The sequence below is a fragment of the Nyctereutes procyonoides genome, unplaced genomic scaffold, assembly GCF_905146905.1.
Source record: "Nyctereutes procyonoides isolate TBG_1078 unplaced genomic scaffold, NYPRO_anot_genome, whole genome shotgun sequence".
Classification (NCBI taxonomy): Eukaryota; Metazoa; Chordata; class Mammalia; order Carnivora; family Canidae; genus Nyctereutes; species Nyctereutes procyonoides.
Genome location: NW_026575142.1, coordinates 45,654,967 through 45,727,055, shown reverse-complemented (window position 1 = coordinate 45,727,055; position 72,089 = coordinate 45,654,967).

The window sequence follows — 72,089 nt, the reverse complement described above, 5'->3', positions numbered from 1 at the left end:
GAGACACAGGCAGAGGGAGAAGTAGGCCCCATGCAGGGAACCTGACGTGGGACTCAATCCCGGGTCTCCAGAATCATGCCCTGGGCTGAAGGCAGTGCTAAACCACTGAGCCACCCAGGCTGCCCTACAAAGGCTAATTTTAAGACTCTCCTCTTGTTGAACATTTATTTATGTTGTTCCTTAATATCTAAATACCTCCTTCTTCCTCATATACTCCTCAAAGCCACTTGGACCCCAAGCACTTGTTATTGTTGAATAATTCGTGAGTTTTTCTAGATCTGGACCTTTCCTCTTTCTGCTCTCTCCACCTAAAATGTCCTTTTCAGCTTAGCAAGTGCATGCCCATTCCCCAGTGCCTATCTAATCTTAAGTAAATGACTTCATCTCTCCGTCCTCAGCTTCCACACCTGTGAAATGGACACAATAATGTTACTTTCCCCCTAATATTATTTGAGGATCAGTGAGTTAATACTTACAAAGGCCTTAGAATAAGGCTTGCCTAAATTTAAGAAATGTTCAACAAATGCTAGCTGTTTTCTTTTTTTTAATGCTAGCTGTTTAATATTGTTACCTGACATCTCATTTGTACTGTGCAACCAATTTATACATAATTACATTTGATCCTTAGGATTTCATGAACTGATTCCAGAGGTTAGAATCTGGAAGGGACTTCAGAGATCATATAAACACTGTGCTCCTCAAAGTATGGTAAGTCATCTGGGGAGCTTGTTAAAAATACAGATGCCTGAACTCCACCACAGTCTTACTGAACCAGAATCTCTGGTGATGGAGCCTAGGAAAATGCATTTTTATAATTTTATCAAGCTCCCAGATGATTGTTAAGCATGATCAAGTTTGGGAACTATTCATTATGGTCTATAGCCCTCAGTCTGCCAATGAGAACAAGGCCACAAAAGGTTAAGTAATTCCCCTTAGATGAAAGTGGAAAAAAAGCCCATCTAGTTTGTGGAGAGAAAGAATTGCCATATCTCACATCACCAGTAAAACACAAATGATTTCAAGGATGCTTCAATGACGCCGTGGTTCCAAGCTTTTGTACTGAAATAAAAGAAGACCGTGAGCTCAGATCAGGCTTAAAATTTGATTCCAGATTTGTTGGCAGGAAGATTGATCAAAATTCGACCTAATTGTGGTCTCTCATTTACACTGAAAATGTGAATCCCAATGAAGAATTGATCTCAATCACTGAACAGTGAGTGACACTACTGTAAACACACATCCACACCGTGTAGTTCAAAGCAGCTTGCTCCTAATAAAGACATTTCTATTTTGTCTTGTCTATTTAATTTGACATTTGTCTTTTGGCAGAAGATGTATTATTAAGACAAGGAACAGAGATGATGTCTCCTTCCTTTTGGAACCACATGAAGAAATTTCATTTTATTTTATTTTAGGGGTGAGCGGATATGTGAATTGAGGGAAGATTTCCTGTATAATTATTTCTGAGATACATATTTCCATTTGAGGAAAAGCCATACAAGAAAATGAAGTCCATTCTTAATAAATCAGACTATTCATTTTGTTCAAGGACCCCTTCTATTTTTAAAAATGAACATAGTTGATTCTGAAGTCAAGCACAACAGTGGCATTAGACTACCATGCCCTCTGATTAAATCATGTGATTGGAATAGAGCTCTAATTTTAAATAAACCAAATTAATACCTTAAAAAAAGATAATGGTACTGTATTTCCTGGTGAAGCACATGATATATTTCCTACATGAAAAACAAAACAAAACAAAAACAAAAACAGAGATTTATCCACAATTGTTGCTTAGAGAAATAAACTTTCTAAAAGAAACCTCTGAGGCTATTTATTATTATTATCATAGTACTATTATTTAAAAGAGAAAGATCACTGGAGTGTACACAGTGCAAGTGGGTTCACTGTCTCAGGAGGGCTATCTTGTGCCATAACTGTCTCATTTCTGCATACCAGTAGGACAGTGTCCTGGGAGGGTAGGATATATATATACAAGCATACCATGGGCTTGGCCAAGGCTCTGCATTGTGGAGAGAGTTTCCTAGAAACTTTCCCTTTCGCTCACATGTTCAAAGCAGAATCATGTTGCCTTTTGGCATCCTCTCCTCAAAACCAGAAGTATATAAGAGTGATGTGGATCACAGAAGAGTGACCACAATTGCAATATTTATAAGCAACCAAAGGATTGCATCATGGGGCACACAATCTTTTGGGGATCACCAAGAGCATCCCTTCATGTGCCACATCTGTCTTCCATCTCCACCATTCCCATCAGGCCATCATCTCCTCCTCACACGGCATCACTGCATTCCTTCCTCCTGTCAGACTGTAGTAACTGGCTTCTGGTTGGCCTTAGTTTTGGAATGCTGTTAAGAGGCCAAAAGGCTGAAATGACCAAACACCTTGGCTGTTTCCTCATTCAACAGAATTTCAAAGTTCCATTTTGATCTTACAGATCTCAAAGGTACAGTGGCTGTAGTACAGTTTTCACCAACTGCTTAGCTATGACACTACTTCCATAGGGCGAGGTTGTTAGATTTCCTTGCAGAAAGGAAAATTTTCTCAAGTCAAAGCATACATTTCCCTTTGTGGTGTACTTCTTCACAATGAGTCCATCTAGAGCTTTAACATATGAAGATAATTTCATCGAAGTATGGACCACTTGTATTTCTTATATTGCTTATACAATAAATACAAGGGGTATTCTGTGCCATATTTTCATCTGATCCAAAAGCTTTATCATAAGTAGAATGAAGCTCTTCATACTGGAGCCATGACGAAAAATTCATAAATAATGAAGGGTTTATTGGCCTTAAAAAATTTATTTATTTATTCATGGGAGACACAGAGAAAGAGGCAGAGACATAGGCAGAGGGAGAAGCAGACTCCCTGTGGGGAGACTCATGTGGGACTCAATGCCAGGGCCCTGGGAAAATGACCTGAGCCAAAGGCAGATGCTCAACCACTGAGCCACCCAAGGTGCCCGGGGTTTATTGGCTTTTAAACTGTGTAATGGCTATATTACATTTATGAACTGTGTTAAAAACAAAATTAAGAACTGACTTTGGGATCACCAGTTCAGTATTTCAACTTATGATGTTTTAAAAAATTGCACAAAAATATGCTTGTTGGCTTTTCAGTGTATATTTGAAATAACAGGTTAACAGGCAGTTGTTTACCTATGTTTTTTTTTTAATTTACTTATGATAGTCACAGAGAGAGAGAGAGAGAGAGAGAGAGAGAGAGAGGCAGAGACACAGGCAGAGGGAGAAGCAGGCTCCATGCACCGGGAGCCCGACGTGGGATTCGATCCTGGGTCTCCAGGATCCCGCCCTGGGCCAAAGACAGGCACCAAACCGCTGCGCCACCCAGGGATCCCCAGTTGTTTACCTATGGTTTTGCTGCACTATTGCAATTTCAAAGGGGCTTTGAAGCAATTTTTTATAGGATTCTTTTGAGGGTGGGTATCGAATCCATGTCAAGGTAATGGTATGAGGAAATTTCATCTGTGTGTTGAATCCATAGTTTGTCTAGTTCATATTGATTTCCAAATCTGTCAATTAGAAATTCTACTTTATGTAAAAATGCCTTTTAAAAATGTGGGATCTTCAATTTTTTAAATTCAATAAATTAGTAAAGAGTATCTAGTTTCCATGAAAAAACCTAAAAAAAAAAAGGCAAAATTTCTGTGTATTTCAGTATTCAGTTTGCTTAGAAAAATGGTCTAAAGTGAAGCCTCATTTTTAGCTAAGTTTCCACAATGACTCAGTACTCTTTCTGCCCTACTGGAAATAGACTATTCCTGTCCATCCTCTCCATATGTGAATGAAATGTCCTGGAATCTGTCAAATTACATCTTGTTAATGTGACCCATTCTCTTAATTCATCAAGATGGGAGTGGAGGGGTGATGGGAGTGAGAGGGCTAAAGGGAAGGGGAGAGAGAATTTTAAGCAGGCTCCACACATAGCATGGAACCAGATGCAAGGCTTGATCTCAGGACCTTGAGATCATGATCTGAACTGAAATCAAGAGTCAGATGCTTAACCAACTGAACCACCCAGGTGCCCCCCAAAACATTTTTCAATTCTGGTTTGGGGCCAATAAATTGGCATTGTCTTAACTAGCACATTGTTCTGACATTCAGGTCAAGTATACATTGTTAAATCACTGGGACAAATTCTGGAAATATATTTAATGTGCTAAGACTGGCAATGCACTAATGTTAATTTGCTTTTGCAGTCAACAACCTAATCAAGATTTTAGTAGTTTTTATATCACCAATTTACATAACAGAAAAATTGTCAAAATATATTGCCCTTTGTTTTTAACTTTCATATCTGATTAAGGTTACTATACAGGTCCATTAGATTAAGAGAAGAAGCAGATGGTATTTATTTTTGATATTCTAATAATGTTTGTAGCAGTATTCTAAATACTAATAAATTGATGTCTTGGTGGAAATCGTCTACTTTACAGATTGTTTGCCAAATAATTTAAGCAATTTATTCAATTTTCTGTCATATCATTGTCATGTGATGTATGGCCATATTTAAATAATATTTAATTATTCATTCAATGACTACTAGCTTAATTTGAAAATCTTAGATAAAATATGCAATAAAAATGGAGAGAAAGGTGTGGATTCTTGGGTATTTAATAATGAGACCTAAAATGCTCATGATAAGCAAAAATTAAAAATGACAATTCCAACCCTTTGAAATGTTATCTACTGTATTATGTGTTAGAGAGGCTCTACTCTATTTTAAAGATCATCAATACTTGAATTATAAATCACAAATTTAAAAATAATTTCATTTACTTTCTTATATCAAATAATCTGAAGGAAAAAATCTACAGTGATTTATTTTTTATGAAAGAGGTATTTGTAGTTACTTTATCATCCACTTTTTTTCAGTAAAAAGGGAATTAAACTATTACAGGACACCTTGTTAAGTAATTATATAGCAACATCACTGTGCAATTAAATAGCCATCAGTCCCTGCAGCTGAGAAATTTCAGGTAATTATTCAAAGATAATTTAATAGGAGAATTACTGTATTCAAGCAAGCATTAGCTAGTAATCTACCTCAATTAAAGCAACCAATTAATTTCAGAACCTTGATAACAGTTGCCTTTGGCAAAACTATCCTTTCCCCTCATTTGATCCTACATATACAATATTCCTTAAACATCGTATAAAGTTAATTTACTTCTCCTAAAAGTATAATCTATTAATACCAGGCTCCTGAGAAATTAAACAAATGCAAGTATAAAAAACATTCCTTCTTTTTCTTCTCCTTCTCTCACATCTTCCACCCAGCCTCTTCTGTAGAAATTGAACAAGGTAGATCTGGATTCTGTCGCAGTAACTTCCTCAGTTTTCATCACAAAAAGCATAAAACCTCCTTGCAATGCAAACACCCAGAAGGGGCTTTTGTTTTCAGATTGATTAGCTCATTAGACAAACTATCTTCAGGAAATGTGCCCTATGAATTTGGTGGTGATGATGGTATAGCATCGAGATGCACTCTAAGACTCTTTTGGGTGGAGTTTCCTTGATTAGGTTTTCACTTGAGGTTTCACGCTCAGAAAAAAAAGCCTTCAGGTTTGGAGTCAGGTGGGTTTGGAAATCCATACTAAAAATAGCTTTGAGTTGTTCTGGAGGCTGCCAATCTTGTTGATTTTCCAACAGGTTTTTAAACTGCTCCTTAACAACCCTCTTGTGTTGGATGTGGTCACAATTCTACTGGTTCCTTGGGTAATTCACTCAGCCGCTTTGACTGTCAGGTATGAAATGGCCTCCTCCACCACAGGACACTACTAAGAGGCCCTTCTCAACCCAGTTGTGAGTGTCTTCTTCACTCAGTCCCTCATGCCAAGGGTCTTCCAGAAAAGAGAGCACATGGCCAATATCTGGAGCCTACTTGCCTTGAGGCTAAAGTAAAGGTAGTATAAGATTACTGATAATGGAGGGAAGAACATAGGTTTTGTTGTATCTTCAGATAACTAGAAATGCCAAAACACAGAAATGGTTTGCCTCTGGCCATCACTTTCAAAGACCCTGGAGTTCTCAGAGCAGCTGTGTAAAGTGGATAAGAAAACACCATGCAGATGTCCACAGATGACTCAGGAATTACTGTGGGCTCATCTCCCCACATCCTCATTCAGCAGTAGCATTTGTCTCTGTCACTTTAACATTTTATTTTGGCTGCCTTTTCATTTTCAGTTCCATTTAGAAAAATGACCCAGTATGGATTCTTTATTCTGATTCTGACCTACCATTCTCTTAGGACCCCAATTTCAGTATTGCCTGCATGGGAACATATTGCATCTATAGGAAATAAGTTCTCACCCATCCCAGGTCCTTGACGCTCCACCTGACACAACCCTCATTTGTTACCATAGGTTACCATAGGTTACTGGTATGAAAGACATGTTGCTCAGACCTGTACTAGGGTGACATGACCGAGGCTGAGTCATGCAAGTGATGGGTCAGATCCTGTTTTTTAAATGTATTTTTTTATATTGTTGCTGTACTTGCATCTAGCTGCTAATCACTGGAATAAATAACTGAATATAGTTGCACCACGCCACATGTTTTTCCACTTAGTCATTTTTTTCTAGGAGGTAAAAAGCGAATCACTTTTCTATCGCAAAACTATAACAGCTATACCATAAACAGCAAAGCTTTTAAAATACTGATTTAAGATTGTTTTCATCTTCCACAAGGTTCAGCATTGTTTTTCTGATAGGGCTTAAGGTTTTGGAAATTTGTATGAGAAAAAAAATTTTGGTCGTCCACTTCATTTTAATTAACTTCAACCCAACAAAGCCATTCCTGAACTTGTGGCTTCCCAGTGAAGACTGAGAATTGAATTTGGCAACTTTTTGGTGTTGGTCATATAACACGTAAGAGAACACCCCCAGGGCATCTAGTACTGTCTAGCACATATTAGTCTCAAAGCATATCTATTACATGAATAAGTCCCTCTCCCTTTCTCTTTAGGAGCAGGCTTTATCTTTGATGTGTCTTGGATAGTATATAGTCTAATCAGCATACAATTATACTGTTAACTTCATGAAGTCTTTTAACTACTGGACCAATGCACTATTTTCATGTTACATTGAGATTAACCAATAGGAAAGACTAATCTTTTTAAAGCAAAGAGGCAAACAAAAATACTAGTTTGAATGTTCTATATCTCAGTTCATTTGGACTAGAAAGAATTAAAGAATTGAAAAAATAAAAATAGAGAAAAAATTAAATAAACTCCCAAAGGGAAATCAATGATGTTCCCTCCCACAAAAGAGTTTATTAGCATAAATATATTGATGAGGTCCAAGTCACAACTTGTAAGATTTTTTCTACTTTGTTATGCAGGCATCATCAGTAACTGGCAATATTTACTATCTAGAGTTGTGATTCTGTTGACATCCAGAGTGAAATTATACATCTATCAAACCCCTAATCACTAGTGCATTCCCATCACATATAATCCAAATGATTAAAGCAGGTAATGATTTCTCCAAAATAACCACAAGATGCCCAAAGGATTTAATTCACTCTATCTTGGTATTTCTTGCTATTCTAATTATTACTGCTTTTGGAGTTAAGTTACCTGTAATTTTCTTTTAGAATTATAAATGGCATACTTTGCTTTCCTATCATGTCATAGAACTCTGTTATTAATCACATTTTGGGAAAAAAACTTTAGAAGATTTAATAAGAAATTTTAAAGTCCCAGTGCATTCTCTACGGCAATAAACTCCCAGCATTCCCTAAATAAAGCAGCCCATAATTGATTAATAAAAAGCTAAGTAATTTTGGTATTAATATGATCCCGGGGGGGGGGGGGGCATAATCACAACTAGCAGGCCAGTCACAGTATTGCTCAATTACATATCCAGGTAAATAATCTGCAAATCAGCAAACCCTATAAGGGGATTTTCAGCATTTCCAATTTGTTAATCCAGGATAAATGCCTCTGAGAGGTCAGACAAAGGCCAGGCTCTTTCATATTTTGAGACTCTCAGTTTGTTAAAATGCTTTAAAGCAGAGTTATCAAAGTTGTTTTATGTCTAAAATACAGCATTTCAATTGAGATGTTTATAGCATTAATGCCTAACACATTAGGCATGTGTGCTATGAACACACACAAAATACAATGCTCTGTGATTGTCCATATAAAAATTATATTTATAAAACTGTCAATTTGCAGTGCACTCCAAGTGGCATGACCTGGCACTGGGGCACTATAGTGCATTCTCTCTGACCTGTCAGGATAGCTCTGTGATTGCATGTGTCCCTAAGCAGGAGGGCCCGGGCAAGGGACCCACTGTACTCCGTCATCCGCACTGGGTTCAGATGCACCCAGCGACTACTGGCACAAAAATGAAAGACCTTCTCGCTGCTCCCCACTAGTTGCTCTTGTTAGAAATCTAAGAAATGACACATTACAATTACCTAGAGAATCATTCTCTTCAGAAGTGTTCTCCCCTACACACCTTTTCCTGTTACAAGTTTTTTCCTCAACTAGAGCTCATGGAAGATTAGCAATTCTGCCTTGTAGAATTTTGAAAGTGTATGTCATTGTTGATACCCTGCCCTCTGCTCACCTCCCCCCACCACTTTGGTTTCTTTTGTTAAATAGTTCTAATTCCTTTACATTTCTTCTATGAGCCTTGGGCTATTTTTATCCTCTGAAACACTGAAATGATCACATTTAGAGCTTAAGGTATAAGACAGTAAAGAGAAATAATGTGATTTGCATGTTATTTTAACTGAAGGAACACATGTGATTGATTTGATCAAGACATAGTGTAAAGTTCTCCTATAAGGAAACATCACCATTTGCTTATCTATTTAATAGATATTGTGGAAGCTACAGAGTATAAGAAATGGGCCTTCATGTAATATTCTTAATATAAAAAGATCTCTTACAAATCAATGAGAAACAGATTAACGTGGGGGAAAATGAACAAAGGGCAAGAATAGGAAATTTCTAAAAGAATAATTTTGAGTAAGTGGTCAATTATCATATGAAAAAATTATCTTAAAAAAGTTCATCTTAAGCAGTAGTCAATTAGATGCATATTCAACCAATAATGGGATACTATTTTTCATCTATCAATCTGGCTTTTTTTTTTTTGGTGGTGATAGTAGTGATGGTGAGGGTGCTGGGAAATCAGTTCTCTGCTTCTGAAGGAAGAGCCAAACTGACAGTACATTTCCAAAAGCAATTTCATAATATGAATGAAAAGCCTTCGCATTTCATACTTTTAACATAATAATTCTACTCCTAAGAATTTAACCTAAGCAAGCAATCACAGATATGTAGAAATACAGGGACATTTATGACAATCCTGTTCATAATGGTAAAATCTGAAATAATATCAATGTCTGAAAATAAGGAGACTGGCTGAGTACAGTATAATATGTTCAAAGAAGCAAATAATGTTCTATTAAAAATCATATTGTAAAGAAACTTTAATGACACAGAAATATGTTTTAAATGTGTTATGTTAAAAAATACAGGTTATAAACTATTAGCTATAATATGATAGTACTTTTAATAAGCATAGAATAAATATATACAGAAAAAAATTTGAGGGGCACCTGGGTGGTTCAGTGGTTGAGCAGATATCTGCCTTTGACTCAGGGTATGATCCTGGAGTCCCAGGATCGAGTCCCACATCAGGCTCCTTGCAGGGAGCCTGCTTCTCCCTTTGCCTGTGTCTCTGCCTCTCTCTGTCTCTCATGAATGAATGAATGAATTAATGAATAAATTAATAAATAAATAAAATCTTTTTTAAAAATCTGAAAGGTTATATGCTGCAATATTTACAGTAGTGTATCTAGGCGTAGAGAATGTCAATAATTTTTATTTTTAGCTTATGTTTATCTATTATTTCCTAAATTGTTTAAATTAAATAGGTATTACATTTTATAATTAGAAAACTATGACTTATAAAGAAAAGAAGTGCACTCTGATCACAAGGAGTCTATAATTCCATAGCATCTGCTATTTTTCTGATGGTCATAAATCTGAATATTTTGGGGGAAAGACACAAATTTTAATTTAAATGTGTTCATTAAATGTAGACCTAAAACATGATTTAACTTTTCCATATTTATAAGGCTTTCCATTTAAATAAACTCACAGGTTTTTGAAGAAAAATCCTTTTTATTATTTATTTTTCATTCAAAATATAATTATTATAATGATGCAGAATCCTTTATATTTAACCTGTGTATGATTTAAGCACAGCTTGGGAAGTTATACAAGTTTCTAAGGGATAAAGACAAACACTTGCATCTCATCTGGCTAGTGGAAAATAATGGGTAAAGGACCTTTAATGACATTGACCAAAAGAATCAGAAGTGCAATTTTCTTTAAGTTTGAGTACAGATGTCCATCTAAGGTTGATCTCTTTGGGATGGGCTTCCCAGGCTCCATGTTATCTGCATGCTTTGGTGGCCAGTGCTTTCCTCTTAGTCCTGAGAGAGACCACCAAGTCCCACGGAGGGTGCAGGGGCTCCGATTCTTGAATCCCATATTTCATGCTCTATACTATTCCCAACTAAGCATGGCCTCAGAAATCTCAGGTGCCTCTTAGTATATCAATTTTTGTTTTATTAATACTTTATATAATATTATGTAACATTTTTGATGAACATACATTTTAACTGCAGAAAATTTGGATATATGAAAGATACAAAGGACAAAAAAAATTCATGATCTTAAAACTCCAAGAGAATCATTAACTTTTTGATGTATTTCTTTTCTCACTTCATAACATATTATGAACCTTTACCCATTGCCATCAAATATTCTCTTTCATATCATTTTTAATGATGGCATTCTATCTTATAGATGCCCCGTGGCTGATATAACCTTTTTCCCATTGTTGGGACATTTAGGTTGTATGATAAACATCTGACACAGACATTTCTTTCTACTTGACTCTGATGAATCATCAGATTGATTGCTAGCAGTGAGACTGCAGGGTCAAAGGGTGGGAATATTAATAAAATTAATAAAATTTTTGACAGATATTGTCCATATTTGCACTAACCAGTATGCATTGAAACATTTGCTTTAAAAAGATGGCCAATTCTTGGAATGCACTTTTGCACGTGGCCCATTATGTTTTCTTCCCTCAGGAAAAAAGTGATCTTTATATTTATTTTATTACAAGCAAGGATGATCATAACATATTTTCATATATTTATTGGTCATTAATCTCTCTTCTGTAAAGTGCCTATTTGTTTCCTTTGTCCATTTTTTTGTTTAAATACTGAGCTTTTCCTTAATGGTTTTCAAATTGTTCTGTGCATTAATGGCCTTTATCCATTTATCAATTTGACTATTCTAGACATTTTGTATATATGGAATCATGTAACATTTGCCTTTTTTATGTCTGACTTATTTTACTTAGCATGTTTCTAAGATTCATCCGTGTTGTAGCATGTACCAGAACATTATTTGTTTTTATGGCTAAATAATATTCCACTGTTTATATAGGCTACATTTGGTTTATCCACTCACCTGTTGATAGATTGGATTTTTTTCTACCTTTAGTCTATTATAAATAATGCTGCCATGAACTTTGCATACAAATATCTGAGTACTTGTTTTCGGTTCTTTTGGAATTAGGAAATACCTAGGAGTGGAATTGCAGGGTCATATGGCAATCATATGCTTAACTTTTTTTTTTCATATGCTTAACTTTTTGAGAAACCATCAAACTGTTGTTACTCTTTAAGCCTTATAAATGCCACTAGGATCTAAAAGTAGAAGCTACAAGCTTCCTTAGTTAGCATGACTAGCAGACTCATACTGTCCACATTCCTTTTTTTCCAATTAGAATGAAAAAAAACAGCAGTGGAAAAGCTTTAAAAAATTAATTCCAGTATAGTTAACATACAGTGTTATATTAGTTTTAGGTGTACAATATAGTGAGCCAACAATTCCATACATGACCCAATGTTCATCATGACAAGTGTACTCTTTAATCCCCATTACCTATTTCACCCACCCACCCCCCCTACCTCCATATTCCTTTTCAAAACAAGGGCATCTTTTTTTTTTACTTATTTTTTTTAATTTTTATTTATTTATTTATTTATGATAGTCACAGAGAGAGAGAGAGAGAGAGGCAGAGACATAGGCAGAGGGAGAAGCAGGCTCCATGCACCGGGAGCCCGACGTGGGATTCGATCCCAAGTCTCCAGGATCGCGCCCTGGGCCAAAGGCAGGTGCTAAACTGCTGCGCCACCCAGGGTTCCCAAAACAAGGGCATCTTAAATGGAAATCAGAATCTCCTCAGTCTCTTCATTGGAAATTTTTTTTGAGTAGATCACAATTCTGTCATACAGAATTGGCTTGCACCATAGTTCCATAATGAATGATCCTTGGAGCTTAAATAAGTCTTAGAGGCCACTGCTCATTTGTTTATTTATTTGACCAAATTATTTTCTCTCATGGCAGAGATGCTCTATTTTATTTCCAGTACTGTAACAAAGGTTTCATTTTGGTGAAGCACAAATATTTCAATACTAGCCTTGGCACTCACTGGTCATGAAGTATGTCTTAACGTGCCAACACAGACTAATTTATTTGTTTGTTCATTTATTTATTTATAGACTTATTTATTTATTTTAAAGAGAGAGAGCATGTGCAAATGAGGGGAGGGGTGGAGGGAGAGCGAAAACATCTCCAGTAGACTCTCTGCTGAGCAAGGAGCCAACCTGGGACTTGATCTCCTGACCCTGATGTTATGATCTCAGCAGAAATCAAGATTTGGATGCTCAAGCAACTGAGTCACTCAGGCACCCCAACGGAGACCAATTTAAAGTTGGTTCTTAAAGGCATTTCTTTACATTTGAGGATACTTTATAAGGTTTTGTCTTCTTGACTTCCCAGGAATTGTAACGCCAAAAAAGTAAATCCATTTTTTTAAAAGATTGCAATACTTATGAGAGAAACAGAGAGCATGAGCCAGGGGAGAGGGAGACAGAGGGACAAGTAGACTCGCACTGAGTGTAGAGACCATCGCAGGCCTGGGCTTGATCCCTTGACCCTGAGATCATGATCTGAGCTGAAATCAAGAGTTGGATGCTCAACTGAGCCCCTCAGGTGACCCTGTAAATCCATTTTTTTTAATTTTTATTTATTTATGATAGTCAGAGAGAGAGAGAGAGAGAGAGAGAGAGGCAGAGACACAGGCAGAGGGAGAAGCAGGCTCCATGCACTGGGAGCCCGATGTGGGATTCGATCCCGGGTCTCCAGGATCGCGCCCTGGGCCAAAGGCAGGCGCCAAACCGCTGCGCCACCCAGGGATCCCTGTAAATCCATTTTTTAAATCAACCAATCTTTGAGTGTGAATTGTTAATGTAGACTTGAAGCATTAAAAAATTTTAACTTGAAGAGAAATTTAGACCTATAATGTTACTGAAGTAAAAATATTCCTTCATCTTAATGAAATCTAAGATGATTCCTTAGAAAAATTCTACAATTCTTAACAGTAAACTGATTTACTCTTGCCAGCATATTAAATGTTGGGACTATTGAGAAATATGTCTTCCTGAAGGATTGAACATTGAGCACCCCTCAGGACACTGAGAATTATTTTGGCTCAATTCTATTAATGTACAGTCCAAGAAACTCAAATAGAAGAGTAAGCAGAGGAGGGAAGTGAAGGTAATCCAATTCAGAATGATGTAATATCTTTCTTTACTAGAGTAATAAAAAGACCCCTGATAAGGCCTCAGAAGACCTATCTGAGTTTGAAGTCCATCCCCACCATATACTACTTATGAAATGAGCTTCAGTCTTCTCTTTTGTAAAATAGATATTAAAAACAACAACAAAAAACCCAACCTAACAGAGTTGTTAAGGAGATAAAAGTGCTTTTAAAACAGGAAGCTTATACCACTAGTTCCCAAGTAAAAGCAGTTTTGCTCCTCTGAAGGTATTTGGCAATGTCTGGAGACATTTTTAGTTGTTACAATTGGGAGAGGGTGGACTACTGCCACCTATTAGGTAGAAGCCAGGGATGCTGCTAAATTAATACCTCATATCGCACAGACCAGCACCTCACAACAAAGAATTATTCAGTCTAAAATCTCTCAGTCCGAAGATGAGAAAACCTGCTCTACAATTTTTTATAATTATTACTTTCATGCAGTGAGCCACCACTCACTTCTTTGATTTCACTGCTATGTTCTTTTTCAACAGTTCAGGGTTTTACCAAGAGCTCCCTTCTTTAACTAAACACCAAGTAATCCAACCACAAAATTGCCTCTTTATCCAGGTTATCACTCTTCTCCTGTCAACATACACCAGTTACATGTCTATAGACAATACTAGTAATTGTAGGACTTGAACATACCCAAATCATGACTTCTTTTATGTGTATCACCCAAGAGCTCCACTTAACATGAAATGGTAAAGAGTTGAGAAACAGCATTCAAGCATTAAATGGTAGAATAGCTGTTGGATGAGGCTGAATGAAGACTGAGGCAGCTGTTTTGTGAGCAACCAAGCTATTTATTTGACTTCCTAAGATAGCCGTGTCTTTTCTATGTTTCAGATTCTCTCTTTGGAAATGAAACTTGAGAAAGAGAGTCACAGTCATGAATGAGGATGGAGACTCTCTCATACCAGCTCTCATCAAAGCTGTTGCTATTGAGGGGACAGTGCATCACTCTTTTCTGTGCAGGTGAAGAGCCATGGAGAAAAATGAAAATACGTATTTTCCTCATATGTCCTGTACATGCAGCTTCATTGCACAAATTCATAAATGAAACAGAAAATATGGCACACCTGGGTGGCTCAGTGGTTGAGTGCCTGCCTTCAGCTCAGGGCGTGATCCTGGAGACCCGGATCGAGTCCCACATTGGGCTCCCTGCATGGAGCCTGCTTCTCTCTCTGCTTATGTTTCTGCCTTCTCTCTGTGTCTCTCATGAATAAATAAATAAAATATTTTTTTTAAGAAAAGAAAACATACTGTCTCTGAATTACCACTGAAAATTCCAATTAGTTTAGTCAACTCTGTTAAAAGAATGGGACACTTAATTCAATGATTAAAAGAAATAATAAAACCTGCTCATACTAGCTGTTTGACTCAGACTGCATCGAAACACATAAGCTGATCTGACTGGTTAAGTCAGTCAATGGTTCAAGAAGCTGGTGAATAGAGATCATTTGAAGAGATGATGGTCTTTTAGTCTCATGGAGATATAACCTTTACCTGACTGTAAGTGAATCACAAAATTATGTATCTCTCTAAAATTATACAGGCAATTATGAATACCCCAATTAATAAAAAGAGAAATGCCTTTATTTGCTTAGTGGACAGGGATATGAAAAACAAGGAAAAGTGCACATGCTATTCAATAGACATATGATTAATTCTAGATGATTCAGTCAGAAATCCTATTCAAAGAAAAAGCTATTTATCCAAGCTATTTATCACCTTCTGGGTTTGGTTGATGCAAAAGGTGCCTTAATTTCTCTCACATATAAAGGAAGTAGATCTTGATGTTCAAATACATACTAAATGTAGGCATTTCTACACATTGTTGTCAGATAAGGACTCAGGGCACATTTTTGAAGATTCTTGGAAGGCCACTGAACTTGGATCACTCTTAGCTAAGTTATCTAAAACACTTCAAATACTTTAAAATAAAACTAATCCCTATACTGGTGGGTTGAAAACTTTTCCTATCCCCAGGGCACTAAAATAATACCCTTTCGAACAGTAGGTGAAGTATTTTAGGCGACAGCTCTCTAGTTATAACAAGGCAAGTCAATTTTTAGGAATTAGGGATGCTAATCACAGTGTCTCAAGATGTGCATTGCTGGGAAGTGAAATATAAGGCCACAAATTGATATGACTGCAATGTGCTACGCTCCCTCGAAGGAGATGTAAATGGGAGGGAGACTCGGCTTTCTGGTCCCTCCACGGCTTGATCCATCATAAAGGTCAAGATAATTGGCCACATACAGCAAAATCAACACTGCTTGCTCTCCCCTAGCCTAGCAGATAAGCATAGAAACTCAGCTTCCTGCAGGGCTAAGTGGTGGCTAGCCCAGGTGGAGGAGGAGAAGGTCTGAAAATATGCATGTAAGAACACAAGGCACTGTAATGATGCCATCAAATTTAGCATTAAATATATTTTACAACCAATTGAGATACTGTAGGTTGCCCCCAAACATGCATGAAATTCTTCCAGGGTTTTACCAGACTGCAGACTCTCTCATGTTTATGCCTTTCTAGTGTTTCTGGACTTTGAAAGCTCTGAACACTATAAATATACTTGTGTTAACAAGTGAAACTGCAATGAATGCAATTTCTGGTTTCATGCCATCATTAAAGCATGACTATTTGAGTATTCAACTTCTCTGAAACATCCCAACCAATCTTGTAACCAAAAGCTAAGGCAAGCATTGGCTCAAATAAAGGGGGTCAGAAAATTCACATAAAAGTAAAATAACTGACTTATTAAAAGTTGTCAAATAGATTACAAGTTTTGTATGTGATACGAATCTGTTACAGAAATTATCAAAGGCATATATTTCTTTTATAAAGTGAGGTTCGTGATTAAGATGCAAAGCAGACAAGACTGTCAACTGGTTTCATCACACACATGATCATATATAGGACTTTACGGGTATAGGATATGTGCAGTTGAATTACCCCCCAATGGTTAAAAGGGTTCCACATTTGGATGATGTTCTGAGTTGCTGTTTTGAAATTCTTAATTTTTTTATATACAAAAAAATCAGATCTCTGAATTTTCATTTTGCACTGGAGCCCACAAATCATGTAGCTGGTCCTGACTGTATGAACAATTTAACCTCTACAGAAATGTTCCTGTCTTAGACTTTCCAGTAAGACTCCATGTGAGAAATATCACCCTCAAGGGATAAACCAAAGTGGAATAAGAGGTAGCTTTAATGAAAAGAGAACCCATTTGTGGGGAAGCTGAAAATGTAAAGACAAAAAATAATTACGGATTTTGAAGAAACAATTGAATCTTTTCACCCTGAGCAACTTGAGTTAAAATCATAATGTAAGAAAGCAACTCTTTGATTGCTAACCAGAAGTCACTATGGGGAAAAAGGAAATCCAGTGTCTGAACCATTGGACATTAAGAAGCAAGTTAATTTGAGTTCTTTTCTGAAGTTTATTTAAAAGACTGGAAGCGTTTCAAAGAGAACAGTTCAAGAGCTGCTGACGTATGCTCAAGTTGGTGCTAATTAGCACTCAGAGTAGGTCTGCCCTAGTGTTCCGGAGAGTAAGTTAGAAGCATAAAAAAAGTACACTCGAGTATTAGCAGTGATTAAAAGTATGGCAGTGGGTGGGAGTGGGCAAGATTATTTACTTTGTAAAATGGAAGCACTAAGCATGGAGAAAGAGCTTGCAAGTGAAAAAGTGAGCACTTTTGAGGAAGTATATGAGGGAAATAACCAAAAATAGTATGAAAAGAGTATTACAGCATACAAAACACTCAGAGGAGACAGTGAGGACTTACTCGATGGGCCCTAATGAGCACTAATAAGCTCTCCAGGATTTGAGGCCTAAGGCTATTAGTGTATTAAAAGTTCTCGCACTTGTTCACAATAGGTTATATCCAGGCAATCCTCCCTCCAGGAAGATAAATTGTACTCAGATGCAGAATAATAACTAATGTATGTATAGTGCATCATAATTTACATAGATGATCTTTTACATAAAAGATTTTTTTACGCTTATAACATCCCTGTAATGTGCATAGTATAATACCACTTGACAGATGAGATAATGAGGCTCAGAAAAGGAAAGTGATTCCCTAAGAACACAAGTCAGGAGGTAATAGTCCTCTTATTCCAAGACCTGTGCTTTTCCTACCATAAATGTAGTGAATGGCGTGTGATGTGTTCTAATCTGGAAACAAGGTCAACAACAATAAATAACCACAGGGCCTCTTTGAAGACTCCCGCCTCCTTCCTTCCCTCCCTCCCTCTCTCCTTCTTTCCTTCTTCCCTTCCTTCCTTCCTTCCTTCCTTCCTTCCTTCCTTCCTTCCTTCCTTCCTTCCTCCCTCCCTCCCTCCCTCCCTTCCTTCCTTCCTTTTCTAGAAACTGGATTACTACCAGTCTTCCCATCTTCCACTTCCAGTCTGTTCACAAGAGAATGACTAAACAAAGGCTCGGCACTCAACCTCAGACAGGTTGTTAATAACTGCTTTAGGCTGTTGTACCTGATTGAGCTCAGAAATGATACTACAAGTTGCTCCCCCCATGTGCTTAAGAAACAATATTCTCCTTTCCTACATTACATTTTGGTTAAAAATTAAGATTAGAAATTTAGGCAAGATGACAAAGAATGCAACTTTCCTCATCTGCTTTCTCATCAGCGCACTGCTTTTCTGGTTTCTGTCCCCACCACACCTAGCAGTTCAGGGTCAAGCATGGTCACAATTTCTGTTTATATGGATACACTTTCAGTTATTCAACCTCTAATCATCAATCCACCATTGCTTCTTCTCTTCTATAGCAGGTTCAGGATGTCACATCAACTTGGCCTCTTCTCTTGCTCTATCCTCTCCCCATTCCAACACTGGAGCTCAAATGCAGCTCAGCTTTGTGATGGGTAGGTAGGTTTTAGGCATATTCAGCTTCAGATTGATTGCTGAGAACTGTGCTATCTAATTTGGGAGGCACTAGCCAAATGAGGCTATAAGAGCTTGAAATGTGGCTAGTAGGATAGAGGAACTTGGTTTTAAATTTGATTTTAATCTAAAAACTAAATTTAACAGAAAACTTCTAAATACATTTGGCATAATTTGGATTTGTGAGTTTGCTCTTTTTTCTTTTAATTTTTTATAAAATTTATTCATGAGACACACACAGAGACAGAGGCAGAGACATAGGCAGAGGGAGCCCAAGGTGGGAATTGATCCCAGGACCCAGAATCATGACCTGAGGCCAGATGCTCAACCACTGAGCTATCCAAGCATCCCTGTGACTTTGTTTTTCAACTGTGAATTTATATAATATAAATCAAGTCTTCATAATCAAAGTTTAGCTTCTATACTGAGATGTGCTGTTATTTGTAAAATACACACAAGACTTTGAAGCTTTAATAAGAAAAAAACAATGTAAGCTGTCTCATTAAATTTTTTAATAATGAATCCACGTTAAAATATAGTATTTAGGATATACAGGATTTTCAAAGGTATATTATTAAAAGTAATTTCACTTGTTTCCTTTTACCTTATTTAATGCTACTACTGAAAATTTTAAATTACATATGTGACTGTCATTATATTTCTTTTGGACAACATTGGCTTAGGGGCCTGGTTAGAGACAGATGTACAAGGGAGACTGTCAGCCTTTAAGTCCTTTCTGCTTTATCACTTATGAAAATAACAATACTAAGATTAATGACAACTCTACAATAATACATAACATTTCAATAATAGCTAACATTTGTTGAACATTTACTAAGTCCGAGACACCGTTCTCAATTATAGGCAAACAATTCTCATAACAACTCTATGATGATAATATTTTTATTCCCATTTTAAAGATGAAGGAACTGAGGTGTAGAATTGAGGTAGTTTGTCTTACAGTTTGTAAATGGCAGAGTGAGAATCTGAACCCAAATATATCTAACTTTGGAGCTTTCACATAAGTGAAACAGCTTGATTATATTAAAATGTGCTACCTAGTATAAGATATTTGGTGTGGTACTTTCCTGAACTCTATTTAAGGAGATAGTGCAATAGTTATTAATATATTGTATAACCTGTATTGCTACTGAATAATTAAGTCTACTGGGTTCTCTACTGAATAAAAATAAAATTAAGTTTGTTCTTTCATAGTTCATGTATACGATAAGTCCCCAGCTTTGTTTGTCAAACACTGTTTAAATCTGAGAAAGGTAAGTAAACTCATGAAGCTATTTTTAAATAATAATCAAGATAATTTGTTTGTTGCAAACAAAAATGTCAAGGAATTGGACTTCTTTGTGGTATAAATGGAATTTATTTTCTCCATTGTCAACTCATTAGCAAAATATTTTAAACTAACATGCATTATGCATGCTTCCATCTGTAACTTTAAATGTAATTTCATTCATTCATTCATTCATTCATTCCTCAGTTATTAATTGGGTGCTAATATTCCAAGAACTGACTATGAAATGGACATAAAAACACAGTTTAAGAAGAGAATTTGTGCCTGGAGAAAATAGGCCCTGGGGGACTTAGATACACCCAACCTCCCTATAAACTAATTTTTTAAAGTTTATATTTGTATGATATCAATATCTAAAACATACATTTTGGATATTGGTTGGGTATTTCATAGTTGGCATAACAGAATATTCAAAACTTGATCTCAGCTTGCACAAAAACAATGCAGCTGCTGAGTGAAAACAGATGCCAGGAGGAACCATGCTGAGGATAAAGGAAGGACATTGTGGGAAGCACAACTTTATAATAACTTGAGGCATCCCATCTAATGACATTCTAATTTGGCTCTCACTTATCGGGTAACGCACCAGACAGCTTCAACTATCATTTGTCTGGCATCCATTAAGTATTGTTTCCTTATAATAGTTAGCTTTGTGTGTTGGACAATGAATGAGGTGGGGGAAACCATCTAAGGCATATGAGAAATAAACCTTAATGACAACAAACAATTTGTCAGACATTCTTTTCCCTCAGCTTTAACATTTGGGTGCCATATAGTGAATTAAATGATCTAACCCATCTCATTCATCATCCAAAACAGAACAAACTGTTATAGTCAAGCTTCTCGAGAAGATTACCTGACAGTTGATGTATGAATCCATGGAGGGACTGCATGACGAAGGAACATTAAAGATGACAAGCGATGATGTATCAGCCTTTTAGGCCAGTTACTTTCAGTGTATAACAGACACACATATATGTTTGGCTAAATGGTGAGGAATAACTAAGTCTGATTTGAGATAGTCGGTGGGCTTAAGGAAAGTTACAAGGGACCACATCACAAATATATGGAAACTAAGTATTGACACCACTTTCTGCAGCATTTAGTCATTCAACAAACATTTACGAGGCACTAACTGTGGGTCGGTACTCCTGGAGTGCCAGATTTTTCTTCTGGGGGCTCAGAGAGTTAATGAGTCCTGTTCAGACTCACCAAGCTAATAAACAGAAGACCAGGAGCTCAAGCAGAGTTCCTCTGACCACAAATCCAGCATTCTGAACAGTGTGACATGCTGCTGCTTCTCGGTGTCTAGTGATAAATGGTTTGGTTCCTGCTCCACTTAGCTTCCCTAGTCATTCGAGCCATCTCCTCCCACAGCAAAGTCAGTTTGTTCCATCACTCTGGGACCTGGCTGAATTTGTCAATTTGAATAGAGAATTCAATAAAGAGTAATCTGCATCTGAGCTATAATGACCTTTAATTTTCTTTCAATTTGGGAAAAGAACAGAAAAGAATAAATAGATAAGTTTTTCAAAGTATTTTACAGAAGTGAAGATTACAGCGTTTAATTTTCAAGGATTGGTTCTGCAGATTAAAATAATTTGGTGTTACTATTAGACTCATTGGTTTGTTACTCTATTTAACTAATTGCTTCCAGATTTGGGGATAACGCAAGGAGGTTCTTTGTGCCAAGGAATAGGTATCTTCTTGAACAGGACCAAAACTCAAGACCTAAAGCAGACAAGGAAAGGGCAGAGGAAAATGTGTTTCCTGAATATCTACTATGTGCTAGTCTCATTTACACATATTTTAAAATTTTTCTATCACAAAAATCCTGCAGAGTATTATCATCATCTTACTCTGTAGGATTTTTGTGATAAATAAATAAGGAAGAAACTGAGATTTAGTAAGTTTAACTAATATATCCCAAGTTACCAGCTAGTTAGTGGTAGAGTTGAGGGTAAATCCCAAATCTGTTTAAAATTAAAGCTCCTTCCACATGGTACATTGCCTCATGTCTCTCAAGTTTATCTCTCGGTACGCTTTTCTATTAATTACTTTGCAGGTAGATGGAAACAGAGCTCCTGATCTTTTATTTAAACTCTTCTCTACTCAGTCTCTTTGTCACAATGAGGTTGTACTTGCTAACACCCTTCGAATAATGCTTAACTCTACATCTAGCTAAGGCTTTGCAGTCCTTCCTATATGTTACCTTTTCAACTGGCTTTCAGATAAGCAGATCTAATTCTATTTAAAAATTATTTAGAAGCTGCCTTACATAATGAGATTATCAATTTTCAAAGAAATAGTATGCACTAAAGTGCACTCAATTCTATAATTATACTGAGCACCATGTAATCTTCCACATCTATATGCCAAAATATCAGCCACCATTTAAGGCTACCTTACATGCCATTTCTTCTGAAAGATATTTCCTGATGTCACTATAGAACTTGGGATCCTCCTCTCATGGTATGTATTACTTTTGTTCATATTTGCAGAACATGCACTATATAAGCCACACCATGGTCAATGTACCAACATCATCCTCGTTCTCATGCAGCTTAAAATCTAGCAGAGTGACCCTATAACCATTCAACTATTAAAGGCTTAATTCCATTTATAATAAGTGCTATGAAGAAAAACTCTCTGCCATTATGCACTGTGTGGAGAAAAATAAAAATACAACAAGTGATGATACATACATTTTTCCTGTTTACATAGTTCTAGATAATGGGCTTCCCTCTCCAAACTAGCATATTTTTCATACTTACTAGAATGTACAAAGAACTCAACTTGAAAAAAAAATTTACCTTTCTCAAGAGTTTACCAGAAACAAAATATGTATAAGATCTATATGAAGAAAACAAAACTCTGATGAACAAAATCAAAGGAGAACTAAATAAATGGAGGGATATTCCATGTTCTTGGACAAGAAGACTCCATATTGACAAGATCAATTCTTCCCAACCTAGTCTATAGATTCAATGCAATCTCCATAAAAATCTCAGCAAGTTACCTTGTGGATATTAACAAACTAATTCTAAAGTTTATACGGAGAGGCAAAAGACCCGGAACAGCAAACACAATAATGAAGAGAGAAAAAAAGCTGGAGAAACAATGCTACCCAACTTCAGGACTTACTATAAAGCTTTTACTATAAGACAATATGGTATTGGTAAAAGAACAGACAAGTAGATCAATAAACAGGACATCCCAAAAGCAGACCCCATAAAAAGAGTCAATTGACCTTTGACAAAGGAGCAAAGGCAATATAATGGAGCAAAGATAGTATCTTCAATAAATGTGCTAAAACAATTGGATGCCTATGTGCAAAAAAAAATAAATAAATTTAGACACAGACCTTGTACCCTTCACAAAAATTAATACACAATTAATGTAAATGTAAAACACAAAACTATACATCTCCTGGAATATGACTCATGAGAAAACTTAGATGACCTTAGGTATGGTGATGAGGTTTTAGATAGACTAAATCCATGAAGGCACTAATTAATAAGCTGGAATCCATTAAAATCAAAAACTTCTGTTCTGTAAAAGCACTATCAAGAAAATTAGAAGACAACAGACTGGGAGAAAATATTTGCAAAAGACACATATGATAAAAAACTGTTATCCAAAATGTAGAAAGAACTCTAAAAAATCAACAATAAGAAAACCAACAACCTGGTTTAAAAAATAGGCCAAAGGCTTTAACAGACATCTCACTCAAGAAGATGTATAGATGGCAAAAAAGCAAACGAAAAGTTGTTCACATCTTATGTCACCAGGAAAATGCAAATTAAAGCAAGGAGATAGTACCACATAGTTTTTAGAATGGCCAAAATCCAGAAAAATGACAATACCAAATGCTGGTGAGAAGGAGGAGCAATAGGAACTCTCACACATTGCTGATGGAAATGTAAAATGGTACAGCCATTTTGGAAGACAGTTTGGCAGTTTCTTAGAAAACTCAAGATACTCTTAAAATATAGTCCAGCAATCACACTCCTTGGTATTTACTCAAAGGAGTTGAAAATATGTTCATATAAAAACTTGAACATGGATGTTTACAGAAGATTTATTCATGATTGCCAAAACTTGGAAGCAACCAAGATGCTCTTCAGTAGGTCAACAGTGGTACATGTAGACAATGGAATATTATTCAATGTGAAAAATAAATGAGTTATCAAGCCATGAAGAGACATAGAGGAAACAAGTGCATATTACTAAGTAGAAGAGGCCAATCTGAAAAGGCTACATGGTATATGATTCCAACTGCATTACATTCTGGAAAAGGCAAAACTATGGAGATAGTAAAATGATCAGTGGTTGCCAGAGGTGAAGAGTGGGGGAAATGAATAGGCAAAACACAAAGGATTTTTAGTGCTGTGAAAATAGTCTGTATAATATTATTACAATGGATAATATCATTATACAGTTATCCAAATTTATAGAATACACACCACCAAGACTGAACCCTAAGGTAAACTATGGACTTTGGGTGATGATAACATGTCAATGTAGGTTCACCCTTGGTAAAAAAATATACCCTCTTGGTGAGTGATGTTGATCTATGAAACCTATGCATGTATGGGGGCAGGGAGTATATAGGAAATCTCTGCACCTCTCTCTAAATTTTGTTGTAAACCTAAAACTGTCTAAAAAATAAAGTCATAAAAATAAAATAGCTCCAGGCTTCTGCATTAATGAAGCAAAGACAATGGGGCAAAACCTGAACAACTGCAGACTTCATGGAGACTATGAGAGGGCTGTCTCTCTAATCCTTAATCTGCGGAACCACTTAAAAACCCACAGCTTTGGGGATCCCTGGGTGGCTCAGTGGTTTAGCGCCTGCCTTCAGCCCAGGGCGTGATCCTGGAGTCCCGGGATCGAGTCCCGTGTTAGGCTCCCTGCAAGGAGCATGCCTTTCCCTCTGCCTGTGTCTCCGCCTCTCTCTCTCTGTGTCTTTCATGAATAAATAAATAAAATCTTAAAAAAAAAAAAAAGACCCACAGCTTCAGTGAATTCTAATTAGACTGACCGAATGTCAGATCAAGAAAAATCCTTAGAACTAACTAATCCAGAAGGTCCAGACTTTTGGCTTCTATCATTTTTATGGAGAAAGACAGAAGGTTGCCAGCCTCTTATTTTGCCAAATGAAGAGGTTATATAAAACTTACCGTCTATTTATCTGTGATTCTGTAAGTGAGTAGACATTTGGAAACCAAACAGGAAGAACACTTTGTCTCAGTATAGAGGAGAGCAAGAACAGGGACAATGTTACAGCAATAGAGATATAGATACAAATACAAATACAGAGTAAAATATTATTGCTACATGCAATATTGTTTTTATTTTCCTCATTTCATCTTAGACTAGTCAAAACTGGATTTTAAGAAACTAATCTCCTCCAAACTCTTCAGAGGGACAATGACTGACCAAGGTTATAAATTAGTGGTTACTGGGGCCTGAACCAGTACCCAGGTCCATGGAGCCCACCTCAGTGTTCCTTCTAATTACCTGCATCTCATGGGACTTTGGGAGTATGACAAAGGACCTGAGATGGAAGGTGAGGTGAATCCTGCTCTACATATAGGATTATGCAACTCTGGAGATAGGGAGACGGGCAGAGAAAAAGGAATAAAAAAGTAGAGAAACATTCTGAAGGGAGGAGGTGAGAATATTTTTAGTTCCTAAGAACACTCTCTTTCCACATTTCTCTTCTCTAGAGCAACAGTTGGGGAGGGGGGTGGTGCAGATAAAGGGTTTTGAGGATAGTAAAACCATGATGATCAGGTCATTTTTATTTATTTAATTTTTTTATTTTTAAAGATTTTATTTATTCATGAGAGACACAGAGAGAGAGAGAGAGAGAGAGGCAGAGACACAGGCAGAGGGAGAAGCAGGCTCCATGCAGGGAGCCCGACGTGGGACTCGATCCCGGGCCTCCAGGATCATGCCCTGGGCTGAAGGCAGTGCTAAACCACTGAGCCACCCGGGCTGCCCTGATCATGTAATTTTTAAATCTTCTAATATGTTTTCAGAACTTTTACCTTTTATCATCATAATCCTTTGAGGTAACTCTTCTCAGATGAGGAGACTAAGGCTCAGTGAGGGGAAGTAATATGCCTAAGATCAGCACATTCAAATCTAACCCAAGTTCAGATACCCACTATGTCACACTGTCTCATATTGCTATCCAGAGAAAAGGAAGTACATTTGTTGAGCTCCTACTATGTGCCAGGCCCTAGGTTTACTGTTTTTCATAATTTATTTCATGTAGTATTGACCTTAATCCTATTTATCTCCTTCATTTCACAGGTAAGGAAACTGAGGGTGAAGATGATACAGCCAGTAAGTGGAGGAGCCAGGAATCAAATGCAACAAAATTATTCACATTGGCCCTTGAAGTAGAGATTTGACAAGAAGCTAAAAAAAAAAAGTATGCTTTTGTATTGCATTCAAAGAGAACATATGCAATAGCAAATAAATTAGCCATACTCTGGTTACACTGTGATATTTTCATAGACTGATAGTTTGAATCACATGAAATTGCCATTTTTGTAGGTCAGAAGTGAAATTTGTGATTGCGTATGGTTTAATCGAATATATTTCATATTAAGTTTTAGTAATCCAAAGCTTTCTGCCTCTACTTAACCTTGGCAATAGTTAAAGATCACCAGCTAATAAGAATAGTGACAGTGATAATAAAAATAAGAATAATTTTCAACTATATCATTTTTCAAAAACCTATTAAGCCTATTTCTACTATATATATTTTAGTATGCTAAAAATACATAACATAAAATTTATCATTGTAATTATTTGTCTAAAGATTTTATTTATTTATTCACGAGAGATACAGAAAGAGAGAGAGAAAAGAGAGGCAGAGACACAGGCAGAGGGAGAACCAGGCTCCATGCAGGGAGCCTGACATGGAACTCGATCCCGGGACTCCAGGATCAGGCCCTGGGCTGAAGGTGGCGCTAAACTGCTGAGCCACCCAGGCTGCCCTGTAATCATTTTTTTAAAGATTTTTTTATTTATGAGAGAGACAGCCGGGGGAGGAGCAGAGGTACAGGGACAAGCAGATCCTGTTCTGAGCACAGAGCCCGAGGTGGGGCTCCATCTCAGGACTCTGAGATCATGCCAGAACTGAAACTAAGAGTCAGATGCCTAACCCACTGAGCCACCAGGCATCCCACCATTGTAACCATTTTTAAGTGCACAGTTCAGTTGTGTTAAGTATATTCATAATGTTGTGAAACAATTTCCAGCACTTTTTCATCTTGCAAAACAAAAACTCTATTCCCATTAAACAAGGGACTCCATGAGGGACCATGTGCCCAGTGGTGTCAGATCAAAGGAAGTCAATTTTCAAAAGAAGTCAATTTGGAATTTTGTGTGGAGTTTCCAAGTTCTAATGTTGACTTAAAAAAAAAAAAAAAACAACTTTGTTGAGATAGAATTCAAATACCATAAATTCACCCATTTAAAGTGTACTATATAATGGTTTTTGGTTCCGCAACCATATGTGATGTAACCATGACCTCTATCTAGTTCCAAAACATTTTAAATCAGTCCCAAGGGAGATCCCATGCCCAATAAGCTGTCATTCTCCATTCTCTCCTCTCCCCAGCCCCTAGTAACTGCCATTCTACTGTCTTTACGAGTTTGACTATTCTAGAAATCTCACATTTCTATTATTTTTGAGTGTGTAAATTGTGCAAGATGCCTTATACACTTTATTTAATCCTAATAAAGCTCTATGAAAAAAGTCCTATTATCCTCATTTATAGCCTAGGAAATAAAAAAGGTGGATATAAAGTTATATCTGAAATTAATCCATTATTATGTGTGTTCAAATTTGTTATTTTCATATTAGTTACTGATGAAAATAATTTACACCCTAGAGATTTCCCATGTTTTTTATTATTGGAAGGTGGTGGTAGATTTCCAAATACCCAAATAATGGAGTTCAACAGATACTTGATTAATAACTAAGAAAATGATATAACAGAATCCCTCCTTAATAAAAGATAATATGAAGGAATTATAAAATATTTGACAGAGAACATGCAAAAGCTCATAGTAACATTATCCATGTAGAGGTTTGGCCAATTTTTCTAAAACAGTAGAAAACTACAGAGAACACACACTTGTGACCTATACACTATCAAAAAATTGATAGACTTCTTGCATAAACATAAGATACCTGAAAGAAAAAGGGGGGAAGGACTTAAACTGTAAGAATGACATTCTATTCTGGAATGTCATTGACAAAATTAGTTGAACTCTGGAGGAAAGAGTATGTTTTTAAATGGATTAAAATGTTAGATGGGATATTATGTAGTATGTTCTTATTAGCATACAGACAACCAAGAGAACTGAGTCCTGAAGAATTAATGAAGCCCTTGTGTTTGCAGCATTTACAGAAAGACGGACGATTTTTGGTTAGCAGAAAACAGCTTTGTGTTCATACTTCAACTTTATTTTTTTTAGCAGAAAGACAAAATTGAAGAGGGTTAATACTAGAGGTTTTATTGTTCCTAAAACAAATGAAACAGAATTGAAAAGGGAATTGCAAAACATTTGTATGAAAGGGCATTCCTATTTTTATATTACTGAAATGGGATTTACTTTCAAAGTAAAGTTAGATTAGATTTTTATAAAAGAATTATTTTAATTGAGAAGGAAAATTACATAATAAGTAATTCTTTCTTGAATAAATATTTTAATAAAAGTAATGAACTATTTAAAAGATAGTTTTATATAAGATATATCTATACAGTTAAATTTATATCTATAAACAAATAAAATGGCTTTAGATTTATAGAAAATATTAAAAAATTATGTCTTTTCACCTTTATTCCTTCTACTTGATGAATAAATATTTTCCTTGTTTTTTCCTTTCAAAAGTCTCCCAACAAAAACTTCTTTTAATGCATGAAACTCTTCAGAAATTTAATATCTTTAGGCCCTAATATACTTAAGATTTTCCTTAGATATATTGCTTGAACTTAAATTTGATGGTAACCAAGTTTTTACTCTATAGATTTTGTGGAAATGCTATGTCCAAATCTGATTTCAGTGAGCTTTGGCCTTCTGAGATTTGTCAACCACCCAGATGTCAAATCTTTTTCCTTTTTGAAAAAGAAATGTATTCAATTCAATGCAAATCATTCTGTCATCTTTCAAGGACAAAAGACTGAATGAATTATGGATCTTAATTTTTACCTATAATTGTCTAGAATAATGTTTTAGAAAATCTGAAGAATCATAGAATTTCAGTGCTGGGGGGACCCTTCAAGATACTGAATCCATTCCCTCCTCTCTCCAGAGAGAGACGCTAAGTGGCTTCTCCAGACATGACACAATTAAGGTCGAAGGCAAAATCCAAATATAGTTTTCTAGTAACCACCTAGCGCAAAACCCAAACTATTGACTTCCTCAAGTTCTTGTCCAGATCCTAGACAATATAAGGTTTCAACTGAATAAATTAAATGGTGCTTTTTTTTTTTTTGGAAGAAATTCCAGGATACTGAAGTGAAATAATAGTGATTCTTGCACCCTAACACATCACTCTACATAAAGGGAAACTGCCAGTGCCTGTGTTGGCACAGTGGCAAGAGCAATGAAGCATTCCATCCCAAACTTGCCGTGGGAGAGCAGAATCACATAACCGCTCTACATCTCAGTCTGTAAAATGGGAATAATATCCCATCCCACATAGAGGCTGAGAGGATGGAAGTAGATAAAGAATAGGAAAGAACAGGAAAGGTCCCTCCACACTGTACAACACAGGCCCAGCCATGATTTATGCACAGACCTGCTTTACCAGATATGTCCTCCTTCCAGCACAATAAAGGACCTTGAGACACAGAGTAAGGGGCCACAAGCACAACCCCAAGAAAACTCCGAAAAGAAATAAAAGGCAAACACACTATGAGACATGTAATAAAAGGAAGAAACACACCCTTGTAGATGTGATGCTAGGAGGAAATAATGTCATTTTGAAATTACAGGTAGATGTGTTCCCTTGCTCCCCACCCCCTCATACCCTTTTCTAGCACATTTTGGGGAGCTATGGAAAATGAATAGAAGAGACAAAAAAGTACTTTGCCCGGCAGGAATACCAAATTGTAAAAGCAAAGACAGCACTACAGAGGCGCGCTGCCATTCACTCACAAAGAATTTTGTGCATGTAGATGGCTGATTAATTGCCGGCCTGCCTAACGAAGCTGCAACAAGCCAGATACTGTCAGCATGCCATCGGTTACCATGGAAATGCACAAGGTTCCTGTTTCTGACAAACCCTTGAATACTGGATAGATTGTGCCATATGTAAATAAGGCAAATTAGTTTTCCTATATCTTCCAGACAAGGTTAGGCGAAAGAAAATATATCTGTTTAAACATACTCTCTAACCTCTTAGACGTGACGAATGGGAAAGAGGGGTTTCTTTCTTAGGAAACTGAACTCAGATTGTTACAACTGAAAGGCACTTGGGGAAATGACCAAAAAAATGCAGAATACATTGCCCATTTATAAGGAAGGACTTCAAAGTCAGCCATGCAAAGGTACATTTACTAGACTTCTGTTTTGTAACCATATGCATTTTGTGTCCTGTTCTTTACAAAATCATAAAATGTCAAACCGTTATTCCTATGCTATTAGAGTAGAAATGTAATAGTTCTGTCATGCAATGTTTACTTTTGCACCATCCCTAGACCATAGGCCAAATACTGGGTCACAAGCCAGTATAATTTAAAATATTTAACTCCACGACTAAGAATACTTACTTTGGCATGACATTGGTTGGGGCTACTGCTCCTGCTGCTGCTTCTTTTTTTTTTTTAAACAGTTTTTGCCGGCACTAGGAGACTTTATAACTTCTTTCCATGTTGTAATAATGATTTATAATTGATTAAATCTGATACGATTTAGAAAAGTCTTATAATTATCAGCAGGATATTTCAAAGTACATAATGATTCTTTCCTTATATATTTCCTGACATTAAATGGCCACATATAATTATGTATTTTAAAATTTTAATGTGCTTAAACAGTAAAAATGCCAATAAGTGCTGGAGTACTTTTCACAATATAGCATTTCTGGATAACTTTAAAATGTTCATTTCTCAAAATAAAATGTTATATCATCTCTATCATGTCCTCAATTTTAAATACATACTTTTGCTTTATTTTCAGCCAGATTCACTATAGATGATTGTATATAAAATTTCTACATTTAAACTCAACTATTAATATATTATTCAAGTAAGTCACAACACATGAACATGAAAGATAGCTAGAGTTATCCAAAATAACCCTTCCCTAAATTTAAGGTAATGCCCTCTCCCCTTTCTGGGTAAAGGCAAGGAAATTTATTTTCTAGCAAATGATCTATGTATTACATATGCTCAGAATTTCAATTTGATTATGATATAGGCTATTTCATGTTTCAGAATTCAGAGATGAAGTCTAATGGCCCCCAAACTTCAACATATTCTTATAATTTAATATTGTCCAAGAAAATACAAAGAAGGAATTACATCTACATAGTATTTTAAATTTTTATATAAATAATATACTATCTGAAGCTTACCCAAAACACTTTCAGAATTGCCCTATTTGACATATTTTTCCCTTGCAAAAAATACTCTTTGAACTCTTCAATATGGATGTGATGTGTAAAGAAGATAGGGTTTTCATAAACATTTCTAAACAAATTTTAAAAGCATATTATGTTTATATAACAGTAAAGAAGAAACCAAAGGAAACTATCTGAATAATTCTTGCTAGAATGAGAACCTATGCTGGAGATTTACGTGATTTCTCTTTCTATTCTTCATTTTCTTTTACATATGGCGACCCAAACAGGTTGTCACACTTTTTAAGCCATTATAATCCTTTTGCACTGAAACACATGACCTAGAGATGACATTTCATTTCACCCTTTTTCCCCTTTTAAACCAGACAGGTTATAATTAAAAGCATTAGGATTTCATGCATGGTCATATAACAATATGTCCGTTTTTCTTATTAGAAATATTCCCAAGTTCCTTAATTGTGAACATGTGTATTTGAGGATTTAAATAGTAGTCTCTATCCTAGAAGCCAAATTTCATAGTGAAAGGGGGCCAAATTTCTCTTTTTCAAGAGTTTTATTTATATGTTTATATCCCACCTTCCTAGTTATAAAACCTACGTGTTATATATGCTAGAAATACTGTGAGGGACAATGAGATTGGTTCTGTTCCTGTTTTTAACTCTATACTTTAGAATGAATGATTTGCAAGCTGCATACTTCAACCTGAAAGATAAATTTGAGAGTATTTTACTTCATTGCTTAAAAATGCTAAACCAGGAATATTATATACTCTTAGAATATATCACCAGAATGGTATTAAATGCAGGCTAGTTAATGAGAGAGAAGATCTTCTAATCATTGTGAGGAGGATAAATGCTTTCTAGGAGGAATATAAACATTTCTGCTTTTAAGTGGCAGCATTAGAGTAGGGAAACAATATTCATTTATTCATTCATTGAGCATTCATTATGTGCCAGATACTTTATGAGGCATGGGAAGATCCCTGCCTTCATGGGGTTTCATTCTAGTGGGGATAGATATAAACCAGGATAAAAGAACATTTGAGTTCTAAACTGTTTTTTCTCTCAAATCCTGTAATTTTTTTTACTTGTATTACTCTTATGATATCAATCATATTCTCTTTCTAGTTTAGTTATTTCTGCGTGTCTTTCTATTCTACTATCCTATAAATTTCTCATGACTATCAAATATGGCCTGGATCTTTGGATATTCCACCATATTCAACAAATAGTAGATTCTCCAACAATATCTGTTGAATAAATATATAAATAACTGCCCTGGTCACTTGTAGTATAGTTTTAGGCAAGCCACCTAACTCTAGGAGTTTTTAGCTTTTTCTCCTATAAATATGAGTATTGAAATAAATCATCTCTAAGGTTAAAAAAATCTGTAATTCTATAATATTCCTTATGTCAGTAAAAAAATTTACCCTTGTTATCCCTGGCTTAGAAAATTTTCATCCTAAAAATTCCATTAATCTAAATTTTTTTTTGTACTCTTCTGGCTATCATTTTCTCAGAATGACTTTTCAAATATAATTATTTTATTTTTCATGGAAAATTATGCCCAAATCTGATATTAAATCTTAAGATATTACTTGTTTACTTGCTAGATGTACAAAACACACAGGAACATCACACACAGGAAAAAAAAGTCAGTTTTTGAAGTATTAAATCAAGTGAATCAAAGACAGAAGCAATAGTTCTGCAACAAAAAATGAGAACTTCCTTCCTCTAAATCCCACACACATATGGCTGTCTGTCCCAAGCTCTTGTGGATCATAAATAATTTACAAACAGTGGGTGATGAGTTATAAAGAAAATGACTCAATGGCCCATTCATAATTTAAATATGTGGCAAAATGTTTAAATGTTTCAAATAATGGTAAGATACAAGGACTTAGCAGTTTGAAAGCAAGTATGGAGAATTTTTTTCCTACTTTATTGACTTTATTTTGCACCAGCCAAAACAGACACCCAGTTTTTTATTCTTCCTAGATGAAGTCCATAATTTTCCACTGGGTATCCCATTGGAAAATAAGGAGGAGAGTTTCTATTTTTTGGAAATATCCTGGCCAGCATGTATGTACTAAAGCTGATGCATATAACTGAACAATTCAGAAATTCAAGGTCTTACTCAAGATTTTCATCTATCATGGGAAATACTTCATTCATTTTCTTATCAGCATGATGACAGCCCCAATCTCTATACATCAACATTTTGAAATAAAACTTCAAATTATTTTCATGATGACATTTATAACCTGTATCTTTGTATACCCAGGATGAAAAGATTTTAGTGCAATAATTACAAATAAAACACATATTACCCTATTAATTTTCTCAAAAGACAAACAGAAAGAAAAATAAATGAATGCTAGCTTCTTTTTTATTTGTTCAAAACAAAAGCTGAGAAATGAAAACCCGTATTTAGTTAACTGGCTTTGGGTTTACATAAACTCAACCAAGCCGACTCTCAACAGACAACGTAGATATTGAAGGGAGGCAGAGATTGATGACTAACATATAGAATCTAAGGAAAATTATTTAATCAAGGGGAAACAGAAAACAATAACTAAAACAAGGACCTATGGTATATTAACAAGAAAGTAAAATTCTAAGTAAATATCGGTGCTATTTTCTACTGTAAAGGGAAACTCATTTGCAAATACACTTGCTATCTCAAGTAAGTGAAATGTTTTGCTTATATATTTAGTTGGATTTTGCAAGCTGCTTCAGATTGAAATGTATGTTGAAACCTAAACTGATTTGTTCCATGTAAATCACATTTAAAACTTTTTCACCTAGAGATTTTACCAGTAAAGCTATTAGCTTTCAGAAGAGCTCTATCTTTAGACCTCTGAACCTGTTAAATCTTTGATAATATTAAGAGATTCTTTTTCTTTATGTAAAATATTTTTAAAATCCCAGTGAACCACACTTTTTTTCCATTTGGAAGAGATGCAAACTCAATCCAAAAAAAAAACTTTTATTAATCTGAACTTAAATGAACCTTCCTCCCCTTCTCTGCTTGCCCTTGAATTATGTCCCAAGAGCAGCTGACAGATTAGTAGGTAGATTTTCTCCAATACTTTCTCAATTGGACATTTTCTATTTATTCTACATACACACAGCTATAGCAAAGGAACCTAGTAAAATGTCAACATTTTTTAAAAATTTTATTTATTTGTTAGAGACAGAGAGAGAGACAGGCAGAGGGAGCCCGACATGGGATTTGGACTCGATACTCGGTCTCCAGGATCACACCCTGGGCAGAAGGCGGCGCTAAACTACTAAGCCACCGGGGCTGCCCAAATGTCAACATTTTTAAACACTTGATCCTGAAAATATTCTGACAGTATTAATTGCATCAAGAAGCCAAATGCTGGGGCACTTGGGTGGCTCAGCTGGTTAAGTGTTAGGCTCTTGATTGTGGTTGAGGTCATGATCTCAGGGTCATGAGATGGAGCTCAGCTTTGCACTGGGCATAGAGCCTGTTTAAGATTCACTTTCCCCCTCTCCCTCTGCCCCACCCAACTGCCCCTCACTTGCACGCAGTCTCTCTTAAATAAATTTTTAAAAAGCCAAATGCTTTGTCTCCTTTCTTACTATGTAAAATACAGATACAGATATAGATATATAGATACATATCTGCATAGATATGTATCATGATACTGTTCCCTGCAGTTAACCCGTAAGTTTAGCTTGATTTCATTTATTACACAAATATTGTTACTTAATGATTGACATACATGACTCCATCATGTATTCTATCAGAATCTGTAATCTGTACCTATCCCATTAAGACTTATTAAATTAGGCAGCCCGGGTGGCTCAGCGGTTTAGTGCCGCCTCCAGCCCAGGGTATGATCCTGGAGACCCGGGATGGAGTCCCAAGTCAGGCTTCCTGCATGGAGCCTGTTTCTCCCTCTGCTTGTGTCTCTGCCTCTGTGTGTGTGTGTGTGTGTGTGTGTGTGTGATGAATAAATAAATAAAATCTTTAAAAGAAAACTTATTAAATCTGTGAATATTCTAAATTCTACTATATAAAATCAGGATATAATTGTACTCTCCATACTTGAAGGTCCATGCAGACATTTCTAGATATAGCATAGTATGGAGTATATTTCTTATTCATGGGTCAGATCATAAGAGTAAAAGGGTTTTAAGAAAAAAAAAGAGTAATAATAACCTTCCAACCTCATTTTCCAATACCAATATAAGTATTATTTCAACAGTTTTAATATATAAACTTTCTAATACTATGAAGTGCTGGTATCCTCCATTCTAGTTTAGTTTCAACCAATGGCAGGCTCCTAAAGGCCATACTTGTATTGATCCTGTCTTACAAATGGTTTACTTAGCCTACACTGATTTGGATGGCAATTTTTATTTTCTGTAATGTAGTAGGTTTCTTTTTTGAACAAGGGTGTCATGTATTCTGGAAGGCATACATATGATCGTAAAATGTAAAAATCTCTTACAAGTAAACAGACATTCAGAAAGCAGGTGCTGTAGAAACTGGATCTATATATATACATTTTTCTTTAATTTTATCTCTTCTTTCTTCCCTCCTTTACCCTCCTCTATCACCTAGCAAGTCACTCCATCACAAAGGCCATCAACATGAGCATCTTTAACTATGAAAAGTAATCACAATAACTACCCACCTTGCCTGCACTCACACTCACACCCCACACTTTTTAGACTCATGAGAAGAGAGAACTGATTACACACTGCATAGATATGTATCATATCTGGGATATGATTCCACTCTGCCACCTTGTTGTTGTGTGACTTTGGGTAAATCACTTACTTGAATCTTCTGAGCCTCAGTATTTTCATTTGTAAAATAAAACTAATGATAATTTTTGTCCCACACACTTCATAGAATTGTTGAGGAAAAATTTAAAAATATATATATGAAAGCTTATTTTGAAGCTTGCATAAGCATACAAATATTATAATACAGACATATGGTGAGGCAATAGTTACTCTGGAGTTGAAGAACTCAGAGTAACATGTAGGTTGTATTACATTTAAGAGAAATCACTTTATATTTCATAAAACATTTTATTTTATTGATAAAAGTCCAACCACACATGATTACATCCCATCTTATATATATGTATTTGTATGTATACTAACTTTTTAATTACTATTACATGTTAGTTAAATAACTTTCTTTGATTATTTAAAACATTTGTAGTTTTCAATAAGATCCTTTAGAAAACTTTGATAGAAATGTATCCAGAATCTGCTGAGTCATTATTATGAAATTCTTTATTATCCTCAGTGTAAAATTATACCAATAGTATTGATTCTCAGGAAAGAAGATTCATTAACTATACCCTCAGTTTTCGTATATTCTCTTAGAATATTAATTTGGGTACTGATAAAATTTATCAATGATCAGTTTTTAGCCTGTATACTGGTTTTGGTATACTCAGTATACAAACATGCCCACTCAAATGATACAGAATTTTTTATTCATCCTAGTGCTATATTTGAGATTTAAAAATAGGTTCTCTGCTTCCACATTCACATTACTGGCCACTTCAGCCCATCTTGTTTATCAAGGAGCAACCTAGTGTTAACTTAAATGACAACCAAAATGTCTCATCCACAGTTTCACTTCTCTCCTTGATGTCTATGACTTCAGCTGACCCTACACTCAAACAATGGTAGTACCTTTATTTATTATTAGCAATTTTCCCTCCATAACAGACCACTTAATTACCAATTTGATACCCAGAACACTTCTACCCAGCTGCAGTGAAGTGCTTTAGAACAACAAGAGGCAAAGGCATCAGATGCTACTTTCAACAAACACAGGAAACCTTAGATAATTTCAGGTATCTGACCCATTTTATCCTAGCTAGATACATGTGTGCGTGCACATGTTATATATTGGCTACTGAAGTGTGCACTGCAGAATATGCCTCCAAGACTTTCTTTTTTAAAAAAATTTTTTGGTTAAGTTTTTTGTTTGTTTTTTAAGATTTTATTTATTTATTCATGAGAGACACCGAGATAGAGAGGCAGAGACACAGGCAGAGGGAGAAGCAGGCTCCATGCAGGTAGCCGGACGTGGGACTCAATCCCGGGTCTCCAGGATCATGCCCTGGGCCAAATGGGGCGCTAAACTGCTGAGCCACTGGGGGCTGCCTGCCTCTAAGACTTTCTGTAGGGTAAATACTTCCATAAACCCCTCAGAGCAAAGTGCAAAATTTGACACATGGGTCAACTAGTAGCCAAATCAGTTATAAATATTTGATAGTTAACCTTCATATAACATTTATTTAATTTGGAATATTAGAAGCTTATTTAACATTTGAGTGTATCCAATAGATTAGCTTATGTTCTAATTTAAAATCTAATGGATTAAATGATTTAAAATTTTAATTTGGAATTGAAAGTAAAGTAAAATAATTTTATTAGGATTACAAATATTATTGGAATATTTAGGAAAAGAGTCATATTTAAGGATTTAATGCAATAGATTTACAAAAGTTAGTTAAGTATTAGAGATTCGTTAGGCAGTTAAAATAATTTCATCTTTAACATATATAGTAAATTTGTAAGTGCATCATGAAGCTTAAGGAAATTTCACTTATTAACTACTTTTAAAAGTGATAAAGATATATCAATAGAATGATAAGATTTGAAGTCAAACTTAAAACCTTAAGGAAAAATTGGGTTTATGACTGTGTGACTTTAATAAATGGAATATTAACATTTTTTTAGGTTGCCCCCGAACATACCCTTTTTTATGTCCTCAAGAATACCCAAATCTCATGTTTATACTATAGGACATAGATACTCATTTCACTGATATGTAGGCATAATTACAAAACAAAATTATGAAACTACAGGTTAATATGGTAAAGAGATAGTAATAAAAAATAGGAAACATAATACAATTTCAATATTATATATGGCAGATTTGGTAAAACTGTATTCATTTGAAATTATCTGTATTTTGTATTGATTTATAGATACATTCACTGGATTTCCTAAGAACTCAGAAAAATGTTGTCTCTAGTTTTTTTTTTTTAAATGTGCAATCTAGAGGAAGTTTGGAGAAGGATTTTTTGTCCCTTGTTCTCTTGAAGCGAGCATGAGTTTTGGTGTCAGAACTGAGTTTAAATGCTTGAACACTTGCTCTGAGTCTTACCAGCCGGAACACCTTGAGTGAAAATCATTCAACTGCTCTGTTTCCTTTTCTGTAAAATGAAAATGATAATACTTACCCATGTAAAAGTGTTTGTTATATAGCAGGAACTTTATTAAAGGGATTCCCTCCTTTTCCCCTTAATGAATATTATCAATCTTGTACCTCGCAGGGCAGCCCGGGTGGCTCAGCGGTTTAGCACCTGCCTTCATCCCAGGGTGTGACCCTGGAGACCCCGGGATCCAGTCCCATATCCGGCTCCCTGCATGGAACCTGCTTCTCCCTCTGCCTGTGCCTCTGCCTCTCTCTCTCTCTCTGTCTCCTCTCTGTGTATTCTCATGAATAAATAATAAAATCTTAAAAAAAAAAGTCTTGTACCTGGCAAAGGGAGCTTTGTTGGTACTCTGCAAGATGGGTTATGCATTTCTGTATGCACATCTCATCCTTGGTCTTACCATTGTTCAAACTTTACTTTCCCTTTGCCTTTCCTTTCTCTGGTAATGTTTTATCTCTCACATTATGTTTATGTTTGGAGCCACCTTAAATCCATTGTGAAAGGTGTTGGGGGTGAAAGGTACTGAAACTGTATTGGCTGCTTCCTTTTCCCTCCACCATGACTAGACACTAAAAGACAGGCCCTCCCTCCCTCTCTCTGCGGTGGACAGGTCTTCCTGGGCTTATGAGAGCCCACCCTGCTAAGCAGGCTCATAGAGTTTCATTTAGAGTAGGTCAAGTAAAGAAGTGGCAGCTGGAATCTTCTAATATGTTCAGTACTTGATTCTTCAAGTGACTATTAGCTGTTTTGTGTAAAGCTCACAGCAAATTCTTAATCCTCAACCAGCTACCTGTCATCCAGCTGTTTCCTGCTTAGGGAATTAAAACTGATGTTTATAAGTAACTAAGCAAAATACAACTATTCTTTAAAAAAATGTTTTTTAGAGGAAGTGTATGTATGTATGATGCATTTCAGAAAAAAAGTGTCACAAATTATAATTTGATTTTTTGGTTCAATATTAGCAGTTAACAGTAATATATATAATATATAATAGTATATATGTAATACAGTTATCAGAGATAATAGAGATAAAACTCATATTCCTATACTTTAAGAGTGAAAAAATATGCAAATAAGTATGAAAATATTTTCTGTGGTTTTGAATGGGATCAAGATATGTGTGTACTGTGTATATGTTTAAAATCCTTCCACCTGGTCAAAATGCTTTCAAAAGAGAAAGAATGGCTGATGCCTCTTGTTCAGACTGGAAAGTATTGTGATTACACTGAAAAGCATGGCCCCTCTTGAAGTTTGGTTTTTTACTTCCTTTATTTGAGTATAAAGCAAAAAGAAGGTTTCTTTAAGATGTCCTAATAGAAGCTTTTGAATGATCTGCAGAGGTAGCATTGAGGTGAATGGAGTCCATCAAGATTTGCCAGAAGTATGAAATAATTATTGAAAGGATTCCATTAGAGACAAAAGCTACCTAGACTAATAGAGACAAAAAAAGGCTGACCCTTTTCAGGCTCTTAACTTTCTCTAATGGATGGCTGTAAGTTAAAATCAAGATTCAACTGGATCATTGATTCTTGAAAGAAAAATATTGAGTATAGTGGCATATAAGCAAAAGCTGGAAAAATGGTCAAATAGATTATTCTTTTAGTTAAAGCTAATCATGACAAGTATTTTTAATAAAATTTAAATCTAAATCCTGCTTAAATTTAATTTTAGTCAAGACTAAATCTAAATTAAAAGATACTTTGCAAAAAAAAAAATGATACTTTGCGCCAAGCACACAATGACATCATCCTACATGATTCTGGTATTTCCACCTAAACTTTTATAATATTTTTATAATATTTAGCAATTACAATTAGGACTTGAAATTTAAAGTTGTAGTTATCAACTTTAAGTTTTATATATATGTGGTTATATTATATAGTTTTGCAGACTTTTAATGTTTTGAAATAATTATAAATTACAAAGTGGCGGGCAGCCCAGGTGGCTCGGCGGTTTAGTGCCGCCTTCAGCCAGGAGTCCCATGTCAGGCTCCCTGCATGGAGCCTGCTTCTCCCTCTGCCTGTGTCTCTGCCTCTCTCTCTCTCTCTCTCTCTCTCTCTCTCTCTCTCTCTGTGTGTGTGTGTGTGTGTGTGTGTGTGTGTCTCGGGAATAAATAAAATCTTTTTAAAAAGTTACAAAGTGGCAAAAATAGTATAGTCTAGCATGTCCCTCACTCAGCTTCCCCCAATGGTTACATTTTATATAAATGTAATACAATATCAAAAGTAGGAAAGTGACACTTGTGTGATACCAACTATACTCTATACTCCTATGGATGCATACATCCATGCAATTTGATCCCATGCATGGATTTGTGTAATCTATATATAAAACTATTCCATTACATAAAACTCCCTTGTAGAAATCCTTTATTGTCTGCCCTTTCAGCACCACCTTTCTTGTCTCTATTCCTTGGCAACTACTAATGTTTTTTCTATTTCTATAATTCTGCCATATGATAATTATATACAGTAGATTCTTGTTTTCATGATAGTTATGTTCTGCAAAGTCCCACAAACTCTGAATTAGCAAATACTGGATCATTTCTCCTAGGGGAAATTCAGAGGCTCGGGTACCTGTTGAGCCTCTGGTAACATTTTCATCAACCCTCAATCCACAACTTGTATAGATGGAATTATACAGTATGTAACTGTTTGAGATGGTATTTTTTTCATTCAGTATAATGCCCTTGAGATCCATCCAAGTTATCACATGGAGCAAAATAATTCTTTTTTAAAATTTTTATTTTAAAATAACTATAGATTCAGAGAATGTTATAAAAATAGTACATAGAGGTACTTGTGTACCTTTCACTTAGTCTTCCCCAAAGGTACCATCTTAGATAACTATAGTACAGTATGAAAACCAGGAAACTGATATTGGCACAATCCACAGACCTCATTCAGATTTCACTGTTTCACATGTACTCCTTTGCATGTACTCCTTTGTATCTATGTAATTATAACACATGTGTATATTCCATGGAACCAACACCACAGTCAAGATTTAGAACTCTCCAGTCACCACAAAGATCCCTGTGTTACCTACAGAGATCACCTTTTTACAGTCATACCTACACCGCTTCCCTCTTCCACCCCATCTCTAACCTTGGCAATCATTCATCTGTTCTTCTTGTCTCTAATTTTGTCATTTTACAAATGTATATAAATGGATCATACATGTATAACCTTTTGAGATTGGCTTTTCTCATTCAGCACAATTCCCATGAGATTTATCCAAATTGTTGCAACATCAATAGTTCATCTCTTTACATTGCTGAGTAGTATTCCTGTATGGATGTACAATTTGTTTGATTATTTCTTCATTGAAGTATATTTGGGCTGTTGCAAGTTTTTTACTATTACATATAATGAACAATATGTACAGTTTTTGTGTGGACAGTAAGTTTTCATCTCTCTGCAAGAAATACCAGAAATGTGAGTGCTGGTTTCTACAATAAAGGCATGGTTAGGGTTTGTTTTTAGTTGTTGTTCTTAGAAATTCCAAACCAATTTCCAGAATGAATGTACCATTCTAAATTCCAGCCAACAATGAATGAGTCCTTCAGTTTCTTCAAGTCCTTGCCAGCATTTAGTATTATCATCAGTTTTTATTTATCCATTCTGATAGATGTGAAGTAACGTCTCATTGCAGTTTTAATATGCATTTCTTTAATGGCTAATGATGTTGAACATCTTTTCATGTGTTTATTTGCCATTTATATCTCTCTTTGAAGAAATGTTTATTCATGTCTTTTGCCCATTTTCCAATTGGATTCTAGGGTTTTATTATTTGTTTCCTGCTGAAAATCCCTGTTTGATATGTAGTTTGCAAATAGTTTTCCCCAGCTCATACACTGTCTTTTCAGTTTCTTGGTAGGGTCTTTTATGCAAAAGCGTTTAATTTTTACAAAGTCCAAACTACCGTTATTAATTTTTTACTTTTCTAGGTCATCCTTACAGTTGCATATATAGGAACTCTTTGCCCGTCCCAAAATGCCAAAGATTTTCTATGTTTTCTTCTACATGTTCGCTAGTTTTACATTTTACATATAAATCTATGATCTATTATGAAATAATTTTTTATGAAGTATGAGGTTTATGTCAAGATTTATCTATTTTATTTTATTTTTTGTCTATGGATGTTCAATTGCCCCAGCATCATTTGTTAAAAAGACTACTCTTCTTACATCAAATTGTTTTTGCACCTTTGTCAAAAATCAGTTGGACATATTATGTGAGTCTATTTCTGGGTTCTCTATTCTTTAAGACATGTTTTGTCAGTTAAAAATAAATCATGAAACTGTTCCCACAAACATTTTCAATATCATGTTATCCAAAGTATGCCACTAGTTGGATATACTATGATTTATGTAATCAATACCAATTTGAACATTTAAGTTATTTTGAATCTTTGCTAACATAAACCACCCTGCAATGAGCATCCTTGTTGCATAATCTTCATGTGTATTCTTGGTAATTTCTTAGGATTTCCAGAAGTAAGCTGTCATATCAAAGGGAATATACATTTTTAGAAAATTAACTCCTTTGGACAATGACTACAGCTCAAACTATTTTGTGTTCAAAACATATATATGTTCAAAAACATATGTATAAATGTAAAATAAACAGTTATAAGGGGAGAATAGGTGAATGGAGTGGGATAGCAATGAAGCTATTTGCTGCTCTTCATACAAGACTCATTGCTTTTCCTGCCTTTTGAAAAGCAATGAATGAATCAGATTTCTCAGAACAATCCACTCCGGGGGGGGGGGGGGGGCTTCTGTTATCCTACCTAATATACTACCGTGTAATTACTTAAATGCCTGATACTCTGTAGAGAAAGCTGGATAAATGTGCCTCAGGAAGTCAAGTTTGACAGTGGATTGAGTAGAAGTCATTACCTATGGTCAATACTTTTATTCAGAGAACATTTAACTAGCCTAGTACAAGGCACATGTCCAATATTAATACATGATATTTCTATGAGAGAGTCCCAGAGTTGGACAGGAAAAGGGGAGAGAAAGATGAATCTTGGCTCTGTAAATGTAGGAGTCTCTTGAAAATACAGTATCTGTGCAGGGCCTGAGTGTGGCTCAGGAAGATGAAATATGAGAAATGGCATTCCAGAGAGAGGGAAAAGCATGGCCCATGAAAGTGAGCATATAGCTGGGTCACTCCATGAGTGTGCATGTTTTGGGGGAGATGGTTGAAAATAGTTTTAGAAAGGCAGGCTTGAGTCAGGATCTAGGAAGAAACTGGAATCTCCAGTAGAGGCAAGTGGACTATATTCAAATGGGGAAGCTTTTTGAAGTTTTGAAATGGAAACAGGTGATCTGAGCTGCCAGATAATCCTGACTATAGCTTTTGAATAGCCTGGAGTGAGAGATATACCATAAACAGCCAACAAAAAGTCAGCCAACAAAACTACTACCAAATCTAGGAAGAACAAATTCAGCTCTAAACACTGACAGAGGTAGTGGGAGAGGATTGAAGTTTATGAACCTCTACTCCTAGATTCACATCTAGATGAGCCCAAGGAAGGTTGCTGGCAAAATATCTGCCTGGAGGGAAGAGGCAGGGGCATCACTGCTTGGATCACACATTTTAGTTCAACCATGATTTACAGAAGTGGTAGAAAGAAGCAGCTGGAATCCATGGTAGTTAGAGCAAGGACTCCACAGTCAAAATATCTGGGTTGTTATCCCAGTACCTCTACTACAAGCTGTATAACTCCTATTAAGTGACTTAACCTCTCCATGCTCCAGTTTCCTCAGTTGTAAAACAGGAATGATAATAGTACCATTTCATAGTGCTGCCGTGGGGAATTAAACTACTACATGTCAAGTGCATACAACAGTGCATGGTATTCTTCTTCTTGTTTTCATTATTTCTGAGCAGCTTCAAGAAAAGAAGTTTGTGGCTGCATTTGCCTGACCTTTTGTCCTGGTTAAAAAAACAGAAGAGGGACACTTGGTGGCTCAGGCAGTCAGGCATCTACCTTCAGCTCAGGTCATGATCCTGCGTCCTGGGATCCGGCCCCACATCAGCAAGGAGTCTGCTTCTCCTGGCTCCCTCTGCCCCTCCCTGCTTGTTTGAGCCTGCTCTCCCCCTCTTTCTTTCTTTCTTTCTTTCTTTCTTTCTTTCTTTCTTTCTTTTTTTTTTATTTATTTACGATAGTCACAGAGAGAGAGAGAGAGAGAGAGGCAGAGACATAGGCAGAGGGAGAAGCAGGCTCCATGCACCGGGAGCCCGATGTGGGATTCGATCCCAAGTCTCCAGGATCGCGCCCTGAGCCAAAGGCAGGCGCTAAACCGCTGCGCCACCCAGGGATCCCTCCCCCTCTCTTTCTTTATCTCTCTCTCTCCTTCCCTCCCTCCTTCAAATAAAAAAATAAAATCTTTTTTTTTTTTTAATCAGAGGAAGAGGAAATATCATTTAACAGCAGTGCTTCTCCATTCTAATATGGAATTGCATCATCTGGGGATCCTGTTAAAATGTAGAGTCTGATTCAGTAGGTCTGGGGTAGGGCCTGAGATTCAGCATTTCTAACAAAATCTCAGCTGATGTGCAAGAATCTGACAGCTCCTTCACTGCTTTAACTATTTCTCTTTCCTTACTTCCAGGCTTATCTTGAACTTTGGATATTATGGGTATACCAGTTCTTATTGTCATAATAACACTGTTTTCAGAAAAACTTTCTTTTATCCCACAATGATTCTACAATGGATCCTACCATATATTCAAGTGTTTTACACTCCTTATCTCAAATCCTCAGAGCAAACCTGTAGATAAGGTGTTGTGAATTTTATTTTACTGGTGAGGAAATATAGAGAGGTTAAGTAACATGCTCAAGGTCAGATAGCTCACAACTGGCAGAACTAGAATTCAAAGTCAGAATGTCTGACACCCAAACCTGAGTTCTTTTCAGATTTCCTGAGGGAACTGCCTTCCATGGAGACACCAATAGACAAAGAAGGTGAAGTTGGAGAGAAAAAGTGTGTGCCCCATCTGCATCAAGCCATAGTTTACTCAGCTCTCCATACTAGCTGTTTTAAAGAGATCTTGTATAGAATCTTGTAAATTCTGGGTTCCCAGGATTTATAACTAGCGCCCTCCTCCCCAAATAGACAGAGACCTATTTAGCTAAATCTTGATTATTCTTAAACAGAATCTCTTTTGGTAAGGTATTTCCCAAAGGCTTTAGCTCATTTATCAGGACATTGTAAAAAAAAAAAAAGAGAGAGAGAGACAATGAGGGAATTTTGACTACTGAGAGGTACTAAGATTATAAATCTGAGAGGTAGTAAAATAGCAAGTCTAAAATGCACACCCACTTCTATTTTATTTGGTAGACCCATGAAAAACAATGCATTTCTTTAGATATTTGCTTTAGGAACAACAATTAGTTCATATGCATGCATTACTATGTGGAAGGATGATAAGGCACAGGGAATCCTTCCCTTTCATGGCCACGGGCTATGGTTTCTAAGGAAATGAGATATACATTCAAACATGGTTAGATATGGGGCATCAGATGAGTACTACACAAGCCAGTTTGGCTCTGATGCTCCATCCCTCACAGCTGATGGCTGGGGTGGGATCCTAAAGATGTGTCCTCATAAGTCTATCATAGCCCTAATCAAGTTGTATTATCATTTGTTTATTTCCAGGTCTGTTTTTTTTCTGAAACAACTTTCTTTTTTCTTTAAAGATTGATTGATTGATTGATTGATTGATTGATTGATTCATGAAAGACACACACACAGAGAGAGAGAGAGACAGGCAGAGGCACAGGCAGAGGAAGAAGCAGGCTCCAAGCAGGGAGCCCTACGTGAGACTCTATCCCAGGTCTCCAGGATCACACCCTGGGCTGAGGGCGGCCCTAAACCGCTGGGCCACCCAGGCTGCCCCTGAAACAACTTTCTAAATTCTAGTTTTCACATATTCCCTTAACGATTCTCCTCTTGTCTATAAATGCTGAGTACCTACCTCACAGTTTTTTGGTTTTTGTTTTCTCTTTATCTATGTAGTATCTATATTATAATTTAAATGTTTTCCATTAACTCTACTTGCTTCTTTTTTAGTTAAATAAATTTATTTTTAAAAAAACTTTTGTATCACTCCCATGCTTGAGAAACCAGAATCATTTAGGTAGTAAATGTAATTAGTCAATAAATGTAAAAGTAAATAAGTAATAATTGAAATTAAAAAATAATCCATGCATCATCTAAAATCATTTATTACTTTGAGAAAAGTTGCCCTGAAGGAAATGACCCAAGGACAAACACCCATGTTTATTTCTCTATTTTCAATATTTTTCTAACATCCTATTCTACAGTTAATGCTGAATTAGTGAAGGTGTAAATATGTGCCACAGGCATTAATATGATAGACACTGCTTTTGGCTGGGGCAGTCAGGGATGATTTTTATGGCAGATGTAACATTTGAGCCAGATCTTTGATTTTAAGAAGCAACTGGATACAGGAGAAAAAAATATAAGAACACTCCAAATGTACCCCACCTACGTACAGAAGTGGAAACATTTTTTAAGTCCAGAGACATCTTAAATGTGTCAGGTTTACAGTGGCAGATCTAATAGATCTTAATAGGCCACTTTCCCCAGGGGTTTCCACTGCCAGAGCAGTGACTAATGGTGGGAATTCCCAGCCCAGGGGCAAAATTTATGGGGACCATATTCTTAGGTGGGGATTTGAGAAAGGATTTCAGGACCCCAGAAATCACATTACTAGAGAGCTGCCACAGAAAGGAGCTTCTTGTGACAGCTGTCAAATAATAAGGGCATAAAGACATGAATATGCATTCTGAAATCCTAGCATACAATGTATCCCAGGATGTTCTCAGGAATCCAATTCCTGATCAAATCCAAATGTCTGTTAAGCATAAAAACACACTCTTCCTACTAGGGAAAAAACAATTTAAAACCTGTGAAATTGTCTCCAATTACATTTAACTGATCATTTGTCCCCAATTGGCCAACCTGCTGCTTAGGCTATGACCCCTGAGAAGATTTATAAGGAAATGTGCAACAAACAGTTTTAATAAATGTTTGGTTTTGGTTTTTGGTCTTTTGGTTTTTTTTTTTTCTTTTTTGGTTTTATCTGTGGACATGTGTTCTTGTAAGGCATTAACATAAAAACAAAGCAGCAATCCTTCTACCAGCCTTCAATATCCCTTGAATGAAGCAACTTTCCACTCTATTGCAGGTTCACCACGTGAACTTGGGGTTTTTGCTCACATAGCACTTGACATAAACAGACAAGGTCTTGTGTGCCTTCAGCACAATGTGGAACAGCCAATAAGATCTGTTATTATAATGCTGCATAATAATGGTAGGGAGGAGGAGCAGACATTCAGTTTACATAAGAATTTCTCAAAAAATTTCACAAGGCACAATTAAAAGAAAAAAATGAAATGTTACTAGGAAAAAAACTAAACCAGGCAGATGTATTTAATGAAGATACAGGAGATATTAACTAAAAAGAGAGTGCAAAGAAGTCTTCCCATGCCGCAAAGAGGCCTGGAGTATATGACAAGTGAGTCTGGGTTGCCTCTAATTCCTCTAATTCAGCGATAATGTCCCCGTCTGCACATACGACTGCAGAAGGAGCTCGGGTACCCAAAGAGTCAAGTGTTTGCAGATGCATCAGAATTAGCCACCATTTAAGAAACCTACCATCTTTCAGAATGAATTCCCTACATGTCACAATAAGTTCAATTGAAAAGAAAAGAAAGAGATTTTCTGTTACTTCTTTGCTATACACATCTTCCCACCTGTATGTTGGATGTTTCAAACTACCAAATGCTGAGGGAATTTACCCAGGCATGTTATTAATGCCATTGCATGAACACAAATAGGCAAGATTTGGAGCACTTCAAAATTGACTGCCTATTTTAAAATTGCTTGAGTGTAGTTAATCAATATTTATTTGCTTTTTCTAAAAGATGAAGAAAGTATATTATAGAGCTGATTTCATCATTTATATGTTAAGAAAGAGTACAAAGGCAGTGGTAATAGTTCCAACAGTAGGCTTGGGAGGCAGAAATATCTGGATTATAAATATTTGTGAATCACAACCTTGGACAAGTTCTCTAATATCTAAACCACAGGTTCCTCAGCTCTAAAATGGCCATAAGACTCGTTGCTGATCCACAGAGTACAAATGTAAAATAGTACAGTCCATGCATATGGCAAAAGCTCAGTAAGTATTGTTATTATATTACTTTATTAAAGTTTCTCTTCTTCAATCTTTTTCTCTCCTTCAGTGTGGGATAGAGCCAGTGATACCAGGTGAGGCAAGCCAGAGTGCTGAGCTCTAAGGTCTAATGGGGCCAAGTAATACAAGCAAGAAATATGAGTCAGAATTTTTAAAAGTTTGGACATGAGTGACAAATGGCAATTGACTGTTATCTACGTCAGTGCCTACTGCTTTGGCACAAGGACAGTGTTTGCCTTGTCCATAGGAAACAGAAGTATAAACTCACTGTTGCTGAACTTTAAAAATATGATATTTATAATTTTTAAACATAGGCAAAAAACTCACTGTAATATGGATTTGTTTATTTCTTTATTTCTATTACAAGGCCAATATGGAAAGGGTGAACAAAACAGCTGCTTAGGTTGAATTTAGCTCAAAGAGCACCAGACAAAATGATTTAAGGATGCTAAAAGAAAATGAACCCAAGCTACCTCTGAACAGTCACTCTAAAACATGCTGGAAGCCTGGTAGTGGAAGAGTAAGTTGGCATGCTTTTCTTGCTCACTCTTTCTGATTTTCTATCATTATTTATCCCCTATTTTATCCAACCATCCATCTATGTATCTATTATCATGAAACCTCTATGTTAGGGAGGATTCAAAGAATGTAGATGACAGGTCCCTCGCATCAAGGAACTCCCAGCGTCTAAGGGGTGTTAGTGGCAGTGGTACATACGAGTGCCCCACAGGGTTGTGTAGGGAAAGGAGAATGGAAACAGAGTCAGTATGGTAATAGCAGGCATAGCATTAAAGAAGTGAAAAAAAATCCCACAGAAAACAAAAACCCTCTCAGCTTGAGGATGCCTGCCCCCTCCTCCTGCTCTCTACTCCAGTTCCAGATGTCTGATCCCATTTGCTTGCGCTACATCAGTCACAATGCACACCCTCCTCTCCTCAAGAGGACTCAGGCTCAAACCTATGTGATTGATCTTCTTTGCAGAAGAAATAAATATTTAACAGAGAAATGGCGCTAAATTCCAGCACTATTATTTCTAGTTCTTGCACTGTCTTCCTGAAAACTTTCAAAAAAAAAGAAAGAAAGAAAAGAAAACTTTCCATCAAGTCCCTTAACTGGGTTGTTAAGTTTTTGGTTAATGTAAAAATTGAAAATATTTAAATATATACTTTTTTCATTTATGAGATCTTACTATAGGGAGTCAGCAAAGAATAATGGGGAAAACAACTGAGAAACTGGATACAGGTCTGAGTTCAGTTGCTGAATCTCTTTATGACCTTGGGCATGACTTTAGGTGGTGAGATGGGGCATCGAAGCAAACCACCTCTAAAATCTCTTCAAACTCTAAAACCACATATGCTCCATGACTCTTTGGACTCATATACAAATTTTGCTCAAACATTCAGTAGGTTGTATGGTAGTGGACTACACATGGTGATGCGAGGCTCAGAGGGGAATAAGAAATCAAGAAAACTCTGTCATCCAGGCGCTTACACTGCTGCTACCATCTTACATTTATACAGCCTTCCTAGTCTACAAAGCACTTTCTTCCTTAATGTGTCATTTGATCATCTTATTGAAAAGGATAACAAGGTTCAGAAAGGTAAAGAGAACTTGTTCAAGGCTTCACGGACTGTAAGTGGCAGGGCTTTCCTGGGCCCCCACTTTCCCAGGAGCAGCTGCCCCTTCCACCACTGCAACTCACACATGTGGAGCATTCATGATGTCTAGGAGCCACGCTGTGTGTTATGTCACAATTTGTGATCTCATTTAATCTTCCTGATGCTTTGTGGGAATGGGTAATACTATCTCCATTTTATAGGCAGATGAGGCTCAGAGAAGTAAAGCAACTTGCCCAAGGTCATGGAGAGAAGACAGTGCTGAAATGAAGAGGGATTAAAAATTACCTCTGTCCCCATCTTAATACATGAACTTTACAAAAATAATAACGAGAAGAGAGGAAAAGGGTTGGGGAAACCCAGAAAGCCTTCCAAGAGAAGGGATATTAATGACAGGGCAAGGCTTTTTAGGCAGAGAGGATCCAAACATTCAAAGGCTGAAATGGCCTTTTCACAAAATGAGGTCTGTTTGGCTGCAATGAGGAGCAGGGTTATTGAGCCCCGTGTTGCACAACTTCAGCAGGCACCCTTCACTTTGCACTGTATGGTTACATCTAGTGGAGGTATAGTGTGCGGATGTATTCTATAGTGTAAATGGTGCCCTTCGAATTGTGCAATGTGGAAGCCTTAAGAGAATGAAGCTAGAAAAGTAGGCTGGCTCTAAATCACAGTTTTGAACACTAGAGCTGATTTAACCCAAGTTGGTAATGAGAAATGTACTGAAATTTTTGAGTGCCCTGGGGAGTTGTCTGACCACTCTAGGCATTTTCATGTAACAGTGTGATTGCTCAGGAGGAAGAGAAGAGGCAGAAAGACTAATCAGGAGACTTTGAAATAGTGGTAAAACTGAAATAAACACAGAGGCAGGAAAAAGCAATAAGGGTTTTAATCTGAGAGGCATTGCCAAAACAGACCAGCCTTGTTGAACTCCTATCTGTATGAAGGAGAGAGCGATATCATGAATTTTCTGATTTGTGGGATTTATGTGACCTAGAAAGTGTGTACTGGTATGAGAAATATGAAAGTCAGGAGAATAATCAGTGGGGGCCATTTTAGGTGTATTGAGTTTTGATGAAAGCAGATCATCCCAGTAGAAATATATCTGGAAGTGTGTGATTGGGCCTTGTGAAAGTACTAATGGCTGAGATAGAAATTTTGGAGGCCTTCCAACCTGCAGGAAGAGCTGAAGTCATTGGGAACTTATCAGGAGTCTTGCTCCAGTGATTTTCTTTGGGCACGTGTCTGGGACTGGGATGAAATATCTCTCCAGGCTGCAGCTTTTCAAATGGAATATGTAAATCCATCCTGGCATAGAGCTTCACCACCATCATGAAGAATCCTTCTCAATATAAATTGCTCCATATAAAAAGCAGTGACTGTTAATAATGTTCACAAAATGCATGAGTACCAATGATGTTCACAAAATAATTTAAAAACAAAAAAATACACCTTTCTATAAGGTACAATGACTCATAAAACCCCTGCAAAATATATTCATAAATATTGACTAAAGAGATGGCATAAACCAGAAGGTGAAACACCATGATTCCTGGATTCTGTAATGTAACAGCAATTACTACAAGGAGTCAGACTCAGGTAGAGAGTTAAATTAAAAGCTAGCATCAAATTATTTGTATAATGCTATATTTTTATACAAAATATAAGACATACTTATTTTTGTCATCTAAAAATTCAACTAAAGTTATAAAAATAGTATTAAAAGATTATATAAAATCTGGGAGAGAAAAAGATAAAATGATCGAGAATTCCTTGTAATTCTTTTTACATTTATATTTTTATATTGTTTTCAGCTATGCATCTTAATTTTTTTCCTCTTAATATCTTCTCTTTTGTATTTTCCATGATGGGCTTCATAGCTATTAAATGGTCACATGACATTTCACTGAACAGATGTGCAAAAATGATTGAGCCAAATTCCTGGTGATGGGAGTCCAACTTATTTATACTTTTCAAAAGAAATAATGCCATATTCAATGTTCTTGTGCCTATTTTTCTATATTTTGGAATATTTCTATGAGTTAGGCTGTCAGAATTGGAATTACTAGATCAAAGAAAACCTGTATTTTTTATGGCTCTTAATATGTACCAGAATTTATCTCTCATTTCACCTTGATTTTTCCTGGCACCAGTAATGTATGAGGGCTACTGGATACTTTTGCTAGCTCTGGATATTGTAATTTTTAAGTTGCTAACTAAGTAGTGAAAGAACTTGTTATATTTTTATTAAAACTTAAATCTCTTTTTAAGCCAAGACATTTTCTGCAGTATCTCTGAATGAGAGTATGTAGTTGCATGTAAACCATTAGTGTCTTTCATAAAAGCAGCAACATGCATGCATTTCTATCTATCTAGACTTCCAATCAGAACAATGGTGTTTGTAATGTATACCTTTGAAGGCTTTGTGGCATACTTTGACATTTTAAGTATACTCATTCATTCTTTATTGAGCACTTAGTATATGCCAGCTTCCACTGCATAAACTGGGATACAAAGAGTAATAGACAAGGGGGAAGAGTATTACAAGCTCAAGAAGAAAACAGCACTTTCAAAGGAATGTGATGTGTGGCAAAAAAATGTTTTCACAGAACTATAGTTGTTCATTATTTTGGAGAAAAAAAGCACTGTATTAGTTATCTATTGGTGTATTACAAACTATTCTGAAACAGGGCTTCAAATAACAATGCTTTAACATTTCTCATAATTGTGTGGGTTGGCTGGATGTTTCCCTGCAAGCTTTGGCCAGGTGCACTCATATAGCTGCATTGGCTTGGGTTAGACTCAGCTGAGATGTCCAGGATAGCTGGGCAACTCTCTCTAAGAAGTCATTCATTCTTAAGAGGCTGGATAGACTGTACTTCTTCATATGATACCAGCAGAGTTTCAAGAAGGGAAGCCCCAGTGTATAAACACTTATCAGGCTTCAGCTTCAGTCACATTTACTGACTTCCTGGTGGTTAAAGCAAGTCGCAGGCCAAATCCAATTTTAACATGGGAGGTGGACTATTACCTGGACCTTGAGAGGTGTCACCCTTTGGGATTCCTTAGAGAAACAATTTCTCTCAGTTAAAACTAGAGGAACAATGGGCAATATGACTGGATACAGATGCCAGACTGCTTCAGCCTTCATGAGATAAACTGGGTTAAGGTTTTCTTTATAGACCCCAATGAATGATTGGAAAGTTTTTAATAGTTTTAGAGGTGTGGAATGAATGGGTCTTGTGAAGGTGCCACTCTCTGGATCTCTATTTTTAGAAAGATGACATGATATTAGACATGAGATCATCAGGCCACAACCAAGATCATTACAATGGAGAGGAGAAAAAATATTTATTAGCAATAACAATAGTAAGATTTACTGACTGCTAACTATGTGACTTTACAACCCTATCTCATATCCTTAAAACAATCACTTTATAAAGTGAATTGATCTAAGAAAAGCAATTCTCGGTAATCACAGACAATGGCACGGAGCAAGAATGTATAGAAATGAAAACTGTACGTGAATTTAAATAAAACCTGAACTGTAAATAACAGTTTTGAAATATATAAAAAAAAAAACACAATCACTTTACACAGGCATACTTAACTCTGTTTTATAAAATTAGAAAACAGGCAAATGGTTGAGTAACATTCGGAGGCACTGAAGGCAAGTTTGAGGGAGAACTAGGATTCAATCCTCCATCTCTTTGAAGCCAAAGTCATTGGTTTTCTCAATTGCTGAAGAATGACAGGAGAGAAGCTGAATGGTGCAGAGTTAAAGTGGCTAATAATCCAGGAGGCAAAAACCACATGCTTCTCTCTCATATTTATTACTTATGGGGTAAACTTTCAGGAAAGAGCAGGTGTCCTAGCTGGTAGATGCTAGGGTCAAGTGAGGAAGGGGAAATGGGAGGGGAGAGAGAAAAAGAACATAGTGGCTTGGCATCTTTGGCACGAATACTGGGGGCTTCTGATCACTGCTCTAGTAGCAACAAGCTTTGAGCAGCCAGGACTTACCCGGGGAGAGATAGTAAGTCAAGAGAGTTATTGGTATGATGCAGAGAAGATGAATAATAAAATGCAATTTAAATTCTGCATTCATTTTTTTTTCTTTTCTTTGCTGTTTTTTTAAACACCAACTCCCTCCTACCCTCCTCATTTCTCCCTTTCAACTAGCACTTTGTGGGTGGGTTTCATTTCTTCTGAAATGCCTACTTCCTTCCTCTTTTGTCTTTCTGTCTTGGTCCCTGGGGAGAATGGAAATTAGCTAAGTGTGATGGGTGTTCGGGAGGCAGGCTTTGGTCCTTGGCCAAAAAAGAACTAATTCCCCCAAGAGTAGCCAAAAGTATCAGCTTTACAACCGCCCTTCTTAGAGCTGAAAGGCTTTCTTTGTTTCTTCAATATTCCAAACCAGGGCAGTTGCAATCTGTTTTAAGAAATCCATGTTCACACCCAAACAAATCTCTCAAATCAATTCAAATATCAATTAACATGTATTGAGCTGTGGAGAGGGGAGTCAGACTGGAGATACATAAAGCAGGATAAAACAAAAGTCTTTACTCACAATGAATGTACAGTCTTTATGGGGAGGGGGGGATTGAGTGTTATAGCAGGAAGTTATACCATGTAAACAATAATCATTATGTAAAGCAGACTGAAATAGGTGCTAAATAGAGGTATATACCTGATGCTGTGGGGAGGTGGAGAAAACACAATTTCATGAAAGGAGAGACATTTGAGTACATCTTTGAAAGATAAGAAGGATCTAAGAAGAGTGTTCAAGATAGAACACAGCCTAAAGAAGAGTACAAACCAGGACGTGCCTGATGTGGTTGGGGAATGGCTGAATTGTAGAGGTTAAAAATTACAGATTTTTGGACAATACAAGAAATCTCAGGATTTTCTGAAGTGAGTTCATTTTTTTCCCTCCAGTTCATTGTCATCTGAAACAATGTCATTCATTAAAAAAAAAGTCAAGACATCTCTAATCTTAGATTATTTTTTATCTTCATAAATTATGTTAAAGCAGTGAATACTTTACAGCTTATTACTTGCCTGCTCCTCAGGGATTTAGCAAAGAGGTAACAAAGGGTAACACATCAAACCACATTCAGCAATGATCTAGTGCCCCCACATACTCTGTCTGGCACATAGTATATATACTTAATAAATATTTGTTGCCCATATAAAATGAGGGTATCTGATCCAGGATGCTGCCCTACTATATACCATCTTACATTACTCAGAGACCTAACGGAACTGTTAAGTTACTTAGTGTCACTGGATATGTCTGGATAGGCTGGGTTATGATGTGGTAATAAACACCCCTGAATCTCAGTGGCTTCACATAATGCAGGTTTATTTCTTGCTCATTCTGCATGTCCAGTGCAAGTCACCAGGAAGGTCTGCCCATAATAATGATTCAGAGATCCTGGAGGCTTCATTTTGACTCATGCTTCCTTAATCATCAAGATAGGGAGACAAGAATGTAACAAATCCTCCACTAGCTCTTAGAGCTTCCATCTGGATGTGACACAAGTCTCCTCATTTCCTATTTCATTCAAAGCAAATCATATGGCCAAATCTAACTTCAGGGAAGCAAGGACAAAGAAGAGAATAAAAATATTTGTGAGCAGATCTATTGACCCCCACACTGGGTCACTCACATGTTTGGTCACCTGAACTCAGCTTTCATCTTAGAAGGAAACTTAATAAATGTGGTTCTGTGAATGAATATTGTGAAAATACTATTCCCTCTGTGTTCATATGCAAGCCCTATACCAGATTTTATATATAAATAAAATTATTCCAAAAATGTTAAAAGATTTTATTTATCTATTCATGAGAGACATAGAAAGAGAGGTAGAGACATAGGCAGAGGGAGAAGCAGACAGGGGGCCTAATGCAGGGTTGGATCCCAGGACCCCGGGGGTCATGACCTGAGCCGAAGGCAAATGCTCAACCACTGAGCCATTAAGGCGTCCCTATTCCAAATTTTCTTAACAGAATTCTCTGCTAGTCAAGCAAATCACAGTATTTTACCTTAAATCACTTTAAATCTCAGCATTGTTTCCATGTCAATGCCAGCCCATTTAATACTTCTTGCCTCTTATGAGATGATAGCATTTACTCTAGAAACCTTATTCAGTCATTGAACATCTTGCAGAAAATTTAGCTAGTGTAGACATATGCCTAGCACTTGTACTAACATTTTCTATCTTCTATTCTGACACTTATTAGATGATTGCTTTAAAGCTATTTTTGAAGAGAGGACTTGAAAGAGGAGAATGGATCAATCACTGTTTAGCCTGCTAGCCCCTCTTTGATGTTCGGTAACCAAAAGTCATTCTCATCACATCACAGAAGGTTTAGGTGAGGCAAGCTTGTGATCTCAGCTGAATTCTTACTATACGATAGGCTCTCTAGTGTCCCCACACAGGGGATGTAATTCAGTTTATAATAAAAGCTCAGTGTCCTTATTGCTGTTACTATACACAGCAGACTTACTATATACCATCTATTGTATTTTTTTGGATGAAAGAAAAAGTATTAGATTATGTCCTGACTGCCTTTCAAAGTCTACTTAACCAATTCACTGCTGTTAATTAGCATCTGGGTGCCCTGATAGGGCACCATCCTGGGCAATTCCTAGCCTTCCTTATGTATTGGACCTTCATAAGACTACTGTCCCCTTGTGGTGATGAACAAATTATGCCCATTCCATGGTAAACATGAGGCTATTTTCAAAGAACTTGGAACATGCTGGCCATCTCATTGCATTATCCATCAATTGAAATCACAGAATAAGGTAAAATAAGGTCCAAGGATAGCTTTGTATATTGACTCTCACTAGAAGAAATGTTCCATGGCTGAGAGAGTTTATAGATAACCTAGTTTCTCATCCTCTCAGCTCTTTCAACAATAATGTAACTTGCCACCTCAGCAGACATATTATATAATCAATACTTAGATGGCCATTATTGCTGTTGGGCATAAGAAATGCATTCAAAAGATAGGAGAATCTTCTGGAGACACTCATTCTGTCAAGCGGGGCAGTCCTCAGGGAGGATTTCCCTCCAAAAGCAGACAGCCAGAGGAAATGTTGACAATGTCAAATGTCAGGCAGAGTTTCTAGGGCGACAATGCACCATGGGTCTCTTCCCTCCCCCAGCAGGCTCCTGGACAGAAGACTGACTCTCACTGATGAATCAAAGGAGCCATTTAGGGTGTCCAAATATTTCCTTTACTGTTTTGTTTCAAAACTTTCCCCCAGCCCCCTAATGTTATGAAAAGCTCAATAGATTGAGCTTTTCTATTATCATAACCACACTAATGAATACTAATTGGACACAAGGAAGTTGAAGATACCAAACAAAACAAAACAAAACAAAAACCAAACAAACCACTACCAACAACAAAGTCTAGCAATAAATATAAATATTTTTCATTGTAAATATGAGTAAAAGAATTGATATTGCTCAGCTAATCTCACTCAAGAGCTATAAACTATGCCGCCAAATAAATTTGAGTAAGAAAAACAATTGATTAAAAGATTAGTTACGGTTGAGTCTCTATAAGACATTTTCTGAATCTGATTCTTTGAGAAAGTAGAGATATACTTGATTTTTTCAGCGAGTTTATTTCCTAGAGACTCAAAGTAGTTCTGTACAAAGCCAAAATTAGGTCATGCTTTCCACAGTCAATAGAGCTATATATTAAAAACTTTAAAAATATATATTGATAAAATATATCTCATTTATTTTGTGAAAACCAGAACCATGAAGAGATATGAAATGAGAACAGGCATATTAAAATGCTAACAAAGAAATCTCTTCACAACTCCCTCCCACCCCCCAAAAAATATTCAAGTAAGCATGTGGGATTTGCAATCAGGCTGCAAGGGGGGGGGGCGGGTCAGAGATCAAAAATAAATGGTGGGCCACAACACGCAGAGCTTTTAAAAAATAATGTCACATTCTTTCATTCCCAGCATAAGAAATGGGCAACTTGTTCAGGGCAAATAATTGTTTGAACTGAGGATTTTATTATTAATCTCTGAAGACTGCTGAATTTAGGGTCACAGTAAGGGTTGATTAGGTACAAGGTGCATAAAGCTCTCCTCTGTCGATGCTATTGAAAGAAGCAAGTAATTTAGATTCAGAATTGGTCTTGGATTGAAGCTCACTCCATTACCGACCATTTTCAATTTCAGCTATACAATAAACATCAAGCTCGGCAAGGAAATTAGTACATTTGGTAATGTATTGGAAGAGATGGGTGGGTCTTTGACAAGATGACACTTATCACCAAAGCTTCAGTTAATGAAACCCTTGAGTGGTATCTGCGTTTGACATATTTTGACATTTTTTGAAATCACATCCAGCGTTTTTTCCCCCACAATGTTCTTCTTTATGAGAGAAAAAAAAATCCATCTATCTTTAAAATGAGTACTGGAGTACTGCAATATTATTGGAAATAAAATTAAAGAGATGCTGCCTGCCACTGACAGGAAGAACAGGGTACTTTCTCAAAATCCATAAGAAGCAACAGATTCACAGGATAAATTTTATTCAAATGAAGCCCACAATGTACTTCCAGCAGAAGCTTCAGGTTTACATGGAGCATGTTTTTATCATCCCTTTCCTGAAAGTACCTTTCACTATAAAACGTGATCTCATTAATGTGACTACAATTTACATCACTGCAAACACACACACACACACACACACACACACACATACACACACAAACCCAAACAAAAAAATAACCTTGCCAATTTTAAGTAATTATTTCCTGAACAAAATAGTTTTCTTTCTATCTTTTTTTCCTGCAAGGAAACTGCTTGTACTTCAGTAAAGGTGGGACTTTTAAAAGAGAAAATAATGAAAAGGAACAGAAAATGAAGGCCATATACAAAAAAAAAAGCGAAGAAAGAAAAACTTCAGGGAAAAATAAAAGTACAAAATAAATAGGGGGAAAGCAGATAAGAATGAAGGCATCAAGAATGAACAATTTCTGGCCTCAAAGTAGTTTTGACTAGATCACAACCCATATTCTCTCACCAGAGTTCTCACGTTATGTATAATTAAATGCTGTTTTATTGCCAACTGGCCTAGATAATGAAAAACTAGAAAGAGAAGAAAATGCTTCCAAAGTGACCGAAAATTTAGGTTCACACATTCTGAGGAGTGGTTTTTGTTATTTACGTTTTAGTTTTTTCTGAAAGCTGGGTGAAATTATTATGTATTCAGATATTTTAAATCTCACACAGCTCTATTGTTCATGCTATGTTTTTTATCCAGTGCTGGGAGAACAGTGTAACAAAAAATACAAAGCGTTCTAAATGGGGGGGCCTCTCTGAACCCTACTGGACCCGGGGTGGCACTTGCAGTGTGGTAGGCCCAGCCGGGTGGTCTCTCTCATCTATCATTTACCCACCACAAGGAGGAGGTCACCTTGAAGTTTGGAATGGGGGATAGGAGAGAGAAAGAGCGTGAGGCAAGCAGAAAGAGCAGAGTGAGGCAAGAAAAAAGGCTGCTTAGATACTCTCGAAGAATTCAAAACACATCAAGAGGACTCTTTTTTAACCTCCACTCCATAGGTGATTTCTTTAAACCCTTTAGACTCCTACCCTTTCTGACTTCCATAATCCAAATTTAAGACCCCAGATGCTATAGCCCAGGGAAGGGGAAAAAAAAGTAACTTCTGTATTAGCTCCAGGTCTTAATATCGTCATCTCAAAAAGCAGAATTCGACATTTCCCTGACCGCTGACTCTGATCCTTGTCCCCTAAAATAATAATTTTAACCTCATGTAAAAATACAATGAGCATTGCGGAGTTATTCGGTCATCTAATCACCCAGGGTTTGACGATTATCCCTACTGAGATCCGTGTGGAAAATCAGCTGAATTCATTGTGTTTAAGTAAGATGACATATCACCTGACCTCAAGAATGCATTACAGATCACTGTTTTTAATCTCAGTATGATCTTTAGACAAGTATGCTCCGTCAGAATTTTCCTTTTATTTTGGTGATTTTAATAATAAATGTGGGATAACCAAACTTTGTGTGAAAGGCTATATCACTTAATATATTCAGCAATGCTCTTTAGCTGGGAGACACTGGAACTGTCCACCACTGGTGTCCATTTTGATTAGCTGACATCCATGCCAGAACAGTTATGTATTTCTTCATGTACAAAATATTTACCAGAATGGTTGGTCACCAATGAAGCACTTTTCATCATTGTCATTCATTAATTATTCATATAAGTATTTGTTTAATGTCTCCTCAGACCATCAAACATTCACCTCTTGAGAGAGCAAGGGACATTTTCTTTCTTGTATCTCTTCTGCTTAGGACGATTCTTGCCACATGGTAGCTACTCAAAGAATGTTTGTTTGAATGACTCGGGATTTCCCACATACCCACATTTTAGGAGTTGTAACAGCTCTAGAAGAATAATCATTTTAATCTCTTTGTAACATTAACTGCTTATTCTTTCAGAGTCATTCTGGCACTGAAAATGGAAAACCTGGTGGAATATTTTTTTACTGTGGATTATTATTTGATCTCCCGGTTTTAAATATGGTCTTTTCTGGATCAGCTTTGCCTGATGTCCTGAGGTTCTGCATCTTCAAAATTAAACCCCCAGTCTTCTGCAAGTAGAGAGTAAGTAATTCAGCTGCTTGTAGAGGAGGAGTGGATCTGGGAGTCCAACTGTGAATTATAGAATTTTTAGATGACTCCAGTTTTCAGCATTAACTCAACACCATCTTTAGAGGGACACATTGCCTACAGTTGCGATCTTTTCTGGAGTAATTTGATTTGAAACATTTGGAGATGGAGCTTCTCAGGGTACTAGTCTAGGCTTCAGCTCTCTCTGATCTAAGTCAAAATGTTGCTGTTTCTCCTCTCGTCTTTGTGTTGTTTTGCCAATTTTTTAAAAAAATATTTTATTTATTTATTTGAGACAGAGAGAGTGCAGGGGGGAGGGAGGAGCAGAGGGGGAAGGAGGGGGATAAGCAAACTCTGCACTGAGAGCAGAGCCCAACTAGAGGCTCAATCCCATGACTCTGAGATCATGACCTGAGTAGAAATCAAGAGTCAGATGCTTAATCAATTGAGCCACCCAGGCGCCCTTATTTTGGCAATTTTATCTATTTACATAGTTCTACTGTTATTCTAGTGTGGTTTTAGGAAGAAGCACGGGTCAAAGCAGGTGTTAGTTTATTATTTCATAAGTTTAATATGCTTTCCCTACTTTATAGTTATGAAATGTTTCTTACAAACAACAGAATGTATATATAGATACATATATAAGCATATTTGCATATAGAATATGCACAGGTACATATGTTTTTGTATATGTGCTCACACATGTATATGTACCATACAATGTGTTCTACCCATCTATATACTATTGTATTTGCAAAGTGAAAAAAAAAGATACAATGTTCATATACCCACCACCTAAATAAATATCCTTGTGCTTCTTTCTGAACCCTCCTGTCTCTCCACTAAAGAGAATCATTGCCCCAAATTTTCTGCTTAAAATTCTCTCATTTTCCTTTCAATTTTTCTCACTTATGTATATCCCTGTATTAATGCTTTGCTAAATTATGCTACAGTAGTAACTCATACAAAGAAATGTTAATTTTTTTGCTCAAGTATACATTTGGTGCTGGTTGACTGTGTGCCCATGAGTTAACTTTGGCTCTGTTCCACATCTTTTTCACTTCAGGACCCAGGCTAAAGTAGTAGTATCTGTCTCAGTATCACAGTAAAGGAAAAGGAGCAGCAGCAAAACCATGTGGAAGGCTCTTAAAACTTCTAGAAAATGGCACATATCAATTCCATCATGTTTCACTGGCCAAACCTGTTATCAATAAGGGGGTATCCCAGAGAGATACACAACAAAATAAATATATGGCAAAGGACAGAGATGAATAATCCACTTACAGGAAATGATAGTGAAAAAAAAGAGTAAAATTGATCACAGTCTGCTCTCTTGGTCACAAATATTCATCTCACTCTTTCATGTAATAATACACTCTCCCCGTCCCCAAGGAAAACATTAGATGATGTATCCCACCACATCACCAGATTCTAGATCCAGGATTTTGTGATCACCTTAACATCAGATCCAGACACAGCTCCTCTTCATTTGTGGACCCATGTTAGTTCTGCTGAAAGTAGCAATTCTGAGTACTGGGTATAATTGTTATAAGACCATCCACCAATGTGGGAAGAAATGTCTCTTGATTAGGCTCATTCTGCACTGTGTCTAGCTTCCCTGCCCATGCTTCTAGACAACTCTTAACTCTACCCTCTAGGTAGTTTTCCTTATCTCTTATCCTTATTGGACCACATTTGAAAAGGGCACTGAAAATACGTGCTCTCGGGGATGACAATTTTCTTCTTGCTCTTAGAATAGACACAATGGTTGATGGCTATTTTGGCAGTATGAATTTCTCAACAGCTTCATCAGCTTTTTGTACCAACAGCAACATTAGCAATTTTTTTCAGGACATGCTTCTGTAGATTTACACAGAGGATTTGTTGTTGTTATTTAGCTATCAGACTTCTACTGGGGTGGGGGGGACCATATGCTTAGGCTCTTTTAAGCCATTTGTGCACCTGAAAAGATTTACCAGCTACTGCCATAATCAATTCAACAAAAGGCACCCCTGGGTATCTTTGATTTGGTCTATGACTCCCAAGAGCTGAGTTTTTTTAATCAGCTTTTGTCACTCAGAGGTAGGTATTTTCAACTTTACTTTTGGTTATGAGAATAAGTTGCATCTTCCAACCCTCTAAATCCCCAGCTTGCTTGCTTTCATTTCTTTTCATCTTGGTTTATATATTGGCCAATCCTTTTGTGATCTCACTTCTTTTTTTGTACCACCATGTCAAATGCAGCCAATGGCAACTAGGAGTTGCTAGTAATATTCTGTTTCCCAATGTCTTAGCCTAATGTCACAAAATAATTCAGTATATTATCTGCTTTTTAAGCCATTGTCACTGTAGTGTCATTAAATGTTTTCCCACTGCATAACAAGTTGCCATCCCTCTTGTCTCTAATCCTGCTACCCCCAGTCTGCAACTGCTAGTGGGACGTATTTTTTATTATGTCAACATCTACTGTAAGGTAACAATCTCTATGGCTTACAAAAACAAAGAAGTATTTTTTACTCAGATTACAGAGTACTACATTGACTGTAGATTGGCTGAAGCTTTATTCCCTGGGTATGCTTCCAGGATGAAGAGAACAGACCCTATCTGGGACATGCTATGGCTGTGGCAGATGGAAGAGGGTGACAGCAGAACCACATGATGATTCTTAAAGTTTACTCTCCAAAGTGGCATGCGTCACTTCTGCTCACATTCAATTTCAAAAGTAAGTTATGTGACTGACTGACATCAGTGTTGTAAAAAATAAAATGCACAACAAAGATAAGATAGTGAATATTTTGAATAAATAATACAATGCACCACATTCTTGAATATATTGCTTCATTTTGCATATTTTTGAACTCTATATAAAGAAAATCATAAACTATGTATCCTTTTTGAAGTTCAAGATTTTATATGTAGATTTCATCCATGGTAATGTGTCTAGTGTTGTTCATTCATCAGTGCTATAGTGTTCCATTGCAAATAAAATTTATCTATCCATTACATCTGTTTCCAGTGTTCATCTTTCCTAGTTTACACAATGCTTTTAAAAACCCTTTTACATGTCTTCCAGTGCATACATGAGAATGTCTTCTGGATATATACAAGGAGTGAAATTTGGGGGCATAGGGCTTATAGATCTTCAAATGTATTCATTAATGGATTTCTTTTCTAAAGTAATTATACCAATTTATACTTCCGCCAAAAAATATGTAAGAGATCTTACCGTTCCACACACCTGAAACATGTGGTATTGTCAGACATTTTGACACAACTGCCAATCAGGTGGATATCTCAGAGACGTTTATAGTTGTATTTCTAATTTACAAATTGCATGTGTAAACTATCTCAAGTTTCCAAATTTACTGGAATAAAGTCATTCATAATATTCTCTTAGTTACTTTTAATTTGTGTTCCACCTATAGTAATATCTTCTTTTCAACCCAAATATTTTATTTTTTATCTTCCCATTTTGTTTTCTCTTGAACAACCTTCATGGAGGCATATCTATTTTATTAATTTTTTCAAATAATCAACTTTTGGCTTGGCTGCTTGTCTTTTTTTCCTATTTGGTTATTTCCTATGATACAACTTCCATAGATTTTTAAAAATATATTAAAATTATTCATAGGCCACTAGGATAGACAAGGCTTTGATGCAAACTATTCCCAACGGTTGTAGTGAATAAGAATGTACATCTACAAAAACAAATTGGTTGGATCAAAACTAAGAATATAATGTAAGAGCAGAGAATTCTTATTCTTTTTTTTTTTCCCAAATGGTGAGGATTTATTTGGTACTTTTCTTACTGACTCCTCTTTTTAATCCTGAGTTTAATACAGAAGTCACCTGTAAACTCTGTAGTTCTCTAGTTCAAAATTAAAGAATAGGTCTCTTTACCTAAATTTTCTAACATCAGGATTTCTAGTGAAAGTGGCAAAATAAATAGGTGGTTTATGTCTGAAAATTACATATTATTTTCTGGCTTTAAGAAAAATTATGTAGTCAAAAGTAAAATTAAAGTTATTTCAGTACTATATGTATAACATAAAAAAGCCCTAGATATACACCTGGAGAAGATCACTGGACATAGGTAAAGTCTAGCTACAGATATGCAACACTCATATACCCATGGTGGCAATGTGTGGCCAACCACAGTACCAATAATCTATTATGAAGACCCAATGATAGGAAATAAGGCTTAATTTTTTGATTATACAGTATTAGCATACTCTCAAATAAACAGATACTTATTTTTCAGTACCATGTCCACAAATTGTCAACTCAATGTTACAGAGACATTTTCTCAAGCAAGAAATGAGACACACCTGGGTGACTCAGTTGGCTAAGCATCTGCCTTCGGCTCAGGATCTTGGGGTCCCGGAATTGAGCCCTGCATTGGGCTCCTTGCTCAATGGGAAGCCTGCTTCTCCCTCCCTTGACTCCTTTCCCTCTGCCCCTTCCTTCCCACTCATGCTCTCTCATGTGTTCTCTCTCAAATAAATAAATAAAATCTAAAAAAAAAATGAATTAGGGCCATAGTGGCTTTCTTGGAAAAAAAATATCAGTGAAATTTAATAATTCTAGGAAGGTCTGCATCTCTTTCTTCAAGACTGAACATTTTGGTTTGCATAACTCTTGAATTAACTGAAGTCATTAGCAATAGCATTGAAGTCATTTATGAAGCTGATATTTCTCTTATTTATAAATCTAATATATTAGAATGATTTAGGGGATGCCTGGGTGGCTCAGTTGGGTTAAGCGGCTGCCTTCAGCTCAGGCAATGATCAGGGTCCTAGGATTGAGTCCTGTGTCTGGCTCCCTGCGCAGCAGGAAGCCTGTTTCCCCTCTCCACCCTGCTCATGCTGTCTCTCACTACATCTGTTTCTCTCAAATAAATAAAACTTTTTTAAAAAAATAAATAAATAAAAATAAAATGACTAGGACTGTCTGAAAACTTAGTCTTTGTATAACTTATAATCAATAAATCACTAAAACAACATCTGGAATTCTAGATAGAAGACCTCAATAAAATATGGAAAAATATCAAGACCAAAGGAATTCCAAAGAGAAGGCACTTAAATCATCATGTCCCTCCATACGTTTTGGTGTTCTCTTCCATAAGTATCTATTTCTGAACTTGGGAAAAGATAATCATCCCACATCTGCCTCTGCCTGTATCTCTGCCTCTCTCTCTCTCTCTGTCTTTGTCTCTCATGAATAAATAAATAAAATCTCAAAAAAAAATAACTTCAGGCATTAGATAAGGGTATTATTCAAAGCCCAGTTGTGGTTAGTAATCTGCCCTTAATCACTTCCTAGATTAGTATTCTGTCTTTAATTACTCATTAGAGAATACTAGTTCCCCTTGCTGCCACTCTCTAAGAAATTATCATTGCCCGTGCATCATTGCCTCAGGACATCTCTCTAGGCTCTATCTCACAATCCTACTGGTGTAGTTTTACATAATTAATTTCATTCCAATTTCATAATTTTGCTATCAGTGACCTATTGTTTCCTAAGTATTCTTCTTCAAATTGACTGATTAAAAATTTTTTATTTGTCCTAAACAATAGAATCTATGAAATAATAGGTTGGATATACTAGTAATCTTTCTGTTATAAATTAACATAAACTATTATCTATTAAAATCATTAAAATATGCAACCCACTATCTTCCATTTCCTGTAATGGCAGAATTTGGTATGTAACTTGGTCCAGTAGTCTCACAAAAGACAACTAGAAAGCTGAGAAAAATATTTTCTTAAAAATTATCTTGAAGGTAGTGTATAACCAACAATATAATGAAGAATTATTGGCCCAGGATCTAGGATAGGGAACAGTCAAAAGTGAGTCTGGAATTTAGGGCCACTTTTCCCCTAATAGGATTTTCTGATTCTGGAATAAGCATCTGAGAGGCTGAATGAACCTCTGACATCTTCATAAGGTTACAGGAAGATTTTAGTCTAGAGCCCACTAGGGTGGGTAGACATAGTGAACACTCCTGTTTCAGGATGAGACAAAGAGATACAGCCCAAGGAAAAGAGTAAACAGGAAATAAATAAGTTCTTTAGTTCAGCCTTGGATTATCTTAATCCTTGAAACAGAATTAAAGTAATACCATATTATTAGAGACTTCAGACACCCAAGAATGCTTGTGTCCTAAGATGTTTTACAGAAGCCCTCAGAAGTCTTTATAGAGGAAGTAATATTTCTTAGACACCACATTATTTCTACTAACAATTTAAAGCTGTAATTCCAAGAAGATAATAAAAAATAGCCCCATAAGGAACAAGATAATATGAGAAAAACCCAGCAGAAACCCACAGCAAAAGGAACTATTTGATAGGGGGTTCAGAAAGGCACATCTTAATAAAGACTTTAAAGTAAATCTGTTTACCATGCTCAAGAAGATAAAAGACAGATTGTTTTGACAGAAGAAAACATTAATAGAAAACTCTAAAACTGAAAACAGGAACTGAAATAACAAACTCAACAGATGGGTCTAATAGATCTGACTCAGCCAGAGAAAGACTTAGTTACTTGGAAGATGCTCACTGAAGCCCGCAGAAATGAAATAATGGAAAGTACAGAAGAGACAGTAAGAGACATAGAGGACACAGTGAGAAAGTCTAGCATTTAAATGTAGTACTAAGTATAGAGGTGAGAGATAAAAAGCCTGAAGCAAGATGAAAGGGAAGATATAATCAGACTGAAGAAAATTCTGAAATGGTCATAGCTAAGAACCACACCCCCCAAAGAGAGAAAGACGTCAAGCTACTGATTCAAGAAGCACCACAAATCCCATGAAGAACAACTGAAAAAGAAATCCGCACTGAGGAATTAAATGATAAAACTGCTAAAACCTGAAAATGGAAACAAAAATCTTAAAGTGAGTCATAGAAAGACATTAGTTTTAAAAGAACAACTAGACCAATAGTTTACCATTCAGGAAAAGCAACAAACCTCACCTAACAGTGAAATTATCTCTTCCAAGTGTTAAAATAAAACAGCTGTTATCCTTGTACCTTCTAAAATTGATGGTGAAAAAAACGTCAGATTAACAAAATGAGGCAGTTTCCCAGAAGCAGACATGCTAAAATAAACATTAAAGGATGTTCTTCAGACTGAAATGACAGAATGTAAAAGATCTCAGATGGAAGCTTAGAAATATTGAAAGTAGGGGATCCCTGGGTGGCTCAGCGGTTTAGCCCCACCTTCAGCCCAGGGCGTGATCCTGGAGACCTGGGATAGAGTCCCTCGTCATGCTCCCTGCATGGAGCCTGCTTCTCCCTCTGCCTGTGTCTCTGCCTACCCCGCCCCCTCTCTTTCTCTCATGAGTAAATATATAAAATCCTTTTTTTTAAAAAAGAAATATTGAAAGTAATAAAGAGCAATAGAAAGGTTAATATAAGGAGTTTGACTCTATGTTTTGATATTTGACCACTAAAAGCTTTTAAGCTAAATATTCTCCCTCTTCCCCTTCTGCTTCCCATCTGAGTATGCTAATAAAAAAGCCTAGGTACTTGCTTCCTCCTCTGGTGCCAGTGGAAGATTTAAACCAGGTAAGCTCTTACTCATGCACAGGAACCCTCATCCCATCCCCACCCTCTAACTACCATAAAAACCTTAAGCCGATGTCTTTTTCCTACTCTCCCAGGTTTTCGAGACCAGCTGGAGATATCTGCCCTGCTTTCCCCAGACAGCTATATCAGGAAAGTAATATACCTTTCATAACCTTTTTTTTTTAATGGATGTGGCATCATCAGTCCTAATTGAAGCAAATTTGGGATAAGGGATTGTCCTATTTCTGAAGAGTGGCTACAATAGCTAAATAAGTGAGTTAAACCAAAAAATTATTGGTTATGCAAGAGAGTCATAAAAGTAGTTTTTTTGGCTTATTATATATATATGTGCATATATATATATATATAATATGAATAAAGTATACATCAAATAATGGTATTTATATTTTAATGGAAGGTATATGGAATTTAACCATTCTAATTAAAATGCAGGTAAGTGTCTTTGATCAGCTTTCATTATGTGGCCACAGTCTAAAAGAACCAATTAATCCTACATTTGATAAGCCAAGAATATGCACTCTAATCCCTAAAATAACTAGGGAAAGAATAGTAAGAGTGTATAACTTTTGAAGAAATAGCAGGAAAATGAAATAATAAATTATCAAGCAAATGAAGTTAAGCAAACCGCAGAAAGAACAAAGTATGCAGAATAAATAGAAAGCTCATAATAGAATGCTAAATTTAAATTCAATTTGATCAGCAATTACATTAAGTATAAATAGGCTAAATATTCTAATGAAAAGATAAAGACAAACATTATCAGACTGTATTTGAAATCAGATTCTTTTTATCAGACATATTTAAAATCTACAGACAAAACAGAGAAAAAAATAAGAGAGAGGGAGAGAGAAATCAAGAAACAGATTCTTAAATATAGAGAACAAACTGATGGTTACTAGAGAGGATGGGACGATGAGCTAAATGCAGCATGGGGATTAAGGAGAACTTGTGATGAGCACACGGTGATGTATGGAAGTGTTGAATCACTAATTTATACACCTGAAACTAATATAACACTGTACGTTAACTAACTGGAATTAAAAGCATAAAATTAAAAAAAAAATGAAAGTAAAAAAGGTGAAAAAATTACAAACTTTTATAAAAATAAACACAAAAATAATTATAAAATTAAAATAAAATTTGCATAACTATAATGTCAGATAAAGTAGAATTAAAGGCAAAAAGTGAGGATATTTTATAACAATTCTATATTTGTATGTATCTAATAACATAGCCTTAAAATAAAGTAACAATTGGGATGCCTGGGTGTCTCAGTGGTTTAGCCCCTGCCTTCCGCCCAGGGCATGATCCTGTAGTCCCGAGATTGAGTCCCACATTGGGCTCCCTGTATGGAGCCTGCTTCTCCCTCTGCCTGTGTCTCTGCCTCTCTATCTCTCTGTCTCTCATGAGTAAATAAATAAATTCTTTTAAAACATAAATAAAACAAAAAGTATCAATTGACAATAAAAATAATAGACAAACGCACAGTTACAGTGCAAGATTATAACACACTTTTCTTTATAATAAAAGCTAGCAGAGAGAAAATCAATTAAGAGACAGTGGAATAGGGGATCCCTGGGTGGCGCAGCGGTTTGGCGCCTGCCTTTGGCCCAGGGCGCGATCCTGGAGACCCGGGATCGAGTCCCACATCGGGCTCCCTGTATGGAGCCTGCTTCTCCCTCTGCCTGTGTCTCTGCCTCTCTCTCTCTCTCTTCTCTCTCTCTCTCTCTCTCTCTCTGTGACTATCATAAATAAATAAAAATTAAAAAAAAAGAGACAGTGGAATAACACAAATAACAAACTTGAACTAATTAACATGCATAAAATAATGTAATACACGTTGTTTTTAAGCACACCTGGGACATTTCAAAATTTATCATTTTGTGGGCTTGCCACAGGTACAGTTCTACAAGTTTTAAAGAACTAAAATCATACAAACTATTTTTTTAGGGTCACAATGCAATTAATTTAGAAACCAATAATAAAATTTTACCAGAATATCTCTGTTGATTTAGAAATTGAGAAATAGATTTAAGTAAATCATGACTCAGTGAAGAGACTATATTGAAGAATGTAAAATGTTTTATCTGGAGGATAATAAAATCATTAAATACCAAAATATGTGTGATGCAGCTAGAGTCATACTTAGGGGAAAATTTAGAGATTCACAGGCACATATTCAAAAGGAATAAAAACTAAGAACCAATGAGCTATGCATCCTCTCAAAAAGTTAAAAACAAGAGGTGGGCATGAGGATGGGTTGGATGGGCAATGGATATTGGGCAAGGCACTTGTTGAGATGAGCCCTGGGTATGTGTATAGGAGATGATGAATCACTAAATTCTATACCTGAAACTAATATTGCACTGTGTATTGACCAACTGGAATCTAAATTAAAACTTGAGAAAAAAACTAAAAAAAAAAAGTTAACAAAATAGAATCCAAAGAAAGTAGAAGGAAGAAATAAAGTTAACAGCAGAAAATGACAGAGTGTAAACATTAGAGAAGATCAATAAAATTCAGTTGCTTTCCATGGGTTTTTGACATGGTTTGACACTTGGCAGTAAGTTTATTCTGCATGCTACTGTTGCATTCATCTCTCACCTTAATAGGATCTCCTAAATCACCAAAAAATAAGTTTTGGGCTGAGAAGTAAGTAGCCATTCTTGAATTGATAAATTAATATTCTCTCTCTCTCTCTCTCTCTCCCTTCTTTCCTCTCTCTCTCACTCACAAACACACATACACACACTTACACAAATGGATTATCATTTGTACTTACAAAACTAACAATATACTATTTTTTAGCATACAAATCAGATACCTAGGGCAGCCCAGGTGGTTCAGCAGTTTAGTGCTGCCTTCAGCCCAGGGTGTGATCCTGGAGACCCAGGATCGAGTCCCACATCAGGCTCCCTGTATGGAGCCTGCTTCTCCCTCTGTCTGTGTCTAGGCCTCTCTCTCTCTTTCTCTCTCATGAATAAATAAATAAAATCCTAAAAAAAACTAAATCAGGTACCTAGAAAACATATCTATAAGTAACTCAAATGAAAAGTGAGCACCTCAACTATGTCACTCTTCTAGACAATAATCTCATATTTTTATGTCAACTAATAAGGTATTAATTGACTAATACATACATATTTAGTACCA